Below are 60,948 nucleotides of genomic sequence, written 5' to 3'. Positions count from 1 at the left end.
CAACAACATTAAATATCTTTTTTTAAGCTCATAGTAGCTCTATACAAAGTCATTTAGCGCCCAGTTTAGTTTTGAATCACACACACCAGCTTGGATTCATGACTATACCACCTCCATGGATGGTAAATGGATTTTTGCTGCTGAAATTAAGTCAACAGACTGGATGGTAATATTTGGAAGTAATATAAGATTTATTCTAAAATATTAAGTGTGAGACCAAGAGAGGAAATAAATGATTTTGCAAGCATAAAAGGAGACGTCAATACATTAAGCTGCAGCCTGGGGTTAACCTAAATGTGTAATAAAAAAAGAGAACTTTGAAGCGCTTGTGAAAAGAACCAGGACAGACGAGTGGAAAGACATGACACAAGATAAAGGGAAAGAAACTGCTAGTTCATGAGAAATCAGGTGATATAGTCATTTGGTCATTATTTTATCTTGCAGAGACTGTCATCATCTAACAGAGCATGTCCAAATGGGGACAAATAGAAAGAGCATATAAATGCTAAAATTCAGATTCAGGTCAGACTAAAAATTTCCCTAAAAACTGTCGAAAAGAACTTTTTACATGCCCTATATTTTGGGGAAGAAAGGAAATATTGAGGAGTGTTGGCTGAAACGGCTGCTTGGACCACTTGCCTTGAGGAAAGGCAAGTGGTGTATTTATTTATGAATTCCCATTGGAATTCATAAATACACCTTTAGAATAAAGTTAGGAGATTGATAACCAAGCTGCATGCTTCATTAGAGAGATGGTGGGCATTACACTGACATGCATGATTCCAGTGAATAATTTCCAGTGAGAAACATGCTGTCTTTGCTTGGAGACTATTTTGACAGAGGAGTACAGAGTGATAGAGAGCTTCATCACATGGTGCAACAACAATCACCTGAAGCTCAATATCAGCAAAACCAGTGAGCTCCTGGTGGACTACAATGCTTCAAATATGGATGTTGCTGCAAAGATGCTGCAAATTGTAAAAGGTGGATGCTTCACACACATCTTCAACCCAGAAGATCTACACATTCAGCACAGTTTCAAGGTGGATGCCCAAGATTATTGTCACCAATTCAGTATCTGACCAAATGTATGGTCACAACCTCCCCTGTTTCTAAATTATGGTGTTGTCATCCATTTGACATAATTAGTGCTTTCAATTCTTGAGTTATGGCCAAAAATGTGTTGATGATGTTTCACCTTTGACCACCAAATCTAATGGCACTGTGGAACAGGTGGTAACACTGTCGCCTCACAGCTAGAAGGTCCCGGTTCGAATCCCGCGGCGTGTCCTCCACCGTGCCTTCAGTGCCTGCTGCTCGAGGAAAAAAGGGCCTGTCTGTGTGGAGTTTGCATGTTCTCCCCGTGCTCACCTGCCGTATCCTCCATAAAAATACCCCTGCTAAAAACATGCAAGAAGATCACCACCTGACCAATGGTGACAACAAGGAACTGGACCCCAGGTGCCGCCCACCGCTCCTGGTCTGCCACGGCGGAAGGATGGTCCAAGGATGGGTTAAAGGCGGAGAATAAATTTCACATATGCATGGCGTGTGCAGTTTCCCCTCCTAACTTTGCATGTTGTGTGTAAAAAGTGTGACTAATAAAGGGATTTCTTCTTCTTCTTCTAATCAGTTCATCCTTCAGTCCAGGTGAATGTTTGTGTCAAATTTGAAGAAATTCCCTCAAGGTATACCTGAGACATTGAGTTAATGACAACGGGACAGATGGACGGAGTCAGAACCTGAACACCGAATGCCTCAGAGAATCTGGAAATCCAGACGATGAGACAATTGCAACCAATCTTTAGGCGACAGTATTTCTAGATCAACATTTAGGTACCTCATTGTCATAGGTACCTCACCAGAGGGGGACTGTTTGGTGGAAATGTGGCTTTACTTTCACAGCGAAGGTTTTGACAAAGTGGGAAAATGAACGTTATGCAAAAAGGGTTTTACTGAAGCAATTATTTCAAATGGGGAAATGGAAACTGGAGTATATGCTCAGGGTTGTTAGTTTTATACATAGTTTTGTGTGTTAGTAGATGATCTGCAATAAATTATAGAAGATATATGGGGTTTTTTTTCACACTGAAATAAGTCAATAGAGTGAATGACAAAGAACATGTAGCTGAACCAGCTCAAACTAACATTTAATTTAAGAAATTAAGTGTGAAGTCAAGAGAAGAAATGAATGAGGCTGAGCTGACTGGAAGAAAAAAGGGAACTCCGAAGCGGTCATGTAAAGTACCAAGAAATTTCTAGGTCACAAAAAATGAAGCAATCTAGTTGTTAGCTCATTATCTCGTCTCATCGTGGACACTGTAATCATCTAACAGAGAATGTCCAAACAAGGATAAAATGCAGAAGTACTCAAAACTAATCACTACCGTGGGAAACTCTTCATCACTCAAAACTGAAACCTTTTTCCATTCTTTGTGTTTGAGGGGAGACGACATCATTCTCATAAGCAGGGAAAGAAAATACATATTGACAGACCTGGGGGAGTGGCTGCTACAAAGTATTTTGGATAAGTCCTGTGGTTTTAGTCAGATTTACCTGCAATAACACCTGCATTTTTTCCATTTTTGCTTGGGACCTGCGGTATTCCTCAGCTCTTTGGAGACTGTAAGTACAACTTATGAATAAAGTTTGGAAAGGGACTGATAATTCCCTTGTTCATCATTTCACCTTTTAACTGCTTATGGCTGCACATACTGTAAATTAGGTATGCCTGATGACACCTATTGGTATTCTTTACAGCGATTCAAAGCCTATTCAGTTTAAAACCCTGTACAATAATTGCCGCCTAATTATCAACTACCAGTTGATTTATGTGTTGCATTCTCTTGCCCAATGCTGTTCTGCTGACAATGAACACATGGGTGGTCGGATTGATCATCAGTAGTAGTATATTTGAAACACTAGTCTTGCATTGGATGTGTTATAGGCTTTGCTGTAAATACCTTTGCAAGCATTAGATGTCATACTTAATTATCTGGCATTCTACATCATTTACTAAAAATCTCAAACATTCATTTGCATGAGGATTAGAGGAAACTGAAGGAAGTCATAAACTGTATTTTCTATTTTTCTTCTGAAACCGACACAAATGTTTGCTACACCTGTCACTTGAAAAGTTCAGATGCTTTCCAGATGAGGTTATGTATGACCCTTGTTTCATGGTCATGGGCGTGCAGTTGTAAAGTAGCTTATTAGTCTGGTCAGGGTTGGTGTGTATTATCTTATCCTATTCGATATACAAATGACATTCAAAGTGCCTGTATGTTCCAGCCATACAAGGAATGGCTATTATGGTAGGATGTCATATTAGAGGCAACAGTACCCTCAGAGCTCAGTGTTTACTGTTTCAACTGCACAGATAGTGGCTGCACCTGCTCACGGTCACACTCCCTACTCACGTTATCACCAACTACGAGACGACTACAGCATGGTAAGTCTCAACCTGACACATACAATATTCATGTTGTACTGAATGTATTAAGCTGTGAAACTAAATTGAGTTTAAAAAAAGTTGACAGTTTCAAGTCATATGTCTTTGTTTCTCCTCTCCTGCCCCACCCTCCGACTTCCCTCCCTTCTCCTCCCTTCTCTTCTCTATTTTCTCCTCTTCTGTTGTCGTCTCCCCTTACCTCCCCTCCTCTTAGGTGCGTAATTGTCCAGAGATAGTTGCCGTGCTGGAGAAGTACTACCTGTCATCAACTTATGGCATCGAGTTCTGTATTGGTTTCCCTGGCAACCTTTTGGTTGTACTTGGTTACATATTTTGTTTGCCGGTGTGGCAGAGCTGCAATATTTACCTCTTCAACCTGGCAGTCTCCGACCTTATCTTCCTCTGCACGCTGCCACGCCTCTCGTACCTGTATGCAAACTACCAATCAGAGACCCACCCCTATGCTTGTATTCTCAACCGCTATATCCTGCATGTCAATCTCTACTCCTCCATCCTCTTCATGGTTTGGCTTAGCATGGACCGCTTCCTGCTCATTAAGCATCCAACACGGAACCACTACCTGCTGAGGCCACGAGCAGCCCTGATCGTGACGGGGCTGAGCTGGCTAGCTGTCAATGTGGAAGTTGCTCCAATGATAGTGCTGATGATCCAGGACCTGCAGAGCAGAAACTGGACACGCTGTAGTGATTTTGCAAGCCTAAACGGAGACATCAACACATTTGGCTACAGCCTGGGGCTAACCTTGACTGGGTACATTCTCCCTCTGCTTGGACTTTGTGGCTTCTCCTTCAAAATTTCACATCTGCTCCATGTCCAGGAAAGGGTTCTGCAGCGAAGGACAATATCATTCAAGAGGCCTCTCAGGGTTGTCGCATCAGCTGCAGCCCTGTTTCTGATTCTCTACACTCCCTACCACGTGTTGAGAAATGTCAGAATAGCGTCTTTGCAGGCCTGGGCGAAGCTGCAGGTGTGTTCGAGGACGTACATAGAGGCCCTGTACATCTTGAGCCGCCCAGTGGCCTTCTTGCACAGTGTCATAAACCCTGTCTTCTACTTCCTCATGGGCGACAAATTCAGAGAGCTCCTATTGGCTAAGCTCAGAAAGATGGTCAGACAGACAGAACAGCAAAGAGAACGAGCCTGACAAAATTCAACACATCATCCCTGCATACGTACATCATTCACATCAACATCGTACATCCACACGTGAATCAGCTCTTCACAAATTATATTTTGTTGAAAATTTTGAAGTTATGCTTTTCTTTATTTACATTTTCACTGTTATAATTGTCATTTATTAAAATGTCATTAAGCTGTATAATAGTGTGGATAGTTTGCTGTAGTGATCGTATCCACACGTTACATGTTTTATAGGCAGTAAGTGATTTGAGGGGGTGATGCCATTACCCTTGTTAGCAAAATGAGTGCAGGGGCAGAGGGGCTGTTTACCTGATTATGATTATATGACTGTCATGCCTGACTCATTGTCATTGTCACTCATAAATCCATGGCACTGTTCATGGTTCTGAGGTAGCAGATGGATTTCTAATAATGACTTTTTCTCAGACTTTTCAGTCCTTTTGTCAGGTTCCTCATGGATCTGTAATATGCTCTAAACTAGAAATTATACTATATTGTAGTCTATGTAGTCTATAGAGTAGTGTAAGCTTCATGATCAAAGTGAGAAGTAGAAATGTGTAGTCATGGAAGAGGGAGAGGATCATAGAGCCACACTGCTGCCTGTAGTATTCCTATAATATTCCAATGATCGTTCAGCAGAATTTGTGCTGCTGAATCATTCAGTGCTGCTAAAAATACACCCCAAACCAAGACACTGCTGTAACAGGGGAGACATGACTATAGATAAAGTTTTTACTATGGGGTTAGGATAATGGATTTGGAACTGTTGCCATTCTTATATTTACACCATTTAAGCTCACATATATATGTTCAGAAAGGTTGCTGTTTGTATTTGTATCTGTATTTATTGAAAAGGCAGAATTATTTATATTTGCAGTCAGATGAAAGCGGAGATTCATGTTCTGTCATGGTTACTACTCTCTGTGCAATGCTTGTGCTTGTTAAAGTCAGTACTGCACCGTGTCAACTTTTAATGTAATTAAATATGACTTACCTGATAATAATGAGCTATACATATATTACTATTGGGAGGTTAAGGAGTTGTGAGAAAATACACATCTTTTGAAAAAGACGCATTGAGGCACTGAGCAATGTCTCCCATTAGAATGTGACTAAACGCATTTATCACAACATTATTGTCACTCCCCAGTCTCTGCTGGGCGTCTGCTGCAGGGAGTGACGAGGTGACTGAAAAACTTCCATTATCATCAATCTGTATCAATACCAGTATTAATAAAATCCTAATGATACCCAGCCCTGCCGCTTGATGCTTCGTTCTCAGAATCTTCTTCTGCTTTTTTGTTCCTCAGCTCTCTACTTGCATATCTTTCCTATCTATCTGCATTTTTTGAAGTGGGATATTCTACCATTCAAACATTAAAAAAATCTTTTTGTTATCTTTTACACATACCAAAAGGGGATTCTACAATCATCGTGAAAATCAGTCAAGGAGAGCAGTTTCATGTTTTGATCTGTTTGTTTTTCATGGACTGATCCCAGCTTGCTGACTTGTGTCACACCTTACATTGTTTCAAATGAGTCATCAGCAGGATTTTCAATTTCATTTGAAGAAGCTCCTCATTGGTTTGTTTGTTTTTTTTTTTCAACAGTTTATTGTGCTGTTTCCAGAGTAGTGTCAAAGCTTTTAACAAAGACTGTGCATGGGTGACAGACACGATAGAGAAATGATGGGTTTGGACTTAGCTGAGATATAAGCAGTACTTATCTTATCACTGTAGCATACAGTGTGTATAATTCCCTTTGTGTGAATATGCACTTGTATTTTCAAAGTACATGTGTTATAGTGTCAGTCCAGACAGACGCATGAACTCCACCACCACCATTACAACAGTACATCATTTCCTCCTTTGTCGCTGTTGTTTGTTTTGTGAAACCTCTATACTGTATATATACACCTCTATGAAACCTACTATATTCTAATTATCATTGTAACGTTGGAATCGTCTGCACATCTCAGCTCTCATGAAAGCCTCCTTCATATTGGCCTGTCAGTGAACTTTGGTGTTTCCTTAGGCCCTGGACACCCTCTAAAAACACTTAACTTCATAGGGCTTTAAGACAACAGACAGAATCAAGTGCTTTCTTTCACTCATGACTAATCACGCCCTGCTTGATCTGTCATTTCTTTACATTGGCATCCCTCCTGGAATGAGCAAAGAAAAGAAAACTGCATGAGCGTTTTAAGTTTCATAATAAAAGTCATAGGGGTGATATTGACACAGAGCCAGTGAGGAAAAAACTGCAGAAAAGTGCATGTAAGGACAAAACGCGAAACCTGATGCTCTGTATTGTAAACGCAATTCCAAAGAAGTTGGGAAGCTGTGCAAAACATAAATGAGATAGAAAGTAAAAATTGGCTAACCCTTGTTGACATGTACTTAATTGAAACGAGCAGACAAAAACAATATATTCAATGTTTTACCTCACGAGCTTCATTGATTTTTTGTAAAAATATGTTTATTCTGAATTTGATGCCAGCAACAAGTTTCAAACAAGTCGGGACAGGAGCTACTAAAGACTGGGAAAGTTGTGGAAGTATCATGATCAGATATGAAAGGGGCGTCCTCGAAGGGTTCAGTCGTTCACAAGTAATGATGGAGCAAGTTCACCACTTTGCAAAATGCATGATTGTATAAAGGAAAACACTGCATGGGCTCGGGAACACTTTGTAAAACCCTTGCTTTGGCTTGAAATCTTTCAGTATCTGACTTTTGAAAATGACAATTTATTTTCCAACATTACCAACAGTGTTGCACCAAACCAGGGAGAAGATCACACAAACTGCATATTTGCAGGAGCAGTGTGTGCATGCTTACTATCAGTACTTACTGTGAGCACACTAAGTATTTGTTCACTTCCTCTACTGTACTGTATGTAAGTATAATCCGTGCAAAACCACTATACATTATTAATACTTTAAAGGAATCATCTGCCATAATCCATTTCACGTTACGGCTATTAGCCCTCCACAGCAGGCAAGGAATTTGGGAACAGTTGAACCATTTCATCTACACAAATATGTGCATACACACATGATGGACCTGCACACAGAAGAAAATGACCCGCATAGTGTAGCACATGAATAGTTCCCTCTACACCCAGGAGGTGTGCAGTGTTTTGTTTAATGTGTCCTGATGAGCAAGGTTGACCTATTTGAATCATCCTTTTCTATAAATGGTGTGTTCGTACTCATGCATCATCCTCTTTGCTATCCAGAGAAAAAAAGCTTGCTTTTTTCAACCTCTTGGACCAAGTGTGTGTAGGTGTGTTTGGTGGTAGATTTGTAGACACAGTCTACAGTATGTTTGCAGATCAACTGTACTCTCTCGCTCAGGCATATGAACAGATCCAACAGGGATTGCTTTACCAACAATAAGTAGCAGCAGTGCAGAATAACTCGGCAGAAAATTCTTCTCAGCAAAACGTCCTTTTTGCTCTCGATACATCTACTCATGTAAAATCTAACATGATGGTGACAAATAAATCTATTTGAGTATGTCCTCACAGTATGTGATTGCACACACAGACAAGTACAATTGATCAGTAGTTAAAGGTCAAGTCAGTTTAATGACAGATAACATTAAAATTAAAAGTTATGCAAATCATGAGTTCTCCAGAAGGGAGTCCAAAATGAAACAGAATTAGTCATATTTACAATTGAGAATGTAGCAGTGCTTAAGCAAAAGACAAACAAGCCGTAAAGCTGTCACATGTTGAAAAAGTTACATACTTTGTGTAATTGTGTATATCTTTGTGAAAATGAGAAAGTGGCATTAAAAAAAAACATTTGACTATAAACCTACAGTGCTAAATTTTTGTCTCCCCCTTTCTGTCAGTGGCAGTCATTACACACGACGCCCTCGGCTCTGCCCCCCCCCCCCCCCCCCTCCTCGCTCTGGCAAACCAATCATTGCCGGTTGACATAAAACGCATTGCTACCAGCGCGCCAGAGCAGGAATGTCCTCACAGACGCAGACTTAAAAACTCCAGCATACTGTGAAATGTAGAGAGATTTACCTGGCCTGATCGGCTTTATCAGCATCGTTTGAACTTGTCTGGCGTCCATTCATATGTATGCATTTGTATGTCCCTCACTGCAGGTTTAAAGAACACATCAAAGACAGAAACAATTATATACAGGATTATTTTTTGGTAACTTTTACCTCCCTGTTTTCTTTTAGAACGCAGGGTGATGTTACCCACAGACATTAAGATAGACGGGAGAGACGAGCGATTGGTTTCAACCCCCTTCAACTTATTGTTGGGCCTCAGGGAAAAAATAACTGCAACCTCACTCGCTCTGAATGCTGTTAGAGCAGAGGTTCAGAGACTACAAGCTGACTGAAGACTAACACACAGCAGTCATACCTACACAGACCAGACATATGGATGCAGTCTTGTGCCAGCCTTCTGTCTGCACACTCCTCCATGTTTCAAATTTCAGCATTAAACTGGCACTTGTTCTTGCACTGGCAACGTCATCTAACAGCAGCAAAGCAGGCTTTGTGTCATTGCTTATATTTATGACACAAAGGCAGGTCTATGTTGGAAGCAGTACTATCCTATCTATTGTTAACATGTAGATGGTCAAATTTATGATTCAATAAGTATCACTGTTATTCCCAAATGACTGCACTTTTTGGGTTATCACACGTAAAGCTTTTTACTCACACTACAATAAAATCATGCTTCAACAAAGAAGGGGATAGAGCACACACAGACACACACACACAAACACCCTTACAAATCTTATCATAGGGAATTTTTTGATATGCTGACACGTGTGGCATGCTGTAAAGATCGAGGGTCCGAGTAAAATGTTGTCCAAATTCTCTTTTTGGCATTATTCCTCTCTTTGATATATTGCTACCTCACCCTCAGCTAAGCTCAATCACAACAAAAGTGTGTGTGTACAGTGTGAAGAATGTTTGGATGTATGCATATTGTTACAGCATGGTCTTTACTTATAAATGTCAATATTCTGTGTGGAATGTCATGCTGATAAAGACACCATTCACTCTGCAATTACATCCTGTACCATACCAGCAAGCATCTACCTGTGTGGCACATTTGTCCGGGTTACACAAATGAGGGTTCATTCTTTCCTTGTGAAAAACTGTGTTGCTGTGTTTAACAGAATTCCACTCGCCAACTTTTGATGCGATGTCCCGAACACAGGAGTTACTCACATCACAACAATCTTAGGTTTCAGTCTCAGCTGTAGTAAGTGATAAATGTTAACTTTGGCTGAACTGAGTATAATTTTTGGCTGTTGTGAAAATCCTTTCCTGCTTTGCCAAGGCTTATATTGATTTCTTAAAATCCCAAAGGGATAGTTCAGATTCCAGTGGCATGCATTACTAAGTTATAGTATTGATACTGACGCATTGGAAATAAGATCAGGTAGCAGGTTCAACGGTGGGAAACAAGAGCAAGCAGCACCACACAAGGCCAGCTACAACCATCACTCACACAGCTTTTTGTGATATTCCACAGTTTGCTTTTCCTCCCTCAGATCTCTCTGGGTAGTATCGTGTTTGCTGGACGATAAACACAATACCTCTGCTGTACTTGAGCGATGGTGTCATATGCTTTGTGTTGTACTCAAACAACCTTAGTTAAAAAAATATGAATTATTCTTTCAAAATCCTGCCCTACCTATATCTAATGTGGTCAAATATATAAGTGGAAAGAAAAAGAAGTTCATTTATTTCTCAATATATTACAGAAAGTAGCATGAGCAAAGAAAAAGAAACGACGAACAGAAGGTTCACCAGTTGGGAAAAAAATTGCACCCAAACATTGGTGGTGCATCGTGTGAAAAACTGGAATGGAATGGACACTGATAGTCAAAAGTTTTTACAAGTTTTCCTTGAGCCATTTGATATAGTTGTCTGTGATGCGACGTGCAATCAGGAAGTCGGTTGGCCACACGGTGAACATCAGCCCTCCATGAAATCCTGTGTCATAGTGTTCATGTGTCACCTCAACACCAGCAGCACGGAGCCGTGTGACATACATGATGCCGTCATCTCGGAGAACATCATACTCACATGTCAGAATGTAGGCCTTGGGCAGAGAGTGCAAGGCCGTGTCCGGAACCAGCAGGGGTGATGCCCTTGGGTCAGCGAAAGATCGAGATAGTCCCTCCATCCCAACGATCTCCCCTTCGACTCCCTCCACCACAGCAGGAGCACTGTAGTTGTATTTACTGCGATATGTTTCTGGCAGAAAGTCGCTCCAGTTGACAAACTTCAGCAGGCTGGAAGACTCGGGGTTGTTGTGGGTGTTGGCCATCATGGCTCTGAAAAGGGCCTTGTCACTGGTGAAATACTCACTCCAAAAACGCACCATGAGGGTGCGGGGAAGAATGGGCATGTCCTGATTCTGCTGATAGGAAGGAGTGTTAAGGTCCAGAGCCTGCAGCACAGGGTAGATGAGTGCTTGGGCTTTCAACTGAACCTGCCGCCCAGGCTCTTTTTGTAACTGTGAACAGATACAGAGAAAGATCGGTCATGAAAATTGAAAATAATTTTTCAATCAGATGAAATATGAATTGAAAGTGTTAGAAATAAACCAGCATCATCTGCTCAGATGCACCAGTTTAGGTTGTGTGACCCCAGTGTTCTGTATTTGTTTCACAAAACTGGTGAAAATTCTGTAAAATCAAAGCCAGGAGTTACTGTATGGTGATGCACATCGACTGTGTTTCAATGAACACACAAGTCCTACAGCATACATAACTCAAGGATGTCGTGCGAGAACTGGATTGGTACAGCAGTACAGATGTCCACCAAAGCCTGATTTGCTCAAGCAGCCCATATGCTGGAATGAGCATCTCAAGTGTCTTTCCTGATTGTCTGGTCATTAATAATACAAAAGGATAATTAAGTCGTTCATTAAAGGTCCAGTGTGTTGGGTTCAGTGGCATCTAGAAAACCTTTACAACAAAATGTAAACGTTAGGAACATTACCTGTACTCAGTTTCAAAAGAATAAAATATGTTGATATGGGATTTATTTTATAATTTATTTTTGTGGAATACTACCACTCCACTAACACATTAAACACAATATGTCTAATCCATGAGGTAGTAGTAGAAAGCTCCTCTGCACCATGATCTACCTGTCTGAGAGGCTGCCTTTCTGGGGAATCTGTCCAGTGGGAGGAGAGGTATACAGCAACTTCATGGAGGAACAGCCATGTCCCATTAGGTTAGATCGCTGTGGGATCACCCTCATGACAGTGCAAAGTGAGTGCACTTGGTTATTGCCTTGAAGTAAACAAATCCCAATCCAGCCTGATGTCTGACTCATGATGTCAGTTTTGTCACCAAACATCTACTAATAGCATGCCCAGGGACATGATGTCTGCTCCAGAACCCTGTACACCAGGAAAGCGACACACTTGGAGGGATCAGCTACTTTCCATGGTGCAACTCTAGAAACTCTCAATCGCCTTAAACAGGGATGCTGAAGACCACGGAGGTACTGCACCTGTTGGGTGGGATGTGGTGCTTTTCCTTGAATTTATTCCAAACGCCTTCTCATGTCAACTTGACTGCGTGCCACAAGGCCCATGGGTCATCAGATTAATCTTATCTAGGTGGGATAAAGCCTGAATCACACACTAGTTGAAGGGTAGCTATAAGTCACGTGCTTTAACTTTATAGCTTGGCACGACGTCCTGGTTTCTTTTTTAACTGTGTTTCTCTGAGTGGACAATCTCCTTGCAATGCAGTCAGTGACCTTGCCAACACCCTTTGTCAACATGGAGAGTGTAGACAGCCATGCAGCAGCAGCATGCCTCACCAGCATGATATAATGCATGCAGAGATTTACTCTATTTACCCAGTTTTAGCACTTTTTTGTCCGAGTTTTTCAAAAACGTCTTTATTTCTACTCATGTCAAGATGGAAAGGCACCCCTGCCAGTTTGATGTGAAGGGTCATTAACATATTATCCAACAAACTTTGCATCCACCTCAGTCACAACAAATTTGACCTCAAATTCCAACAATGTGAAAACTGAAACACATGAATGATGACTGTTCCACCTCAGACCCTCGCTGCAGGCCAAGTTGATGACAATTGTACTTATTGAGGGTGCAGCACTGCCAACTCAAGTACTTTAAATTCCTCAAGGCTTTAACTGTCTTGTATATCTCTAAAGCAATTTGCCTACAATGAACATAGTTACCCGCTGAACAGTTGAGATCCGACAATAATGTTATAAATGCAAGGCTATGAAATAGTAGGTCACAATGTTCATTTGTTTCAGGGTAATATAAAATTGTTATATCACAAACTTGCTCATTAACTTTGTCTTATACCGTTTTTTTTTTTCCATACGTGACCCAGAAAAATAGAGCTGACACTAAAAAGAAAAACAGATTCAGTACCTGCTGGGAGACGGCAGCTGCCAGGTTACCCCCAGCGCTGTCCCCAGACACAGCAATGCGTCCTGGATCCACAGAGTACTGGGCCAGCACCCTCCTCTGGAGGAAGTGTTTGACCACACGGTACACGTCCTCAAATGGGACAGGGAAGTGATGAGCAGGGGCAAGGCGGTATCTGAAAAAGCAGAAAGGTGCAGATTAAAGCTAGGACATCAATAAACATGAGATTTGAAGGGCATGTGCACAGACAACACTTTGAGCCAGGGAAAATAAACATGATGACATTTTCAAGGGGTGGCAAACTCAAGTACCAATAATAAAAGGCTGTACAAAATGTGATCCAGATTTAGGGCAAATTAACTGTTACCTTACTTACTTATTACTCAATTAGTTTCTTGCATAACTACAAACAGTTTTGTTTAAGATCGGCTTTGTTTTGAAGATGAGTAAAATAAATAAATGAAGCAAAAGAATGCTGCTTATCCAGGCTGTAAATGATAAATCAGTGGTCAGTATTATCTCACTACATTTGCCTGCAATTTGACACGCCTAACTTTAAAAGACATATTGGGCAAAATGCACAAATGCACATGCGGTACTATTAAAATCCACCTCTTCAGTCAAATACATCATGCAGCATATGTGCAAAATCAATGGTGACATATGGACGCATAAGTTTTTCTTCAAAAGATCTCTTGTAATCAAACCACACTGAAAAGCGTCAAACAAAATATGTTTCAATTTAAGTCAACTGAAATTGCAAACTCTTTTTTTTTCCCCCACTGACCTGGTGTCATCTTGTAAACTGTTTTGATCTGCAAATCAAATGTTACACATGACTTTGAGATTGTGAAATGTTGGAACTACTCATTCAACCTTTAAGAATTTGCAGACAGGAATTCAGATGGGGCAGATAAGGCAACACACCCACACACCCTAAACACCCACACACTGAACCACTCTACCTCCCACTGTAAAATACAGTAAGTAAACAAGCACAACTGCATCAGTATGTCCGAGTACTGGCCTTTCAACTAACTGTTGATTGATGAAAGCTGAAAAACTGTGAGCTGTGAATAGGAAGACAGAGCACTGGCAGGAGAAAGTTACAGTACTGAGAGGTGGAATTAAAGCCGGATGTGCCAAAGATCAACAGTGAGTGTAGCTGTGACAGGGAAAAGCCTGGCCAGACCCAAATGAAAACCTGTTAGTTTCACTCTACTGCATCCTCACTTCCATGTAGTGTGTGATTAATGAAGAAGGACAGGCTCACATGAGAGACAGAGAGAAAGGGTGGGAGAAACAGTGGGGCTTAACTATCAATAGTACAAACAAAACAGGAAATTAGGAGCTAAATACTGAGCTTTCTACATTAGACATGCCTGTGCCTAAAACACTTAAAAACTCTTTATGGGCAAAGTGCAATTTCTTTCACAGTGTGTGCAGCATATTAGGGTAGCTGCACACACTGGCTATAAAATATGAAATACTTACTCCACTGAAAGAACCACTGCATCAAGCTCAGTGACCATTTTTCTGGCCAGGAGATCGTATGGACTCATCCCTGCATAGAGAGGACAGAGACAGATCAGAACAGAGACTCTAAAGCAACACAGACCACCACAAGAACTGACATCTATCCATTCCTGACATCACGTGTCGCATTACATGATAAAGGCAACACTGCAGTAACAGAGATGAACCTATTTATTCTAGCAGTACTTCACAGAGAGATCTGTGTTACTATAATTGTTAGAGCCATTCAACAGATTGCAAGAGCAGCATGAGATGTGTCAAACTGCATGTCATGTCTTTAGGTTTTGGATTAGCAAGGGTAACCGCCCTCTGAGGTTCCCACTGCTCCAGCATACGGTGTGTTATTTCTTCAGGAAACTGCCAAAGCTTGGTGGCTTTTGTTTGATAGTTTGTTGATTATTTATGATCCTGTCATAACAGCTGTCATAGAGGGGCTATATAAAGCTGTAACTTTATTTGGCACATCAATCAAATGCTGAATTTTTTCAGTGTAATAGCAGAATTACTGCGTGATGAAGACTTCACGGGAACATGTGCTACCCATCTATCCATCCTTCTGTCCATCCTTCAAAGTCACAGAGTCATAAATCTGTGTGATAATGGTGAGGACAGGCCAACCCATCAACTTACTGGAGCTCCCCAGACACCATCCTCCACCGTGCAGGTATATGACAGCTCTCCTGAGCTCAGTGTCACCGCCCCGCTGCTTTGGCTGGTACAGCACCACCTCCACTCCATCAAACCTCTCCTCTGCCACCTTGACATGCTCGTCAGACACAGGCACTACCTTTTCAATCAGAGTAATGAAGTACATTACCCCCATATAGTCCTTCAGCCCCAGTAATTCACTGAGGTCTGCCTGGAAAGGGAAGCAGAGCATGAAATACAGTGAGAGACACATTACAGAATTTCTCATTGTCCCATCAAACTCGAGCCATTAGTGTTAACTCTTGTGCACACAGTTACTGCGAGCCAGTTCAGTCAAATGTAAGTTCAGTGTAAACAATCGCCTTGACCAAAGCTCATAATATTCAAAACAGAAAAGGCTAAGATGCCAAACTAAGTGGCCATATTACAGAGAGAGAGAGAGGGAGGCTACAGTCATGTGAATACAGCCTTGTAAAATGTCAACAGGCCCCTCCAGTTACAGCATTTGAGAAGTCATAACTAAATGATAAATCATAAAATAAAAGCATGACTAATACTATTATATCTGGCGAGGTAGACAGCCAGTGGCTGGCATGTGGCTAATCAGCTGATGCTCGCCCGCTGCCACTACAACAAACTCATCAAGAGACATGCACTCTAAGCTCTACTTGGGTACTCAAATCATTTTAAAAAAAGGAAAAACACAAACACTGTAGCATCCTATGTCTCCCTGTTTATATAAGAAAGCTGACCATTTGCTGTAAAAACAGAGAAAATCTAATAGGCTCCAATGAAAATACATTCTATTCATAATTTAATTTCTAAAAATACTGAAACAAAAATATATATCTGTCGCTTACTATGACCGCCTACAGTACATTCTACAAGAGGAACATCTGATTCAAATCTAAAACACTTATTGTAATTGATCAGATAATCAGTCCTATAAAAGAATGGCTGTGTGCCTGGAGGAGGGGCATAAATTTAGCCATATAATTCAACAATGCAGGCTCAAAAAAAAAGACCTGACTCTGTGATGCATCAGATGTTCCATAATAATAATAAGTAGAAGTTGAATTTCTTGCCTTCTAAATGAATTTTTCATGCTAAAATAATATTTTCCTTCACAAAGAATGCTACAAAGAGTATTTCAAATTGAACAGTATTCTCCCAACGGCACAAATAACAATGTCCTGCTGTGTTCTAGGCAGCAGTCCACTTTTTTCCACTCAATCTGACATGTCTTCATACGCTTACTCAAACCACCTTTCTAGTTGTTTAAAAGACTAATTATATTGATCTTTTACTAATGACAAAGGAGTGGCACAATACTTATTTCCATACTATTACAATCATGTATACATTACCTAATGTGCTGTGTTTTAAGCCTAGAGAGAGTCCTAAAGGGCTACAGTACAGGCGTGTAACGGTCATTTACATGTCGAGTTTCCTTATTAGGGTCTATTATTAGAACAGGTGAGCAGGACTATACAACACATGGATTAGCATCTGACATAATCTGGTGTAACCACCATATATACCCGCATCAGCAAAATATAATAAACGTTTAACCTGCAACCTTATCTATACTGAGAGAACAAAAAGACAATGTTGCATATTTGTATTTAATGTACATCTAAATTATGCATTGACATGTAATAAGAACTATGTGTGCGTCCACCCGCAGTGCTACAAGCCTCTTGTATAGGGATTTATTTCCAAAGATTGCAAGATAGCGTGCAAGAATACAGTGTTTCCTTACCAGGTGGCTGAGACTTCTGAAGAAACAGTTGGTCAGCATGAGTTTCCATCTCTCCTCAATCTCCTCAGGAATGGGCTCATAAATATAATAGGCGGTAAAAGAGCAGACAAAAACGAATAAAACGATGCTTCCCAACCTCATTTTACGACGTGAGGTCCCGGCAACTGAGTGCGGGGTGCAAACACAAACACGCTGCTAGCTGCGCTCGTTAACAAGTCACTTCGGTGAGCCACGAAGCGTACGCTCGGAATTAATTTTGGATCCGGACCAGCTTAATATGACAGCACGTGTTTGGTGTCATTTGATGGTTATCGGCATGTTGTCGTGCACGGCCGGAGCTTTCCTTCCCTGCTCGTGCGCGTTCCGTAATGCAAGTTCTTTCTCGTGGAGAATTAATTTAGGTGTCAGTGATACGGAGACAGGAGCGCGCACCCTGTGTACTCACGAGGCAGAACCGTCCCATCTTGGCCCGCACCGCAAATTCCTCAGGTGCCTCTTCAGCGTGCACGGCTCACGCAGCGCGCGCGACAAAACTTTGTGCCAAGGTGCAACCGAAGCACGAATATCACAGTTTATAAAAACAACAGTGGCTCATATGGTTCAAGGTGAAACACGTTTTTAAAGGTCGGAAATATTAAGGCTGGAGTGATTTTCTTAAAGGTAAGTCACTCCAGATTTTCAGCAGCTGGTGCACGGGAGTCTCAGCTGTGCGCTCCCCCAAATCCGCCTGCATGTGATTCACGGGTACAAGTTCTGTATATCCATTTTATGTCATGTGACACATAACCCTGCAGCCGCAGCTTAAAGAAATGTTACTCTACTGCAGCTAAACAGCTAGGGTTGCAAGGCAGCCTAAGCTAATTATATTATTGGTGACAGAGCCAGATATGATGTCCAGTTTCCTGGCAGGCGGACTGTCCAAGCAGAGGCTCTCATGCACTCACTTTTACTGAAGACCCTGAACAAGTAACTGATTCAGGAGTTTGAACAAATTCAGGAGAGTTTGTCTTCGTTGTACAGGATATTATTTGGATTTTGTTTAGTTTCGTGACAGCTTTATGCCCACGTCTCCATGCCAGAGGTACAACACAGGTGCAAGTCTAGTATTATTTCAAGCAGAATTTTAGGATTCAGGATTCCTTTATTGATCTCCGAGGGGAAATTAAGCTGCATCTTAGGCCACTCTGTACTGACAAACCACAAACATATCTGAGCTTTGAAAAGGAAAAGCTTCTTAGCACAACGTACTCTCATATGACAGGTTGATGATGTCAACCTTATTCTAAGCTTTCCCTCGAAGCCAGTTCATAAACAGATTAGAGGACAAGCATAAGGTTTATCTTAAAGAAGAGAGAGGTCTCCAAAGCAGGCTGTGTGTTGAAGCATTTAGTAGTTTGATTTATCTGCAGCCTTCATCTCAGAAACCTACACCACATGCCTCCACGTGACTTTGCATTGACCTCTCTGTTACGACCTTTTCAAACTTTCTCAGTCGAGTTGGAATTTGTAATTGTCCTGTGTTCAGGGGCTGGCAAGTGTCACCTTCCATCAGTCATCAAATTCTATTGAGATGCAATCTGCAGGATCCGGGGTGTGATGGAGGCATGGTGAAAGCCTCTGTGAGACTGATCACTGCTGAGCGGTGGAATACTAAATCTCTTCCCTGAATACAAAATCACACTTCAGACACTCCGGGATTCTCCCTGGAATTCCCTCCCTCCTTTTCGCCTCCAACCACCGGCCTCCACTCAGCTTCTAAGGGAGACCACCTCAGTTGGTTGGTAAATCTTTCATGGAGCTCTCTTCACTCTTTGCGTCTTGTCAGTGGGGAGGACGGGTGTCAGAGTGTGCGTGGGTGGGGATGTTGTCTTCATCTACGTAGAGCCGTGCTGTGCAGCGCTCTGCCACGTGGCTGCCCAACACCCTGCTGCGTGTGGGGGTAGCTCAAGCGGATGTGAAATTGTCTGAAGACTCGAACAAGGAGTTTGAGTGCTGAAGTTTGAATGCGTGCGAAAGTGTGTTCTCAGGCGTTAAAGTGTGTGTGCTTGCCCTGTCTAAGCCCGCGCACATGCTCGCATGTGAATGTGTGCGTGCACACAGGCAGGTCACGTTTCAGTCCTTTGTGTATGCACATTCTTGAGTCCAACACATCGACAAAGGAACATAAAATTCTTCTAATTAAGGAATTCAATCCAGACCTCTGCCTCTCATGACTGCCTGTCATGAGAACTAGCCATAAACTTGTAACTTTTTAATTTGCAAACCCCTGCTGAGCCCAGATAGATGGGTTGCATGACAAAAAAAACATCAAAAAGCACTCGATTCTGAGCTCAGGCTGAAATGTGCATGAAATGTTATTTGATATACTAATCAGGAACTAGGTTTGGGTGCACCGCTAACTTCCGCCAGCTTACGTCAGATGTGAGTTTCATTTACATAGGTTTTTTTTTTTAGAAATTGAGAGTCCCTCGTAAATACAGTATGCAAACTACCATGACATTTGTAAATTACCATGGATAAACATTGGCTGGCTCCCTTTGCATGGATAAGCAAATAAAGGGAATCTTAAACAAATCTCTCTCCTACACGTGCATGAACCCCACTGTTAGCAAGCTGTTGCTTCATTCTTGTCTGGTTAGAACAGGGGAAGATAGCCGTACGTGCGTGGGCACATGCGCATTTGTGTCGACATACACACATATGCACAAGTGCATAAATAACATTTAACACAAAACTTGTGTTAAAACTGCTCTCCAACCATTCCTGTGAGCTTCCAGAGCTGATTTAAGAGAAAACATTAGTCTTGCTTGTATAAGTTTCTTTAAAGGAAAGACAGACCTGGGTTCTCACAGTATGCTAGTACAGAATCTCACGTGTTTCGAGATTAGTTTATAATCCTTTTTACTGTGTTATTTTGCATATAAAATAAGCAAATGAAGCAAAGGTAAACAAAACAAACAAAAACAAAAAAATTCTACATTCTTGCTTGTGTTTAAGTATTCAACAATGTCAGTATGTGTTAGTTTGACTGCCGTCAGTTTGATACTTGCTGCCTGTGATTGATGATGGCATTTCAACATGGCAACAATTAAATCCCACAATATAATAAATTTCAAAAACAGCAGTGAGCAGAGTATAAAACATGTCTTTTTAAAGACGTATACCAAAGGTCCATCAATGTCAAACCTATCATCCATCCATCCAATTTCTATACCGCCTATCCCTTTTGGGGTTGCGGGGGGCTGGAGCCTATCCCAGCTGTCAGCGGGCATGAGGCGGGGTACACCCTGGACCGGTCGCCAGTCGATCGCAGGGCAACATATACACAGACAACCATTCACGCTCACACTTACACCTAGGGGCAATTTAGAGTCACCAATTCACCTAATGAGCATGTTTTTGGTCTGTGGGAGGAAGCCGGAGTACCCGGAGAGAACCCACGCATGCACGGGAAGAACATGCAAACTTCGCACAGAAAGGCCCCGCCCGGGGATCAAACCGGCAACCTTCTTGCTGTGAGGCACACACACTACCTGCTGCACCACCGTGCTGCCCATCTTGCAACATAATATCCAAAAATATATGGACGTAGCACTGGGGATTTTGTGATTTGCATTAATGAACCATTTAACCCAATAGCTTTGGTTGCTTTAGTGTATCCATGCCTTCATCTATTTGCCACAGCCATGACATGTCCTTGACCTAGACAAAAGTTATTGATTTTTGGCCACTTGGGGGCAGCACAAGAAGCTGTACACCCAATACAGAACGTGTTAGCAAACTGTTGCTGATGCACATGTCCAGCAGACATGGAGCAGCATTCATTTTGAGTTGTGCTTCTGGACACTAGCTGTGAGGCACGCGCACTACCTGCTGCGCCACCGTGCTGCCTCAAACCTATCATGGAATAGTTTAATATTTATTCCATATAGCAAACAACCAAACACAGCATGCAGTCAACATCAATGTTTTCAGCAGTTTGAAATGAACTTGCAGCCTCCTGTGAACTTTCCATTTAAACATCTAGTCCAGGGGATTTTTGAGGAGTCTGACATATCAGATTCCATCTTTTATCATGCAGATGAAGATCATTGCCATAACAGCAGAACCATTGCTGAGTGGGCACAGAGTGATGCCACTGCATTTTATACATTATTCATATAAAAAAAAAAACCCTAAAGAAAATCTGATTTTTTTAACAAATAAAAATGAGTTCACCAAATCTGACAGTCTTAGTAAAGTCTTAGAGAAGTCTTAGTAAACAAGGGACTAGAGCCAATATTAGAAGTTCAATTTCCAAAGATCTAAGGCTGTTTGAGATCTGTAGGAAACACAGTCAAATCACACACATCAAGTCTGGGCAGTCTCCCTGAACATGTCACCGTGTTTTGTGCCAGATTATGCAAACTACAACAGCGAGATGGAATACAACATATTTCTTTCCCATGTCACATATTCAGCTAAACAGACAACAATACATCTATTCACGTGTCATGCGTTGTATTTATGCGTGGCTGAAAAGGCTAAACCAGCTGGCTTTCATTTCAAGCTGTAGGCCAGAAACAGAGCCACAACCTGTCCATTTGTAATTATGAGCTGGGCAGGTTGCCCCGTGCTGTTGGTCCATCATCCTGTCACATGTCCAAACAAAATACTGTGCAATGGTGCATTTCGACATACTCCATGTTGCCTGTGCTTATTTCTCATTGTTTTGGTTCTTCTGTCACAATGACTTTGTGTCCGATAGTATAGGGAACAATTTGTACCACTGAGTGAGCAATCAACTGATAAATTTTAAATATATATATATATATATGTATGTATGCAAAACCCACTAACATACCTGATGAATGCACAACTGCTTGCAACAGTTGCCATCGTCAGCAATGAACAACATAATTTGTTGTTGTAAACCCTAACCCTAACCCTAACCCTGTCTTTGAGAGGGTTTATTAAAGCAGGATCCCACATACTCACTCGCCTAAATAAATGAATACTTAACAGGCTTCTTCATGCTATGACACATGTCTTAGTGTCAGCAACTACACTGACCAAGTGTCACCACAAACAATGGAGCTGTGTTGTGCTGTATTGTATCAGGGTGGTGTCCACCAATGTATCCAGACAGTCTGGGTTTTGCAAGTGTGAATGACTGGTTTATCCCTGCAGCACCCTGTTGCATAGTTGTAGACCAACACTTTCATTACGCACATGACTGAAAAATCAGATCTACTCTTTGAGGTGATATTTCAATAAAGATTAGCTTGTGAAAGGCATGTTTCTACAATTTACCCAGTGGGATTTAGGATAGTATTTGGCAAAGGAATGGAACACGATATTCAATCAGCAATCGACCTTTTAGGCGTTGGATCTAAGTGAATGAGGCAGTGTTAGTCACACGGACAGCACATTCTGTCAAATGTGGTGGAGAGCCAAGTCGCTGTATTGCTGTGGATTCAGATTAAAGAGGGGGTCAGTAAAACATTTCAGCTTCAATACCAAAGAGAACTTTTTCAAAGCAAATGTCTGTTAAGTATAAACTGTAGTTGCACTATCCTTCATTTGAAATCACATATGAACTTACATTTATCTATTAACTATTCACTATTAACTATTATGTATTATCCTTACATGATGAAGCTGGCAATGTTCTTTTTTTCTTACTGACTGTAAACAAACCCAGTGAAATTCAACAACCAACAATGGATTCATCGTAGGCCTCTACTGCTGTCCAAACACGATTAAAATTACATAGTTCCACTTGTACAACCACAGTTTTATCATTATCATCATCATCACATCAATGTACAACAGCAAACATTACTGCAGAACTTATCAATGATGATTAATGTTACTCCCAATGTAAGATAAGTTAGGTCAAACACAGTCCCATTAACCATGCTTTGTGGCTGTGACTTTATTGTTGTGTCATCACCATTTATATCTATAAATTTAAAGTTGTTATGATTAAACTGTTTTCTCAAAGTGCACCACATTGACGTGTTTAATCCATACACCGTCCTGTTTCCAATATAATAATATCGTCTAACGCATCAAATGTGTATTAATCCGTTATTGAAAATAAACAACAAATGAAACTCCTGTTTCAGTAACTTTGTAAAATATAGAATATTGGCAGGCATATCCTTGAAAGTGTTACCAGATCCTAAAAGCAGCATGATTCCAACAAGGCCTAAACATACTGGATTAACGCTTAATCGTATCAGAGTATGTGAAACAATAAGGGTTTGTATTCTTGAAGCACATTTAAACTTTCGGATCAAATAGATTAGATTGATTTGATTGCCATTTTCATTTCCCTTTGACTTGTAGCATTCTTACCTGCTAAGCCATGAAGGGAAAAAACTGTCTAGAAGCTTATAGACCTGCCTTGTGCTTTCAAGTAGTCTGGGAATGAACATAAGTCTTCACTGGAAACGTTTGACTTTGGTTTTCATCACCTTTCTTCATCACATCTTCCCTACGTGACTAGAAACCAAAGCAGCAGTAAGAATCCTGAGGTTTATTATTTCCTCACTGTGCCTCATGATCATGGGACTGGGTGTAGCAAACAGCAGTGGATAAGCTCTTTATCAGTAGTCGCCTATGCAACACTTCTGTCATAAGGAATGTTGGCCTCTCACCCCATTCCACGTGAATTTGTTCGAAGTTATCACCAGACACAAAGATACCAGAAGGCTTTTGGTAACACAAAGACAAGACAGTTTGTTCACAACGTGCATGAATTAGAGTCGGTAAAATCAACTGATATCAAGCACTGTCTATTTTTACAAATTTGTGGTGCTATATTTGATCTTAAACTATAAGAAACGTAAAATGGTTCAGTGATATTTACATCTGTTTATAGATACACTGAAACAAGAGTCTACAGCCACACTAGCAGCTCTGGAATGAACCACAGTGCTGAGGTCAGCATGCTAACATGCTCACAATGACTGTTGATCCAAAAGTTCCTGACACAAAATCATAATGTTCTACCTCATGGTGGCACGAGAGGAAAAGTCAGGCGTTCATCACAGTCAGCAGGTTTCTTCCAGTCTGGACCAAAGTGGTGGACTAAAACTGTCATCCATAAAGCCACCGCAGATAAAATGACACAACGACCATTTTAGCTTTTCGTAATGGTTAGAAATTCATACATTATTATCTTGCCTTGAGCTTGAGCCTGATTCACCTGCCTAAAATCTCAGCTTGCAATTGTGCAAAATTCAGTAAGCAACAAAGACAAGGCTTTCCGCCCCATTAGTTTAGCTGATTGGCTCCACGACAGATTTGATAGAGAGAACCAGTTTTACTGGCGCCTCAGTTTAAAACTGTTCCCTCATAACATACAATCCTGCTCCAAAGAGTAAATTGGGATCTGTGCTTGAGAAGTGAGACATTTAAAAGATAATTATAACTTCAAAATCTGGAAACAGGAGTGCATTGACACTCGATCATAATGCATAAACGTTCCTAAGCAGGACGTGACTTCCTGCACAACACCGACACTAATATTACCATTAACACACCCTTTTATTGTTGTTTTTATGTTCCATGTTTTTTCTGTTTTGTTTCTTTACTAGCTGCACGGTGGCGCAGCAGGTAGTGCGCGTGCCTCACAGCAAGAAGGTCACCGGTTTGTTTCCCGGGTCGGGCCTTTCTGTGTGAAGTTTGCATGTTCTTCCTGTGCATGCGTGGGTTCTCTCCGGGTACTCCGGCTTCCTCCCACAGACCAAAAACATACTCATTAGGTTAATTGGTGACTAAATTGCCCCTAGGTGTGTGTGTGTGAGTGGTTGTTTGTGTATATATGTTGCCCTGCAATCAGCTGGCGACCGGTCCAGGGTGTACCCCACCTCCTGCTCGTTGACAGCCGAGATAGGCGACCCCGAAAGGGATAAGCGGCATAGAAAATGGATGGATGGATGGATGGATGGATGGATGTTTCTTTACTTTTATCCAAGAATAGATACATTTCTTAGCTCTGGTAAAGAAACTCAAGCACCATTTTACTGGAGCAGTAAGACAGATCAGAAATAAAAGCAAAGATTTCCAAAGATCTAAGAGGAAAAACAGTTTTCATTTGTGCTGCTAACTTTTATGTGTAATGCACATAGAAGTAAAAACCATGATTTGAAATACATGTGAACTGAATGAGTCCATCTGTAGTTAGTAGTAGTAGTCTGTTGATCTTTACTCTCCAGCAGATGGTGCTATGACCTAAATTAAATGCAACAAGACGTTAATGCATACCTTCCAACAGAAGCTGTCAGGTCAAAAGTCTGCATTGCCAACATGTTAACTATTCAGGAAAGAACAATAATAACCATGTTTTAGCAGAATGACAATTCATGTTTCACAATTCTCCAGATGGGGAGAATAAGCCAAAGATGACAAAGAAATGCCTCAACTCATGAAGACACATGAAAACAAACAGCTATAGGCCTCCAAATCATCATCAACAGTGACAGTGTACATACAGACTGATTTTAATATTCATCTGCCTCTTTGTACTGGTCAACAGGTCAGAAGAGCGATAACTAGCTGCCATGCCCCCTGCATGGGACATGTTCACTGTTCTTGCCCACTGACAGCATTATTTAACATTTTAACCCATCATACTTGCATGAAATAATTACATATCTAGCCTCTAGGCTGCAGATTGCTCTAGACACTTGAATAAATTTAACAAAGTCGCTCTTCTATCCTCACTGCCATAGAGACCCCAAAATAGATGCATGCCGGGTTAACAAGGCCACCCAGTGGCCAGACAAGTCATTCCATAACATCTCTCCATTCCTGATGACTGTATATCTCCAATATCTAATTCCCAGAATTACATAATCTAAATAAAATTGGTTGCAAAATGACAGACAATTTAAATTGTCATGATTTCACTCCATCATTTAGAGCCATTTACATAGTATATAATTCTGTGTCGTGTACACACACACACACACACACACACACACACACACACACACACAATGCAGCCACCAATATCTGGGAATTTCAGCTAAGTTTCAGCATATGAATGTTAACAGTATTGCTGAACACTGTAAAATGTACGGAAGGATGAAATTTCCTCCCGGTCGAACGGGATTGCATTAGCACAAAAAGGAGTGCTCTTGGGTTTTGTTAACATCTTCATGCTGCGTGAAACATATCAGTGACTCTACAGCTATGCATGTCCTCCCTTACCTCCCCAGCTCATCCACACTTTCTAGTCTGTAGCCTCCCTCTGTTACGTCAACATCTCGAGGTCCCTAAGGTTGCATGGCATGTTGCTTTGCTGACACCTAGAGGTGAAAGGTCAAAGATGCGTGAATCAAACCCAAACTATGGCTTACATCTCAATGTCAGTTGACTCAGTGACACACAGACCGGTCATCATTAATGACTAAGCCACACCATGTAACATATGGTGTAACACCTCTGAGTCACAGTTGAATGTTCAGTTGAAATGTTCCTTCCTACTCAGTAGCCGGACTTCCCTGCTCTGGTTCACTGTCCGAGTTGAGAAGATGGAAAAACCAGAGTCATGACACTGGAGAGCTGAGACTAAATGGATCAGGCACAACAACTTAACAAATTACTCCTTAGTTTGCTGATATTTCCATCCTATTTTCATTTAATAGAACATTTTAAGGGATTTCAAATTATGATGGAATATAAACAACACTTCGCAGTGCAACACTTCCTAAATTCAAGTCCCCAACAGAAAAGGTTAGTGCTATTGAGAAAGTAAAGCAAAGCACTCAATCATTTTACATTACAAAATACTGCTGATATAATCCTATATAGACTGTGTGGTTGCTGTCACAATCCTTGGCCTCTAAAGCAGTTGGCCCATAGCAGCTAAAGGCTCAGGAGGATGAGGATCTCCAATATTTCTAAGCCAAAACATGATGCAGCCTCCATGCAGGTTTCACTGACACCACTGAGACTGCTCTGATGACAACAGTAGTGGCTGCTCTAAAACTCGCAGGTTGTTTTTCTTGTCTGGTTTTGTATATTCTCTCTTTAATCTACTATACAACTCCTGTGGTAAGCCTCTTGCAGTATAATATTGTCAGTTTCCATCATCTGAAATGGCCCCCGCACTGATAATAAGTCGTAAAAGTGGAGGTTTTGTCCTTTTCATGTGAGGGTGGAAACGTGGAAGCCTGCCTTTGCTGTTCATTGCTGTCCTTTGTGTCACTTCCTGAGTTGAACAATGCAGCACTGTGGAGCCGTCGAGTGAAAACCAGATACTGTCTTAATGTTCCGTAAGAAATAAGGTCAAAGAGGATAACAGGCTGACTCGTCTGCCTTTCAAAGTGAGAGGTTTCTGGATGGGTGATATAAGGACTTGTAAAGCACTCAGATTTGTTCCTGTGACAGAAAACTTGGACAGCACTGAGGACACAGAAAAATCTGGAAGATCTGCTTCGTCTGACTGAGATCTCTGAGCCACATGTGTCATCTGAGACATGTGAGCTCATTACATTGACTGTGCAGGGATGATTTAATTGACAGGTCGTACACGGACAATATTTTAGCAATGCACCTTGGGAATTTTGCAAGTCAGTGAGCTTTATTTCTAATAGCTCTGACTTAAAAGTTCTAGTCATGCTGATGGGAACCTTGCTTAGTCATTATTGGCCTATTTGTGTTATTTTAAACTTATTAATATTAAGATATAAACTTTTTAAATTCCGTCATGTTGCGTGCTCACTTGTAGCAGAGACCGCCCATTCCTGCAATTCTGTATTGGAAATCATGAGCTAATTCGTTATCAAGATAACAAAGCTCGTTTTCACATTCAGACAAGGACGATCACCAAGCAATCACGGGATGGGCAACAGGTAGGCAAACAAATAAAGTGGCAAGTCAAGGTAACTGTTGTGTTGTCAGACAGGTAGGAGTCACACAGCTGATGAGAAAGAGGCATGTAGGCAAACTATTCTCCAATAACAAAAACAGAACTGATATCACTGGTTCCTATAAAATTTGAACTTACAACTTGTCAATGTCTGTTGACGCATGCTTTGCCAGTAATAACAACAAACAATACCTCCCATCAAAATACAACCCTGCCGCTCTTCTTTGTCATCTTCACCTGCTGCATCATTTTACTAACATCATGTTTGCATATGCACTGCAAAAAAAGCCTGGATTTCATTCCTGGATTCCATTCTATGTTTAGCGCTACAAGAGAGATCAGTCACATAACTTCTGTCACTAAAGCCTACGATTTACTCCGGTCAGGAAGTGCACATCTTTCTTGTTATTCCGTCTGCAATGTAATGATTATAGCAATATATATTCTTGCCAAACATTTTTTAACCTTTAATTAGTAACACTAAATATATTTAGTGTTACTTTAATGGGTTGCTTACATTCTTGCATGGTTGTTCAGTTCTTACATATTTTCGTTATGTCTTGATGCAAGGAGAAAGTGAGAGCTGTGTTTCATTAATGACATACATCTTTAATTAATTAACTTGCACGTGTGTTCAATGTGGTGCTTTTATGTATGTGCAGATGAAGGACAAAGATTATAAACAGAGAGCAAGAAATACAGCACTACCAGCAGGGCCTTGATATCCTCCAACGGCATGTACTGTTTTTATTGGGGCCATTAGGGCCCAAAGGACCACGAGGCATGGAAATAAATAGCTATAAAAAAGGTGGTGCAGGACACTTTGGTTTTCAGGGTCCTGGGTCACCCAGCACATGTTCAGGAGCATTCGATCAGAAACATATGTTGTCATGTTTCCTTCATGTTCAGTCCATGAGGCCTATAGCTGTAAGCTCTGGAAACACTGGGAGCCACAGCAGCTAAACATGACAGGAAGCTCAGAGTGCAGCGGGGGGCCTGGTGTTCCTGTACATCAGAATCATTGAGCCCTAACAGACAGGGGCAGATAACGTGTACCGCTGAGTCCTGCTACACCAGCCAGATCACGAGCTTGTGACGTCCTCGGTATTACTTGCTCTATTTCCAAAATATGAGATTTTTTTTTTTTTTACCTCACTCACTGCACAAAGGTAAAACAAGTGAATATGTATATTTCATGTTCATTACTGTACCATGTATTCAAATTATGGTTTTGTATTCAAGGTTATTTTCTTGACCTTAGTGCAATCTATTGATATCACAGTGATACTTTTGTCAGCAGATTTGCAGCTGGCTTCACCGTATGTCTTTTCAGAGCATGCAGTGTTTTGGTCATCTTTGCACAATAACACCAAATCTAAGAACCAGCTCGCAACATAAAACACTCTTTGTATTCACCTGCCTGAACAAGACCGAAGCAATCTGGAGAAGCAGACTAGCTGAGAGCGTTCATTCCACTACGAAGCAATACAGAAAATGTCCATGGCACCGTTGAATAGGGTTGCCATGGTTGAGCTAATCACTGCAATCAGAGGGATAAACAAAGCTGTAAACACACGAGTTTACAAGTCTCTAGAATGACACTATGTATTCCTGGCAAGTTTATACATACCAGAATGAGGTCAGACACATTCGCATGCACTAACATGCTTGTGCATACAACTGCACATCAACCAATGGCCACATACATCTGCCACAGGCACAAATATAACAGGCCCCTTTCACAAGTCTCAAACAACAACACCAAAATGATTAAAGGGGACAGTGTGACAGATTCGTGACGTTTCCACCAAGGGCAAAAACAACTGTTAGAAGTAAAGATAACGTGAAGTAGGTGGACGGAAAATATTGAAGCGCTGAACTGTTTTTTTCTCCCTGCAGTAAAAATACCTTACAGTTGATCAGAAACTGACTCACAAGCTCCAGGCGGCAGAAAAGGAGGGATGCATAAAGACAGGGTGAAAAGAGGGGAAAAATAACAAATGGTTTCCTATGTGTGCGGCTCAAGGAGTTTCATCTTTGCACCCCTTCATTGTGTCCCACTGTGTGAGTTGAGCGTGTTGATCCAGAGCACTATTTATGAGCTGAATCTAAAGACAGCATGCGCAGATCAGCATGAATGCACAGGTGGAGCAGTGGGGCATTACAGCTGAAGACTTGAGTGGGTGCATATGTTGCACACATAAGTTAGGACACCCCCCCCCCCCCCCCCCCCCCCAACCCCCCTTTGTTTTTTAAGAGTTACAAGTTATTTGTGCATAACACACACCACTGATGAATCACAGAAGAGATGTATTGTGTTTCTCATTATCACTCTACGCATGACAAATGATACCTCACAACACCATTAATAATGTGTTACAGATCTGAAACCCTCTTGTCATTGACAGGAAAAAAGAATTGGAATATCCATCTACTACATTCACTTCTCAATGATGCATTTAACCTGCTTAAAGTATTTGGCTTAGCAAGTAATGAATTTTTCTCTCTCCTCTTGTTTTCCTTTACTCCCTGAAAGTTTCTCTGTGTTATCACACACAAATGTCAACTTGTCCTTTTTTAAAAGCCTGAGGCCAATCAAAGACCTGAGGATGCTCCAGTGCCCACTCAGGCCAGTCACTGTGACATCACAGGGCCGCATGCAGTAACCAATAAATCAGAGTTGCAGAAGTTTTTCATCATGCTCAATAACCACGAAAGGTGTCTCATAGGGAGGTCAAAGTTCAAATGTAAGATTCGGTGCCTCTTCAGAGGGCCGTTGTTCTTGTATTAGTTCTGGTTTGGCCAGTGAGTTGAACATATTTATGCATTCCATAGAGTTGCTGATTAAAAGGCTGACGCCAATAACAACTGAGTACAGTTTTCTCAGGTCAGGAGAATGACTATACCTTGTTATGACTATATTTCTCAGGTTTACAGGTACAAACAACCAACACTTGTATCTTGGAAGGTAATTTGATAGTTTAGTAATGCATACTGGAAAAAAAAGTATTGTTTATGTCTCTCTGTGTTGTTTAAAGCAGAAAGCTGGGAGAGGCTACAGAATGGCCTGTAGTTTGACATCACTGGAGATAAACATCACCACTGGTTGCAAATGGTTGCAGACAGACTGCAGTATTAATAGTAAAGCCATCCATCAATAAACTGACTGACTGATAAAGGTGGAACTACTTAAAAAAAGCCATGCGAGTCACTGATATTCTAATCTTTATCACAGCTGCACATATTTCAGATCAACATCCATCAGCCTTCAATCTCATGAGTGAACACAGAGCTCTGACACTGCTGGCAGATTGTGCCTCTTTCCTACAGAATTTAATCAATGTTTTCCACTTCTATTCCGTGTTACTTTAGCCGTGTTGTTCGTTTCAATCAATGTATGCGTGTAGATTAGTCCGCTGACTGCTGCCTCCAGTCTATGCTGCACACTCAGAGTCGGGGTTAGGAGGGGTTGGCTAAGGGGTTGTAGATAAAATGACAATGTTCAGCTCAGAGAGCAACTGACGTAACTCATCCCCACGCTGTTCAGCAAAAGCCTGATGAATTCTGGAGAGTGACAAGTGAAGCCAGTGAAGAATTCAAACAGAGCCAAGCCAGAGTTTTTCCAAGGCCGTATAGAACGTGAGAGGAAAGGAAACTCAGTGATAAATTACTTCTGTCGTTCTCACTCCAGTTTTTTCTAACCTCTATTCTTGTGTGTATCAATAAGGCCAAAATCCAAACATATGGTTTTGTTTTGTCTTGGTCTTTAAGACAAAAATACTCGCTGGCCCTCAGGTACTCACATTACAGTTATTACAATGAGAACAGCTGGAAAACAAACATCCATCAGAAATTCATCAAGCCGCCAGCTCAGAATCATCATCTCGCTATCATGAGCATCCTCCACGTCGCCAAAACTTTTTTCAACATCGCCGTGATTTACATGCTTGCTGACACGGACGACAGTGGGGGACATGTTCGTAAATCAGCGATGACGAGGTCAATGCCAAACAGCCATGTGGATTTGGAGGGATCCAATAACTTTTCTGAGTAAAAATATCACCAAATTCCAAACTCCAACTATGGCTCAGTACAAATCCCTCAGTTGAGACCTGAGCTCGAAATGTGTATCTATACACTGCAGGGCACGCTGCAGCACCACGGCCCGGTTCCACAAACCCCTGATTTGTGACTCTCACAGTGAATAAAAAAACGAAAAAAGTTGAGTTATACAATGGAGATTCTAGCTAATCAATAGGTTTAAAATTCAATCAACTGATCAAGCAATCACAACAATGTATCAGTGAAATTCATGTTCTCACATACTGAAAATATAAATAGAGCGAGCAGCTTCCTCAAGCGGAAGGTGTTTAACACTTCAAAGCCAACTTCACTTGAACGTTTCTGGCGCTCAGTCAGGATGTCAAAAGCACACACACACACACATGCACACACACACAGAGTGAACACACACATCACTTCCGTATATTATATAGCCTCACATGTATGTACACAAATGTCATCATGCACACATGTTCACAAGAGGAATAAGAATGTGCTAACCGTTTCAGACTATTTATGTCAGCAGATGTCATGTTTCTTAAAGCTCCGGGTGGTGCCGCAGCACGTTCATGCAGGAAGTCTTGGCATTCAGGATGGTAGAAGCTGATAGATGTCAAGAAAAAATGTAGTTTACAAAAAGTATGACATTTGATTCGAAGGTCAATAAAAATGTAGCCCTCAGCATGCCAATGGAAAACCCAAGTTTGGAAACTTGCAGCAACTCCCAGACTGATTGACAGGAGTTCTGACAAACACTACACTACCATGTTTCTACTAAAAGTATATATGCATGTGGATATGAATGTAACTGCTTATTAAGACTACTACAGCCATTAATATGCATACAATTTTTAACAAAAAGCTCCAAATTATGCACAATTTGACAACTTGGACGTGTTTTTCAAACTACTACTATCCTACAAACTGCCCAGAACGACCCAGTTTCTAACAAGACATAACATTACTGGTACATATCTCAATTTGACGCAGCAGTGGAACTGATTCAAACAAAGCAAGTGAGGCATTAAATAGATCCACTCACACACCAGTGGAAGGCCTAGTCCGCAAAAGTCATCACACATGGTTCTGATCATCGCATCTGAAACCAACTGAGAGCAGAGGCTTAAGCTCTAACAAAAGGTCAGTGTCCTTCAGATAGAGGGTCAGGGAGGGTCACTGTCCAGGAGTTAGAGATGCTCTAAGCAGACCAGAGTAGGGATTTAAAAATTGTTTCACTTCTCACGTAAGAGTCATTTGTTCTTTCTTTGTTTGTTTCTTTGTTCTTCTTTCTTTGTGAAACAAGTTCTTAATCTTTTCTGCAATCACAAATTTGGGATCTGTACTGGAAACGTGATATGACTGTTTGTTTTTCAAGAAATAATATGGGGCATATGTTTTGAAGTGAGCAATAAATGAAGCATGATCTTCTCTTTGTAGTGCTGCTGCTGCTGCTGCTGAGGTACCTTTAATCAAGCCGCTGAACTTAAACTGCTCCAGAAATCAAATTCCAGTGACCTTGTTTAATGTGGCAAGACTTATCATCTTATCATCAATCTCGGCACCGTGGTCTATCAGCACAAACTGCATTTAAAAGTGCTGTAGGAGAAGTCTTAGGAAAAAAACAAAAAAACAAATACACAACATGTCCTTCACTGAACCAGATATGTTCTGAGCTGCTGCAGCCTCCCTGTGCCAAACCGCAGCAGCCATGCCGTGTCATGACCCCGAAAGGCCACAGGTAACATCAGACTCACGACAGACGGCTGTTAACATGTGTGACTAATGTCACACTGATCACACGAGTCAAGTGAACTGGGCTCCTTTTTATCAGTGTTGTTGAGAGTCCATGAAACCTGAGTGAGAGCGTGTGCAGGAGTGAAGTCATAGACCTGAATTCCAGGAACTGGACTGCTCTAACCTAACACCAAAAAGACACACACACTGCTCTGCGCTCACACAGACGGACCATATTTCATTTCATGACAAATATAAACACACACAGAAGTTTTTTTGTGTAAACATGAGTCATTACATCAATTTAGGGATGCATACCATCGCTCCGGAGAAAAAGGATGTGCTACCAAGTTATTGATTTGTGACACATGGATCCACCACAAACAAAAGACTAGTGTTCCATACTCTAATTATAGCTATGGTTACTCAAAGAACAGAGGAATCAGATGTAATATGTGAGGAAAGTCAGAGAGGAGCACACGCTGAACAGCTCGTTAAATATATAGTGAATAAACAGTATAAAACACATTACACGAAGATGGATGCTTGCATGCAGCTTGAACAAAACAGAAATTGACATCTATCAAAAACTGTTTACCTTGAAATTTCATGCTACAATTTGTGTAGAAAAGGAAAGTAAAGAGAAAAATAAAAGCACATTTTGGATGAGAGACAGAGAATGGACAGCTTCCAGCCCATATTGGTCTGGAGTGGTTGACTAAACAATTGAGAAACCAAACTGTAACAGCCTGCTGGCCGATTCTCCTGCATCTTTCATGCTAAAAGGACCTTCAAAGTAAAGAAAAAAAAATAAAACTCCTCGCTGTCAGTCCACACATTGTTGGCTTATGTCTGAACTTTTCCTCCTGCCTTCGTGTACTGTGTATACAATGTCACTTTGATGCTTATGCTTCTTTATCCAAACTACAAAAAAGGTTTTTTTCTGTTTGCGTACCACTGTGTGAAACATACTGCTGGAGCCAGCACACCTAAAAAAAAACTGATCTTTAAACACATAAACTTTAATGGTATTGCCTATTAGATCCACACAGAGCCCCAGCACCACTTCAAATTAAACTTAAACCATGTGTGAGCCGATACACAGGCAAATTAGCTTCTATTGTAAATTAGAAATACCTTTACTGTATGTGTCTCATTGGAAATATGAAGAAATTTGAAGGATGTTACTGTAACACAAGAAACAAAAGAACACAAAATGTGCTGAATTATTACAAGAGTATTCCACACATGAGGAAAAACATGTCAAGGATGTTGAAAGAGCGTCTCATGTAAGGTGATATTTTTTCCCAACCACACTATTCCTGTCATTCACCTCCCACAGAGGTGGGCCCCCAGTCCTAACCAGTGTGAGTGTGAGGAGCCGAGGCCAGTGCTGTATGTGTCTACAGATTCCTCAGAGCCTACCAGCTAGCTGTGACTTTTAACAGCCGACCCGTTCCTCCGCACTCCTTTAGCCCACACTGAGAGCAGAGAGCCATATCAGTTTTTCATTTCCTGCTGTCAGCCAGTCAGTGAGGGGATAAACTGTGTATGCAAACATGAGGAATCTCCTTAAATCAAACAAAATGCTGCAGATACAAAGCCATTTAAAAACCACCAGGAATCCCAGTTTTACCCCCAGAACATTTGAAGCACTGTAGCTTGAAGAATAATACAGCTGCGCTTGTAGTACTCCATCATCTGAAGTAAATTAAAGCCAAAGGGAAACAGTTTCTTTGGCAAGAGAAATGATGGACAAGAATCAACTTTGTGATCAGCAGAATCACAAACAAACCATATTGTACTGGCCACAAATCTGCACACATGCAAACACACACAAAACCTGCTGCAGGCTCTTGCATCCTCTGCTATCCTCAACCCTCTAAGCTTCTTGTCAATGCGATTTGCCATCCTCAGTTATAATGACGGCTTGGATCAAGACGTAATTAACTCTACTACGTGCCTTCCTCAAAGAGAAACTCTTCTCTGCTAACAGACTAAATCCACTTTGATTGGGGTTTAGAAACAGAATGAAATGAAATCCGGCATAATTGAATTAAGATGTTTGTACCGAGATTAGCCTGCGGCGAGGAAAATAGACAGTCACTAACACCAGTTGGTATGAAATTTGGTAACTGAATCCCGTATGCGGAAGTCAACAAGTCTGGGAATAGCCTTTGACGATAGCGAGGCCATTCCCTTATCACTATTGGTAAATCAGGTGTGAAACATTGAGATATTTGAAGAACGTCTTACCCGCACAGTGACTGTGGCATTACTGTTCATTACTCTTCATTCACAGTAACAGCAGCTGGGAACAAACCAATTATACTTCTTGGTTTGTGGGTGAAAAACATGGCATAAAAAAAAATCTGATTTAGTCATCAGTGAGGAAGAGAAGAGAAGAGAAGAGAAGAGAAGAGAAGAGAAGAGAAGAGAAGAGAAGAGAAGAGAAGAGAAGAGAAGAGTTGTTGTTGTCCACATGTGTTAGTGTGTTGTCCAGATGTTCAAGTAAACAACACTGATGGCAACAGCAACAGAACATGCCAACCACACCTGTGACCTGAAGTAACTGATGAAAGGGATCCCCATAAACCCTCATTCCATGCAAATTACCGGCCCACTAACACACTTGAAATTAAGCTCCGATCTGCCTCTTCCTCTGCGCTTCAAATATGGCTGAAATGTTATACCGTCGTCATTAACTGTCTGTGTGTTACTAAGGACGCTGCACATCCTACATGTGCCTATATGTGCAACTGTGTGTGTGTGTGTGTGTGTGTGTGTGTGTGTGTGTGTGTGTGTGTGTGTGTGTGTCCAGAGTGTGTGTGTGGTTGTTGATGTTAAAAGATATGGATATGGTGAAGCAGCGGTTTTGTGAGAGGGAACGTACAGCAGCATTTGGGAACCCAAAACACACATTAGATGGTTTAAAGACAGCTTGTGGCCGCTGTGCTCTGATGAGTACTGTTGCATGAATACTGTTTACAAGTAATGCGAACGCTTATGGCGACAGTCATAGTGAGTCAATCACAAGTAGATGTTTGCCATCTACTTATCACAGTTATCATTTTATCTAAAAATGCAGGTTGAATTCAAGGGACACAATTTAAGGATTTTGGGGTGCTATGTGATACGATATCATAATAATGTACTTTTAAGGTACAGGAAAAAGTCAGCCATAATGTAACGTCTGATACAGTTACTGTCCATAAACAGAACAATGTGCAGGAAAAGTCTTCACCTTTAAATATGCTGATTTGTGGGACTGGATTTGGAAAACTGGAACTGGATTTTGGAAAAAGGACAAACAAAAGAAACTGACCCCCACATGCCTGGAATGATGGTTGGTTTGTGGTTTCTATTATAAGCAAAACACACAAATAACATTAGAGGATTCAAGAAAATAACAGCTTATTGAGCTAATGTGTGACACATTTGTCCTTGATCGGCGTGGTGCTTTTATCTGATGTGGAGAGTTTAGCAAAGAGTCTGCTGTGAAGACAGGTTTGGGGCACTTGTCATACCATGTCCAAATTGAATTACGTACCATTTGTCATTATAGTCAAGAGCCAAGAAGCAAAAATCCGAAATCTATCCGGGAGCTATATCTAATAAATCACATCAGGGAAGCATTTAGATTCTTCTTCTAAGCTCTGCTTCTGTGCAAAACAATGTGCTGACCTACTTCTAAAACGTAATCATGTAAATCACATCTTATTATCTTGGCAGCAATTAATAATTCCACTCTTGTCCCCCTTGTGAGGAAGGACTGTGTTTTTGATGGCATTTAACAGTCTGTCGTGGTAGTTCCAGCAGACCACTTCCCTGCCTATTTCAGAGCGGCAGTTACTCTTAGATTACTTTGCGGCAGATTACAGGGGGGCGGAGGACACCAAAGTGCGCTCAACTGCAGGCGCTCACACAGAAATGACTCCCGTCCCTCCGCGCCTCAGACACAGTGCAATCAAACTGGAGAGGCACTGAAACTGAATGTGGACTTTATACCCTTTTCATCTGGATATTTACATTCCTACAAGTGCATCAGTTCCGTTTTCTACAGCTGTTGAAGCGCGGTGAGGGAAACTGCAGATTGCGATTATAAATAGAATTTAGTATGTTTGTATAGGAGTTTGCATGCAAAGATTTACTATGTTTAACTTTATTTCCATCATAATTATGCGTGCTCTTATTAATAATGCATATAAATAAGAACAGCTAAATAAATGATTGTGAATATGAGTTGTAAAAGGTTGAGTGAAGTGATGCAAATTTTGCAGCAGTCTATCCGCTTTAGTCGATATAAAATTGATATTATTCTATGTATCTACTGTATCTATAATTCCTACTTGGAGTAAGTTAACGCTTCAACACGCTGTGCCTCTCTCTCCAGGTGGGTTTCATTAATGGTCCAGGACAAAGTCTAGCCCCCCTTCCCGTGCAGCTGAAGTCCCACCGCCGTGCACAATGAGTGTGTGCGCCTGCAACGCTTTGTACCTGCGGAGGTGGCTCCTGAAGTCTCTGTTGTTCTTGGCTGCTGTGCTGCCGACGAGCGGTGACTGCCCCAAATCATGCGCCTGCCATTTACCCAACGAAGTGCACTGCACCTTCAGATACCTGACCGCAATACCTGACCACATCCAGCCAGCTGTGGAAAGAATTAACCTTGGGTGAGCTTTCGCTTTCTTTCCAGTTTACAGCTGATCTGAGAACTGCACGTACTCTGCTGGAAGAATAGTGATTGGTTTAAACGGGACTGTATAAACGGGAAAAACATTACAGAGAAACTGCCAATAATGTTAGCTAAGTAAGCCAACTTACTGCACTTTCAGAGTTAAGCATTAAACTAACCTTGCCATCATCACTAATAATAAAACAAGTAACAGGTTAAAATTGAAATAAAAATTCAAATGGTAGTCATTTTTCATTCATTGGTCATTACAGTAGCTAGCACACCTAGGTTACAAGCTAACATAGCTCAGGCTAAAACGGCTAATTTGGGGACGTTAGCCAACAACCATAACTAACAACTATCTTAACTAGCTACGATTTAAACTATAAAGAAAATTTTCCAAGAAATACCTGCTAGCTCCTCAGTTCTGGATTCCCATTTTTCAAAAACTGTTGCAGCAAAATCTTTTTCTTTGCTAAGGAAGAGCTTAAGTCCCGCCCTGTCCTCTTGCTAACTTTACCTGCTAGCTTCTCCGTTACTAGCATCATAGAAATCTGATGGGTGGCGCCAGAATTAGGTGTCCAGGCAATATATGAGACACAAAAACATCGATTCAGACATCCTGTGTGGCTGTCCTCTAGGTAAACATACTTGGGGGAAAAAAAATAATAAAAAATTTTACTCTATGGTGCATGCCCATAGTTGTTTCCAATTATTGTGCCTGATTAGACCTCTCCTAATGGTGTGGCCAGACCAGAACAGAACATATTCAGGGCAGACATTTTCAAATGTTATGGCACCATTAGCACCGCTATAATTAATAACATTAATAATGGCTGCATTCCATTTAGGAGTCTCAGTTCCAAGGCACTGCTTTTGTGTAAGCTGGCTCAGTGGCATGGCTTACTGGGACATGTGGAACTCATCATTAATGTTATGTGTAACACCTGTGCTTTTTCTGCTATGATAAGACAAAATGTCTGGCATGAAAAGCAGGACCAGAAGTGGAAAACACTTGCTCCATTCTTCAAATTTTGGTGTCATCACACCATCAGGTCTGTGCCTGTACCTGATTTCTGTCTCTTGTTACGTTTAAAAGAGGGAAGATAGTATAGAGCTTTACCATTTTTATTTGTACATTAAGTGTGGTGACCCTGCAATGCCCCAGTTAAATCTAAGAAGAGGTCTAATCAGCCAGTACAACTCAAAACACCTGTGAGGGAGTGCAGGATCTTTAACTGAAGTATCTCCAGACTTAAAACCAAACTGTCTTAGGTATTGGAAACAATATCGGCTGTTTACTGTATCCTCCAACAACAACAAAAAAAGTCCCACACTACCACATACATAGCACAGAGTATACTGCATTTTTAATTTGTCGCTGTTATGAAGTAGTAATTTTCATTCTTCATTAACTTCTGTAAAATAGTATGTGGTACATTTGAACTGATAACCTGAAGTTTCATTTCCCTGCTTTAGGTACAACAGTATAACGGCCTTGAGAGAAAATGATCTTTCAGGACTTGAGAACTTAGAGTTGTTGATGCTGCACAGTAACACCATCCATAGTATTGAAGACAGAGCCTTCCAAGACCTCAAGTCCTTACAGGTAAAATTGTGTGTTTCTCAGTGTCTTGTGAACATACTGGAGTATAAGCATCCTGCCAGTATCCTATGGCAAACTTCAACATTTGTGCATGATGACACACAACTATCAAGAATGTACTATGTTTCAGTGCATCAACAGATGGGTTCTTGGTGTTGATATCTGCTGTTATACTTCCACTGATGTTTGATCTTCAAGGAAATGGATTTATAACAACATATCAGCAACAGTATAATGTAATCCTCTCTATCAGCAACACAAACTAAAGATTCCTCTCTGTCACAGTCCAAACAAAAATTAAACACTTTTACACTTTTCCAAACTTATTTCCAAATTATACTGCTGTTTTCATATTTCATGGCATCTCTCGTTAATGTGCTTGTGTTAACATAACACATAGTCGTAAGTCAATATTCTTTTGACAAACATCTCCACCTTCTCAATGTTCTTGCAGGTCCTGAAGATGTCCTTTAATAAAGTAAAGAAAATCAACAAAGAGACATTCAAAGGCCTGGACAGTCTGCTGAGACTCCACATGGACCACAACCACATAGACTTCATTAGCCCAGAGGCTTTTTATGGCCTTACCAACCTGCAGCTTGTCCACCTGGAGGGGAACCACCTCCAGCAGCTCCACCCAGACACATTCATCACACTGAGGCACAGCCAGGTGTTCAAGGTGTCCTCAGTAAGAAACATCCACCTGTCAGACAACCTCCTTACCACGCTGCCTGCAAGTATTTTCTCAGGCTGCAGCCAGTTAGAGAACCTCTTCCTCCATGGCAACCCGTGGACGTGTGATTGCCGTATGAAGTGGTTCTCAGTGTGGGCACAGAGGAACACAGGTGAGGAGTGTGTGTTTGCTTTGAAAAAGTCTGGAAGCATTTAGAGAGGTGTGAGCTTGTAACATGTTTACAAGGGAAGATTGCCTCTTCTTTCTTAATGAAGAAGAATTTCTAAATCTAATAATTTTTCCATGCATAAATGCAAGATAAACACTGATCTTTGTAAACCCACATTTGCGAGCAGCTTTACACATCTGGTAAAGTTCCTAACTGCATTAGTACTTTAATAGGTTATTCTTCTTAGACTTTTAAAGTGGTCTGCTTTTTCTCCTACAAACTAATAGTGCATGTGATTGTATGCAAAGCACAAAAGGTTTATCCAAGTGAAACATATAAATCTGTGCAGAGGCATCATTGGAGGCAAAGATCAACTCCTTTTCTCATAAAACACTAAACACACAGAAGAACAAAAGTAATACATTTTACTCATGACTTAGCTAATATAAAAGTCAACTCATAAATTACAGTTCTGTGTGGTGATGATGATCTTTTCTGGTTCACAAGTTTTAGGTCTGGCGGGCCCATAATATGGAAACTGTAAATGTTCTTTTCTTACATGCAACCAGCTTAACACTACACCATTTGATTTAAATGTTTCCAGGTGTGCTGAAATGCAAGCGAGACCGGAGATATCCAAGAGGCCAGCTGTGCCCTGTCTGTGAAACTCCTGCCCCTTACCACAACAGACCTCTATCCCATTTCACCAGTGATGCCTTTACTTGTACCAAACCCTGGATCCAACCCCACCTAAAGCAGAAAAACATCAGCCTGGATGAGGGGGACTTTACTCCAGTTTCCCCCAAGGATTTTATTGCCCCATTAGGCTCCATACAAATGAACTTAACTAACCAGTTTCACAATGATGCCAGCCTGTCTTGCACTGTCCAGAGGCCCTCTGCTTTCGAGAACCTGACACAAACCTTACAGGAGGAGGAGGGAAACAATGTCACCTTACTTACTGCTGCCATAACTACATATTTGGTGTGTAATATTGACTATGAACATATACAGCAGCTGTGGCAGATCCTGGCCACTTATAGTGACTCTCCCATGAGAATGGAGAGAGGCTTAATGCTTGCCAGAAGCCCAGAAATGGTGTACAGGTATAGTCAAATAGAAGCAAAAGAGGGAGAAGAAGGAATTCACACAAACATTGAGGCTGAGATGAAAGCCTCCCCTCCATGGTTGATGCAGGGAGAGGTGAGCTTCCAGCTTGACCGCACTACTACCACTTACTCTACTCTGCACATTAAGTATCAGTCTCTGGTCAACCTACGTGTTGAAAACACATCACCTAAGAGGGATCGCTATTCCTGGACCATGATCAAGAGAGATAATCAGACCAAGACTGAGCACACGGTACTTACAGGTGGGAGTTAGAGATTAATGAACTTAATTAATAAACTAGCTGACAACTGCTATGACCTTCATTTCAGTTCTCATCTACTTATAATTAAACTCTTAACAGATGCATGTTCTATGAGAAAAATCTGCTGAGAATTTTAAATATGAAAGCAATATTACTGTAATAAAATATTTATTTTATTTTCAACAGGTGGCGTAGTACAATTGAACTGTCAAATCCAAGGTGAGCCAAAGCCTTTGTTGGAGTGGATTTTACCAGATGGAAGTAAAGTCAGAGCTCCTTACTCCAGTGAGGACAGGAGGATCATAATCACTGCCGAAGGGAAGCTCACTCTACGGGGTGCAGATGCCTCCGACACAGGCGTCTACCGGTGCATTGCAACAAACTACCTGGATGCAGATATCCTCACCTTTCGAGTGACTGTTCTGTCCCCTGATGTGGAAGAAGCTGAGGTCAACGGCGTTCAACTCTCAAGGCCACTGGGTGAAAATCTGGTTTTTGACTGTAGCTCCTCAGGGAGTCCTGAGGCTTCGGCCCAGTGGATACTCCCTGATCACTCAGTATTGGACAAGTCTCATGGGAACAGGAAAGTGTATGATAATGGAACCCTGCTGATTCAGGGTCTCACAGCAAGGGACAGAGGATTTTATCGGTGTTTAGTTGCTAATCACCTTGGAATTGACCTGCTCGTGTCTCAGGTGACAGTGACTGAAGAGAAGTCTGAAGCAGTCACAGTTTTGGACAGCGAGGGATCAGGAACAGAGATGGGGGACAAGGTTGACCCCAGCTTGACTGAAAACACAGTCACTCTCAATGAGAATCCCTCTTCCAGTCCCTTGAACAGAACTATGCAGGAATCCAGGACCATCACCTCAGATCGGCCTTACCCCAGAGTCAGGTCGCGAGGCAGAGGAGGTGCTGGAGGTAGACTGGCGCAGAGAAGGAGGCCATTTAGCAGCCGGCGCATCTGGAGTAGTAGGGTCTTTGATAAAACCTCCAGGAAAGTGGACCCACAGAAATTTGCTGAATTTCTGAAAAAGGCTCAAGATGGATCAAGAATAAAACCTAACACAGAGAAAGGGAGGGTGAAAAATGTGGACTCAAACACTGGTCTATCTGGTGATGGTGAAATTGGCTCTGGTGAGGATCGTAATGAAGATCATCTGCTCATCGTTCCTAGGATAGTCAGACCAGCTACAGGTAATCCACAGAGAGGTAGAATATTTGGACAAGACAATAGGCAACCTGAAACTGTAACAGCCACACAGACTGATCAGCATCGCAAGGTAGCAACAGTGGAGGAACATCAAATCAGCAATCACATTGATTCAAGTCAAGTGACGGAAAATAAGAACACACCAACAGCAGAGTCATATATGCAGTCAGATTCTACACCAATCAAGTTCACATTCACAAACAATCCAACAGAAAGAAGTGAAAAACAAAGTGAAGCAGTTACGCCGTACAGCACTATTTCACACAACACAGCCCTTTCTAGTTTTGATGAGACCTCTGAGTTTTATGCCCTGGAAAGAAGTACCAAGCAAGGCTCAAACGCGCACCCAGTCACTCTCCAACTTACTGTGACTGACTCGTCACAAGAAACTCAGCTCCAGTTCTCAGGAGAACAGCCTGCACAGCCGGAGACATCCACTTGGGCGGCGCTCTCATTTACCACAGACCCTAATGTCACTCCAATGAGGGATGGCCCAGGCCCCGTGGAACTAGTTGTTCACACATCCACGGATCCAGAAAGCCAGACGACATACACAGCCGTCACCACCACAGAGAGACAACAAGATGAGATCACCTTCCACACTACCCAAACAATCAAATCCCCACGCCTGCCTGCTGGATCCACAATCATCTCCCGACAGAAGATCCATATCATCCCACACAAGAACAGCAGAGGAGGGGGGCGCAGGAGGACCTTCCAAGGCCGCAGGAGGATAATTAAACCCAGCAGGATCGCTGACATACAGTCCTTCATCAATAAACTTAAACAGCCCTCAGTGAAGAAGGAAGGGAATGCCACAGTGCCATATAGAATTGAACTAACCACAGGTAAGCAACCTTATTTTGAAAGCAAACACAGCTGTTGTTAAATATTTGCTGAATTGTTCAGTGTATGCTTCTATATAATATTCTGTCTATCTGTTTCTTTTTTCTTCATTTTTTCCCTCAGACTGCAACTGTGATGACGGCAAAAAGACAGCAACCTCTGATGTGCATGAGGTGAAACCAGCAGCTTCATCCAGTTCATCTTTACACAGAACAGAGAGACCTGCCACTGCACAAAAAACAACAACTTCTACCACAAACTATTATGTTACTTCAAATGTCCCCTCCAGCCATACAGAATCAAGACCAGAAATTTCAAGTGGCTACATAACCTCAGCTGATGCCCCGGAGTTTGACCCTACAATTGATCCATTTTTGACCACAAATAAAGAACCATCAATGTCCACCACAGCCACTACTACTACAACTGCCTCTAAGGTTATTCGTGGAAGGATTCCATGGGACAGACTGTTTGGGGGCAGAGGGAGGGAAAAGATACTGGGCAGGCTAAGGAGGCCATTCATTACCCAAAAAACTACGACTGCTACTACAGCTGAAACTACAACAGCAACCCTAACCACAGCCCCTGCTCCTACTCCCTCCATTTCTGCGGACTCACTGGCTGAACCTGAGACTCTGCCCCCATCCAGACAGACAGGGGACAAAGAGGGCTCATTAGATGATGACTATGGAGATGGAGATGTGTCCTCTGCAGATTTTGAGTTCACAACATTGGGACCCAGCTTTCACCATCTAACTACTACCAGTTCATCATATTACTCCAGATCCTCCACCACTGCTGAAACACCACCAGAATCGCAGACTCTGCCTTCCCCACCTACTGTCAAACCACCTTCAGTCGAAAATCCCGATGAAGCCATATCATCTGGGTCCGGGGGCCTACCTGATAATTGGTTTGTGAACAGACAGCGGCCTGGTGGGACAGGACGACGGCAAGGGCGGAGAAGGAGGCCCTTTAGGGGCAGGAGACCCTTCAGGAAAACTGCAATCACTAATTTGCACCCTACCACCACAACTGAGACTTTAAGTACAGAGTTCACAACTATGGAAACTACAATGGAGACAACCACACTTCCACAACGGACTGTTTCACTCTACAAGCCCCTGACTACCCCATCTAGGAAAGAGGGCAGAACTGCAATAGCTGTTTCCACTGACCAAACATCAAAGGAAGAGACTGACTTATATGAGGACTTTGACTGGAGCCCATCTAGCAGTTTACCAGGCTATACTACAACCAAGACACCTGGGATCCCCACAACCACATTCACCCCCACCACCACATTCATGCCAACTACCAAAGGACCTTACACAACAGCTCAGCCCAGAGTCCACAGCAACATCAGACCACCAACACAGAGGAACAATGGTCACAGCACTCATAGGCCACCAATGAGGAGAATCAGACCTACGGTGCAGAGCAGTGGTACCAGAGATGATGCAGATAAAGGCCTCACCTTTGACACGATGACCATCCTTACAGCTGAGCAAGGATACACCAACAACCCTGACCCATACAACAACATAGGCAGACACAGTACCATCTCTAGTGTTAATAATAAAGTCACTGGCAATGAAGCTACAAGTTCCAATATTGCTGGCTTTGAACCCACAACAGAGATTATGACAAGCAAACCTAAGATAGTAGGGGGCAATGCCGCCAGCTTCACTGTGTTATCCAACTCAGATGCTTTCTTGCCCTGTGAGGCTGTTGGAATCCCTCCGCCAACTATAACCTGGAAGCGCTTCTCCACAAGCACAGGTATTGTTCTAATATTGTTATTATTTAAAAAAAACTGTACAAAAGGTTCAGGTTCAGCCAAAACTATATCCTTTATTTTCAGGTGCAGCTGTTTATCTAGGATATCTAGAAATGCTAATGCTAAGTAAATGAAAGCCAGTTGATTGCTTAAGTTAACGAAGGGGTTCGCAAACAGTATATTTGGCTGTGACATTGTCTTGGAGCAATTATGTGTATAATTAAATCCTTGTCTATTTAATTATGAACCCATGGTGTTTCTTGTGTGAATAAGCCATTTTTAATGGCATAATGACAACATGAAAACAAATTGAAAACATCAAAATGAACATAAAACAGCACAAATGGTAATAACATAAAAAAAAAATCACAATAGGGGATGAATTGAGTTTCAAGAAGAAACCTTAAGTATCCCTGTGGTTAATGTTTTTCCAGTTGTTTTGAATCTGTTTTGAATTGTTCTTGGATGTTTTTAAGTTGAATGTTTCTTAGAAGAAATCAATTTTTCTCTCCTTCAGGAAGCACCATGACCATTAAGGGGAGGATGGGCAAGTTTGAAGTGCTTAGCAATGGCACGCTGTCGATTCAGCATGCCAACATTAAGGACCGTGGCCAGTACCTCTGTTTAGCTGAGAATGAGCATGGATCAGATAAACTTCTTGTCACCCTCTCTGTGGTGGCTTACCCCTCACGCATCATCGAGCCAAAAATGCGTGACATTAAGTCTCATGCAGGAAACACTGTAGAGATGAAATGTAAAGCAGAGGGTCGGCCCACACCCACGATATCCTGGATCCTGGCCAACCGAACTCAGGTCAGGGGTCTGAACAAAGAGAAGGGTAGGGTATCAGTATCTACCGAGGGGACTCTGGTCATTGAGCAGGTGTCTGTTTATGATAGAGGCCATTACAAATGCATTGCCAGTAATCCAGCTGGAGCTGATACTGCCACAGTCCGATTGCAGGTCGTGGCAGCTCCACCAGGCATTGTGGAGGAGAAACGACAGCAGGTGAAAGCTGCTGTAAGCCAAAGCTTGTGGCTACCATGCACTGGCCAAGGCAGCCCTCAGCCTACTATTCACTGGGTCCTCCATGATGGGTCAATGGTACGATCTAACAGACCTGCCAGTAACACAAGGATGTCAGTGTATGAGAATGGAACCCTCCACATGAAGGGTGTGAGTCAAGCAGACAGCGGGAAATATGAATGTATTGCTACCAGCTCAACTGGCTCAGAGAGAAGGGTGGTGACCCTGACAGTTGAGAAGGGAGAGTCTGCACCTCAAATAGTGGAAACATCCCAGCGCATGACAGAATTGTTCTTCGGAGATCAGCTGAGACTCAACTGTTCAGCTACAGGAGACCCTAACCCCAGGATCATGTGGAGGCTGCCATCTAAAGCTGTGGTGGACCAGTGGCACAGGTAAGAATAACTTGATCAGTGGTAGTAATGCACACAAGAATAGATGCAAGCATTTACAGCACACTTACCAGCAAAAGTTAAAACAGACCTGGCTGACATTTTGGACAAAATAGATACATTAAACATTTCTGAGCAGTTTTAAGGCCATGCAGAACTCCGCAATGAATCTCCATTTATGCAGTAAGTACCTAAAGTGGAGGGATTTGCAACATCCTAAGGGATCATTTCATTTCAAGTCTAGGGTTTCCATATTATTTTTGGTTTCCTATATTGACATTGGGTTATCCCCAAGGTTTCTTGACCATACTGAGGTAAGGGTAATCAGAATGAAAACATGAAATGCATACAGAACTATCATTTAAACCTCAATGAGAAAAAAGAAACTTACGAACTTGGACGACACAGTAGGTCTCTCCGGTCTGAGGGTATTTTGTCAACTTGGACATCATTAGGCTATAGTTGTTGCTAATGCTAATAGCATGCTAATAGCATGTTATATTTTCATCAACATTGACCCGTTCGGTATGACAAACATGTACATTTAGTAGGTCTACATGTTAAAGAAAAATAGTAATTCGAAAGGAGGATGACTGCAAACTAAGTCATTTTATTGTATCATTAATGTTAGTCATCTTCCTTTCAAATATATCATTGCCACGACATCAAATATTTGGCATTCAAAAAGAAACCTCAAAATATATTTATTGGAGAGTGCATTTAAGAATATTGGTGTACTTAGAGTATATGTTTGGTCTGTAAACAATTTGACTTCTGTCAATGCATGCAACATCAGAGAAGCAACAGCTGATGAGCAACACAGAAAGCTTGTTATTTTCAAGAAACACATGACAATGAAGTGCTAATGTTTTTCAGTTCATTGCCAAGGCCTTGGCTCGGTTTAGTGGTCAGTTCATAAAATCTTTACTCTCTTCAATCTCGCAAGTGATTTTATGTTTGTGTTTGTTTGCTGTAAGTAGTTAATCCAGTTTTCCTTTGTTAATTTTGAACTTTTTGAACATTTTTTCAACCACAGTGTCCTCATTTGTGTTGTCATTTAGGTTTCTTCCGTGTCCCTCTGTTGTAAAATTCTAAATTTCTTTGGTGTTATTATGGACATGACTGTGGTGTATGAAAACACAAGACTCAGCTTTTGTAGAATGGTAACAAATCTAATATTACTTTATGTGTTTTTTCTCAAAGTAGTGTACTTTACATACATTTTAAAACAATTAGTTTCCTCCACTTGGAATGCACAGCAAAATCCATGCCATCAAGCCTTTATTTTTCAAGATAACACATGAACAGTTACAACTATATGTATTACAGTACTTGCATTCTCTAAATACTAGCTTGACACCAGTATAGTAAGTCACAATATTATGTCTCATTCGTCCTTGTCCTTCACTATAGTAAATGGTGCTCACTTTTATTTGATCAGGTTTTATTCTGGCATCCCCAAAACTAAGTCTCTGTAATTTTCTGTCATGTATTTCTCCAGGATGGGAAGCAGAATTCAGGTCCTCGATAATGGTACACTTACTGTTAGCACTGTGAGCGACAAAGATGCTGGAGACTATCTCTGTGTGGCACGAAGCAAAGTTGGTGATGATTTACAACTCATGAGGGTCAGTGTGTCAATGAAGCCAGCCAAGATAGAGCCTAAGCTCTATGGAAAGAAGCAGGTGCCCTATGGTAAGGACCTGAAGGTTGACTGTAAAGCCTCTGGAGCACCAAAGCCAGAGATCTCCTGGGGTCTGCCAGACGGTACAGTGGTCAACAGTGCACTTCAGTCTGATGCCAGCAGTGGAGGAGGACGAGCACGGCGCTATACACTTTTTGACAATGGAACTCTCTACCTAAACCAGGTACGTAATGGCATGTTGTTTTCCTTGATGATACATAAAACTTTTTCAAAAAATAAAAATCACTGTGTCATGTTTCTCCAGGTTGGTATTTCAGAGGAAGGGGACTATACCTGCTATGCTGAGAACCAGGTGGGCAAGGATGAGATGCTTGTACATATCAGCGTAGTGACCGCTGCTCCCAGGATACGTCCAACCAGCCAGGCCTATGCCAGGGTGAAGCCTGGAGGGAACATCCGCTTTGACTGTGAAGCACTTGGGGAGCCCAAACCCAAGATCCTGTGGATGCTGCCCACCAACGATGTGATTGCAGCATCTAATGAACGCTACCTAATGCATGTCAATGGCTCTCTGGATATCAGGGATGTGAAGGTTATTGATGCTGGGGATTATGTTTGTATGGCTCGCAACCCCGCTGGAGAAAATAGAAAAGTCTACAAGCTTGACATAGATGGGAATCCACCAATGATCAATGGCTACCAGCAGAATAGGACTGTAATCAAAGATGTAGCTGCTAAATTCTCCAGGAAATTAATAGACTGTAAAGCTGAAGGTGATCCCACTCCTAGTATCACTTGGATTATGCCTGATAACATCTTTCTAACAGCACCATACTTTGGCAGCAGGATTAATGTCCACCATAATGGAACATTAGAGATTCGTAATGTGCGACCAACTGATACAGCAGAATTCATTTGCGTGGCGAGGAATGATGGAGGAGAGGCAGTAATGGTTGTGCAGCTGGAGGTGACCGGTATGCTCCGAAGGCCCATCTTCAAGAACCCCTTCAATGAACGTGTTGTGTCTCGTATTGGGAAAACCACAGTTCTGAACTGCTCTGCTAATGGACACCCAATGCCGGAGATCATCTGGACTTTGCCGAATGGAACACGGCTTACTGGTCAACCTAACCGTGGCTCTCACTATCACCTAGGCAGTGATGGGACTTTAGTCATCTACAATCCTCACCAAGAGGATGCTGGGAAGTACCGCTGTGGTGCCAGGAATTTCATGGGTTATATTGAGAAGCTGATAATTTTGGATGTTGGGCAGAAGCCTTACATTCTGACAAGGCCAAGGGGCATCATACGGAGTATGTCTGGAGACCCTCTTTTCCTTCACTGTCTATCTGATGGGAGTCCCAGACCCAGAATCTATTGGACCATTCCTGGTGGCCACACTCTTACTCGGCCTCAAGTCTTCGGGCGCTACAAGTTACTAGAGAATGGTACTCTTGTTATTCAGGATACAACTCTACACGACCGAGGGAACTACATCTGCAGGGCTCATAATGATGCTGGGGAGGCTGTGCTCACTGTTCCTGTCATTATCATTGCCTACCCTCCACGGATCACAAAAGGGCCACCTCCCCACGTGAAGGCAGTGAGCGGGATATCTATCCAGCTCAACTGTGTCGCCTTTGGGATCCCCAAGCCAGAAATCACATGGGAACTGCCCGATCACTCAATTCTGTCAGCAGCAGAACAAGGCCGACCTATGGGTAGCGAAATGCTTCACCCTCAGGGCACTCTAATCATTCAGAGGCCCACAACCTCAGACTCTGGCACATACAAGTGCCTCGCCAAAAACCACCTGGGCACAGACTCAAAGGTGACATATGTACACGTACTGTGAGAAAAAGACAAGACTGAGGGAGGACAGCGGCATATCCGAATGTAAACATTAACAGACACACAGTCACTTATGTCTGTGAGGTACTCTACATGTTCTCTCACGTGGATTTGTGAGGATCACGACTTGTGAAATATTATAAAAAAGTGTCAAATGTGGATTAAAAAATAAACAGCACAAGGAAAGAAAAGAACATTTTAAAGGGAAAACTGGAAAACCCTGCCTGGAGCGAGAAAGTTGTTATTGTAACTTTGGAACTAGGGGTCTGGAAATTCATAGGTGGTTCTCATTTGGGATGTTTTTCGTGGGAGCAAAAGGGCCAGAGTCAAACTAAAAGTGATTCCTCTGACCTGGAATTACAGGGATTCTATTACAGCGCATGCAGACATACTATACAGAGTGGGAGAAAAAAAATTAAGTAACAGATTGAAAGAAAGAAGAAAAGGCTCCCAAGAGGGCTTTCATTCCCTTTAGATATTGGCAAGAAGATGTCGATGTCATGACATGTTGCTTTGTCCTCTAACAGTAAAATGAAAAGGACAGCAGGCAGAGTAGACTGTAAAATAGCTTTCAAGAGCCATTCATTGGATTTCACAGTGGAAGAAAATGGATTTATTCCAAAAATATATGAGGCTTGTTTTACACTGGATACATATCTGCATGAATGGTACAGTGCTTTCATACCAGAATTACACCAGATTTCTCAATTAAACTTTTTCTATTTTGAAGACTGTTTAAAGCAGATTTTTTTTTTTTTATGTCTATTCGCATTGCAGTTCATTGGTCAAAAAAATACAAAAAATCTGTCTATTGTGTTTTACACAAGAATTTACAGTAATGTTATACATTATGGTAATCTGTAATAATACAGTATATGATATCTATTTGTAGTATCTACTTTATCAAAGTATGAGAGAAAAAATGAAATTAAAAAGTAAAAACTGTTCATGCCTTTGTAATGTTTTTATTGTGCTATGTGATACACCAAAATATCTTAAATGAGACTTGTATTATGTCTATGAAACAGAGTATATCACTGCTGAAAGTCAGAGGGTTGGCTGTTCGTACTAGAGGGCTTGTATATTGCTGTTGTAATGAAGGTCATTTGGATTATCCAGTTGTACCTCACCGTACAGGAGGAGGTTATGGCTGTGGCTGCAGTAGAAATCTTCCAGACACACGCAGTTTTAACTCTCCAGCTGTGAAAATAGTTCCTCACCCAGCTCATCAATGAGCAAGACCCACAGGGGAGCCTTTGATTTCTGGTTGTGACCCTGCGCTGATTTGACTGCCCTCCTGCAACTTAAACTGAGAGGTGAGGGATGACGTTGAGACAGAGAAGGGGAATAAAGCCATGTATTTATATGAAGATATAAATATCTATGTAATTGGTTTGATGCAATGATAATTGTCGAAGAAAAGTAGAAATATATTGCATGCCACACAAAAAAATAATGGTGAATTAATGTCTTTGAGAGATGGTCAGAGTGAGATGATCTACTGTATGTTTGCTCTGTAACCGCATTTCTTTGGCGACTGTCTAAAGAAAATAATTTCAAGTCATTTTAAGTGTATTCATGAAGACAAATACCCTGTGCCTTAATGGCAACAACTGGAAACAATTCTTCAGTCAATTGCACCAATTCCGATAATGATGCACATTAAAAATAGGCCAAAACTTCCTTTTTGCAAGGCCTCATAAATAATGCTGTGACTTGCAGGTTTCTTAGATTAAGGATGAAAACAAGGGAGAAAACGTTCCACAGTCCAGAAGATATTTGTAGGATATTGTTAGAGTTCATGTTAAAACCCACTATAGTGCATGTGACTGAGGAGACTAATATTTGTAAATTAATGCTCTCAGATTAGGTTTTCCACAGGTAGCTATTGTTCATATCATAAAACGTTTGTGATAAGGCCGTATCAGCCACAGCACAGCTTTGAACACAACCATGAAACAAGATGTCACTCATTTCCAATACCGAACAGCTGCATTTTAAGACACTCAAAAGAGGTCAGTGGTTTGTCCTCAAGTGGGAATGTTCCAATAAATCAATTTTTGAGATCTCAGGAAAAACAAAGTTTTCCAAAGTTTAGAGCCAGTCTTGCAGCGGTGTGATATGACCCAGGCAGATATGGGGAAAGAGGGAATTATCTTCCATAAACTTTGGAATGCAGGCGACTTGCTGCATGGTTTCAGAGAAAAGTGCTTGCATGAGTGAGCGAGGCAACAATCAAACACAAATTAAACTAGTTAATTGATGTCTTTAAAAGCCACCATGTATTTTTATGTGTGACTTAAATGTGAAGACCGTTCCTCATTCGCACCATGTGTCCTCTGCGGATGGTGAAAAGTTTATTTGTTCAGTTCTGGTTTTGCGGTTCATGTTTGGAGAACGATGGTGTTTACCTTCCACTGACTTGGATATTTATGAGGATTTTAAACATGTGATTTTCCCATTTGCTCCTTTCCTCTCGGGTGTTTAAAGGAAAACGCGTATCATTTAAATTATGGTTTTAAATGAAGCTACTGAAAGGGCCACAGTATGATTTCATTTGCGTGTGCGTGTCTATGAATTTCACCTTTCCCAGGTCAAATAGACTGTTCCACTGAACCCATTTTCTGGTCACAGCTGGTAAAGTGAGACATCAACATGAAGAGTTGCACTACCTCGACCATTTCAAGAGATGAATAAACAAAACCTGTTTTTACACTAGATGAGGTAGGTAAAAGTGTGGCCACTCCTGGGCCTCCTTGAAGACTGTGGAAAAACAGCAAATCTGTACAGAATCAAATGTCTTCTAGCTGGAGACATTGTCCTCATGACCCCTCAGTCCACTTTCTCCAAGGGACTCACAGAAGATCCACATTAAGTTATATTTCATGGAAGCAGATCTCGTCTATGTGGATTCATCTGTCAGTGTTCTACCATCTGACTACTTAACATTAGACCCGGTCCTTACCACTAAACTATGCCCAAAGTAAAGGGAACGTTCAACAATAGACGCTTTGTTCAGCCAGTAATTCCTGCCTCTGAATTTTCCATGTTTCCATTCGTCAGCAAAGCTGTCCATCTCCACTCCTGAAATCGATAGGAGACCAGACGTGCTCAGTCACTCAGTAAGTCAGTGACTCTACTTAAAGATGCCCTTCTCCACTACTTAAACCCAAGGATTTATTTTGTTTTAGACACATAGCATATGCAAACAATCAACCCTGATCCATTAGATTTGTTTTTTAAGGACTGTGACCAAGCAGAGTTTTCCACTGAAAAATCAACTGGTCAGTTTTCTTATTACTTATCAGCCTACATACCGATACCGTACCGATACAGATATATCTGCAATAAGCTAATGTAGGCTGATATATAATATAGGCTGTATGTCTGGCCAAAACCAGACCTACTGTAAAAGGAGAGTGAATTCTTGATTTAAGAAAATCAACTTTAATCAACATTCAATAGACCTTTAATTATACATGTCAAGGTTTCCTTCAAAGACCTTTAGACCTCTCATGGCAGGAAAAGTACAAGTGGAACTAATAACACGAGGCCACAATGTAAGTGTGACAGGAAGTTGAAACAGTCAGCCGTCGTGTACAAACGTTACCTGGCAAAGCTAAATGGGACACAGATTTTAATTACACTGTGCTTTTCCTGCTATTATATAATTATTATTATAAACATTTATCCACATTTACCTAAAAAAAATCAGTCAGCATTTATTTTCCTCATAGTCATTAAATGCATGTAAGATTTCATACCTAAAGTACAGTGTATGTTATCATATATCTGTGTGTGGGTAATGCCTGAAATGAGTAATGATAAACAGTTAAAAGAAAAAAAAAGTGGAAACTTAGAGCTAAGTGAGAAGAGGAATGGAAGGATAAAGTCTGCAGAGTTGGTGGATGAGGGAAACCAGGGAAGGGTGAGACATATTTTTGGTCTGTGGTATGAATTCCATACTGAAACTTGCTCGCAGCCTGAACATGGAAACAGCAGAGAACTGCTGGGAGCTGACCAGCAGCAGTCTCAGACAGTGCTGCTCTGTTAGCTCAGAGAGTCTGCTATATTTCTTTGATGCTGCAAACTTGGCAGCAAGTGTATTACTTGCCTCATTTTTGCCGCAATCCAAGCTTATGGGTGGGGAAATCTATTAGAAATAGTAAAGCGTGTCTTTCCATTGCACACGCAGCCATGTGGATGCACACGCACACATGTTTGCTCATACAGTAGATCGGTGTCTCTCTCAGGCGCTGCGGTGATGCTGGAATTTAACACCGGCATTGTAGAATCCACACATCCACCTTTCAGCCACAAGTAAGACAGATTCATCTTTGCACTTCTCTGCCAGGTATGGATCTGTCATGCTGTGATGGTGCTTCCAGGTTTCTCGGACCATTGCTTCTCAGGAAAGGACTTTTTTTTTTTCTTTTGATGATCGTTCAGTTTTACCAGGAGTTTATGTGTTGGCCAATAGTCAGGGAAAGGAAAGCATGCGGGTATCAGTTGTCGTCTTGCTCCCATGGTTGCATTGAAAACAGTGGTTGATTTGCAGTGGGACTCGTATGAAAGCCTCCTTTCTCTTTCTCAGATATGTTGAGTTGCATGCCTACATTATTCCAACATACTGCTATTCAAGGTGAGGGTGCACTTCATTTGCTTGCTTCTCAATGCCATCATGTCCCCTTTACTCCTTTAGTTGCCATAACTTCTAGGGAAACATGGCAAACACCAGACGATACCTCAGAGAGGAAGTCGGCGAACGTGACTGAACGTAATGGGAATAAAACTTTAATACATTACCTCATTTGCGAACATTGCCTGAGTCATGTCTGATTGATATTCATCAGCAGTGGTGGTTGTTTAACGATGAAGACAACAATTCCCATGATCCCACACTACTTCATAACATCATCAAGTTATGTCTTGCATTTAAAAGTGAGCCTTTAAGCACTACAAGCCAGGTAAAAGAGCCAGGTACAAGGACAAAGGTGCTATCATAAATCAACTGACTTTAGCCATAAATTGACCAAAGCTTTCAGTAGATGGATATGGCTACCATTAAATTTAAGAGGGGCCTAATAAACACAATTAGCATGACAATGCAACATGGCACACAGATTTAATGCATACTATAAGGCACAGGATCCATTTTTTAATGGGACCACGTCCCTCAGTTTGTGTCCTGAGGGCAGAGGAAGCACATCAGTGGGGGTTCTCTGACCTGATCGGGTGCAGATGTGGTCCTCTGGGCCCCAGAGAATAACCAGGTGGACTGGCGGAGCCCACTGCTGTGCACCTAACCTTCCTCACTCCAGTCACACAAACACCAAACTAAAAACATCAAAGCACTTCTAAATTATTGAGTCCCAAAAAGGGGGGAAGCTTTTAAAGAAGCCAGCTCAACCAATTAAGCTACATCAACAATGTGGCACCGCTGTTACACAGCAAAGGTTGATGTTCTCTGTCAGACAGCTTTAGCTTTTCCAGCTTTTGATGTTCAGTGATGGATTGATGAACCTAAATGGGATCAGGTGTCAGTAGGAAGCTGAGAGTGAAGGCCAGAGCTGCATCAAGGGATTTTGCCTTAATGACGTGGGAACACTTGCATTTAACCTTTATTTTCTCTCCGTCTAGTAGTTGTGACGTAACTACATGGCTGCGTAATTGTAACATTAGTCTTCTGTATTTCTTTTGAAATCTCGTTGTTTCGAGCCTGAGCTGGAGGGCTGTTGTGAAAGAGTCGTGTTCACAAATTACATTCCTTTACTCAATCACATCCACAGTCAGCGTTTCCTCTGTGCCTCTGGCAAAAACGTTTAATTTGCCACTCTGTAGTAAAGCCAATGTGTAATTTAGATGCAATCTGGAGGAGCTGTAACACAGCTGAGGAAACACTAAACACCTATAAATATAAAACGAGACAGGAGCTTAGCTTTGGGCAGGTCTGTGTAAAAGCCATCTCTGGTTGAAGTAGTAACAATGTGAATGTTCTCACGCTGACTTTCTTTTCAAAGTGAATTATGTGAGATTTATAGAAATATGATAAATGTGACTGTCAGTCTCATTATCTGTGCTGCTTACAATATATTAACTGTATGTGGCTGTTTACAACTGTTTACCCTGATTGTGTTATCCTGACAGGCAACCAATAGATGGCATCAGCAGCTCTAATTATCATACTGTGTCTGCTCTGTCGTTCTAAATAACTCAGATAATTAATATTTCAGATTTAGATATGAAAATCGTTTTTTAAAAACATCCTCCAGCGTTGAAGAATAGAAACACAGAATTTGTGTTACTCTGTTAATCTTGTAAACAGACTCACAGGTTTAAGTGCTGCAGTGAAATCATTTTTACATGACATCATTTGGACCACCTGCTGCAGCTTGTCTGCTCCACACCAACGTCTTTACAGCGCCTAGCAACCTCAGCTACCACGATGACATCACAGGAAAAACAGACCCTCATTACGGCTCTGAGGTCACTGGCTGCTACTGAAGTCGTGTTTGCTACTTGGAGTGTTTGTCATTTTATGACATATTAGTTTCTGTCCAAAGCAGACAAGGAAAGTGTTCCCTGTATTTCATTGGACCTTAAAATTTCTTAATTAGGGAAGAATGCAATTAGCATTTAGTCCTTGGTTTCCACATGAGAAAACTGTTTTTAGACAAGTTGCATCCACAATAGTGCCCTCTGTCCTCGTTCATACATGACGTTGACCTTTTTGCACATGTGTTCCAGACCACTGTGGTTAACAGCTGAAGCTGACACTCTCTGCCGTGTCCCTTGGCCTATCTGTGTGCACACAGGTCTCTGCTGAGCACACAGAGACGCCCTGTCAAATATGCCTGGTATCCCACACTGGCCAGTCTCTCAAAGGGAGCTGTTGTCCCTCTTTTTTCCAATTCTCAAGCCACAGCTCTGCACTTTGCTTTCGCATGCAGTGGGGTGAGGGATTATCAGGCAAACATTAACACTCTGGATGAGACTTTTAAATAGGAATGCCTCTGCCGACAGGTGCCAGAGGCATTCAAAAAGTGTGCCCACTTGGGTTTCATTGCAGTTGCAAACAGTTTTTCCTCTTTACCAAGATGATGTCTTACTGCCTCACGTCTGTGCATTGGTGGTATGAGTTGATATGTTTAAAATGAGTCAGTGGCTGGATATGTAGGCTATGGTGTGTAGTCTACACAAGCAGAGAAATATGGTGTAAAGACGACGTAGTTTCGTGTTTTGAAGTTGTTATGGTGAATTTGCTGGCAAACTGTTGTGTATTTACACATCCAGCAGACACAGAGCAGAGTTGCCAACTCCTGAGGGAATGACCCGCTCTTTAGCAGCTAAATGCTCCACCATGTTCACCTGCAAATCGCCAACTTTGTCTGTCTGACATGTGGAGCTGAGCAGGTAGCGTACAGTGGCTTTATCAGAGCTTTTCAGCTGAAAACAGCTGCCTGCAGCACCAATGAGAGCAGTGAGAGGGAACCGAAACATTAAAGTTATGGGCCATAAAATCAAAACAATCAATTGACAGATGCTGAAACTCCCCTGTAGACAACCGCAAATTTGGGTGATTGTTGTGGGGTTGTCACTATGAGCAACACTTTTCATATTACATATAGTCATTTCATCCATTCTTAATATAAAATACTGATTAGCACAGGGAACTGATAAAAGTTTGTATTAAACTCGCTCCACAGCTGGATGGATGCATGAGATAAATAAAATGACCATGAAATCCTGAATGACCTCGTGTTCCTCTAAAGGGACCAGTCATGTAAGCCAGGTAATGTTTTGTAGGTCATTCGCTGATGCATATGCCAGACCCAAGAGATGAGCTGTGATTTGTAGCATTACCCAAACAAAAGCAGTTGCTAAGAAATGTGAGCAACAAACTGGAGCTTGGGATGGAATCAGCCACATCATTAAGAAGAAGCTAAAGCCCAGCAGCCAGTTGGACCCACTGATGTTCATGTGTGTGTGTGCAGTTTTGATGCAGACAGTCAACACACCCATGCTGGACACATGGGCCTCATGAGAAATGAAGGAATGTACTTAAGTCAGCAGTTACTAATGTGGAGCCCTCACAAAGCTCCCACAGAAATCAAACTAGCAGCGTTAGCAAGACAAATGCAGCATTTCAGTACCTTTTTATGATCAGCATAGAGCGATGTTTTACACCCTGATGGCCCGTGACGGCAAATGTGTTTTCATCCTCAATAAAAGCTGGAAACACTGCAGCTCACAATATTTTTTAGGTATATCCATGTCCCCCTTCACCTCCATGTGAGCTGCTGTGAGATTTTTTTTCTGTGTGGATAACCATATGGGAGGCAGACCCACTGGAACTTACGCTGAGCAGCGCAGCAGCAGGAGCTAAAGAAACCTTAAACTGTCAAAACAAAGTGTGGTCCACACATTTCAGCAATGGCAGTAGAAGCCAGTAGATTTGGAAGCCTGTCAAGGGAAATATATACACATAAACATGCATACATAAAGACAGAGGCAGTCGCAAACAAACCACAGTATAAGGACCACCCTGAATGTTTTTTCTCTCTCTCTATGTGGTAAGAAGTTCCTTTCTTATGTCTTTCTGTCTGTCACAATGACAAGATGATCAACTGGCGACCATTCGCAAGGGTCAAGGGTCAGGCTCTCCGGACCACAGCTGTTACAGCTCTGCGTCTGTTATTAGCTTGATGTTTGCCCTCGAACACCAGGGTTTCTTTCCATTGCCTTTTCCCTAACCTCAGTCAGTGTTGCGATAAAAGACTCTTAACGGCTATGAAGGCTGGCTATTTTTGCTCAAAGCAGAGCTACAGTAAAAGTAATACCCCACGTGCAGAGAGGAAATGAAGTTTTTCTCCCTCCTCTCTCAAGATCTATTATCCTCAAAGCGTGGAAATAAGTGCAAGACGGTAGCTGTGTTAAAGCAGCCTTGTGGTCTGGGATTGGTAGAAAGTGAAAGTGATGAGTGGTGACTTAAAGGTCAAGGGGTGACGTGGGAGGTGAGGAAAGCAGTGTGCCCACAGAGAGGGAAAAGCATGTGAGTGTGTGTATGTGGGTTGTTGAGGAGGCTCAGAGGGGTTTAAATGGAAAGTCAGTCATGTCTTGAGTTACGTTCACTTTATTTCCTTTCCTCATTCCCTTCTTCCTGTCTGTCTGGTAGGGAGCTGACAAGGATTACTGTGTGTGAATATAGTGCAGCTTTACCTGTGCCTGTATGTGTGTCTGCTGCTGTGCATTCAAAGACTATTTGATCATGCCTTTGTGTAAATGATTCATGTTAATTTTAAACATCAGTTCATGAGGCAGGATTTTATGACGATCCTTGTCCAAGAGAACCTTAGAGACACAGGACACGTCATTTAAAAAAGCTACCAACTCATGTCTGATCGAGGTGAAATCAAAGACATCCAACAAGGAACAGAAGCTAAAGAAAGGGAGCAAAGTGGAAAAATAGAAAGGTGATAGAAGGATAGACAAGCAGCAAGTGTAGCTGTCTCGTGCTCTGCGGTAGAATTCATGCTTGATGCACTCCTGATCAGACCCAGATGTGCAGAGATCACAGCTGTGGGAAAGACGACTGCATGTAAATAGGGGTGGTTGGGGGAATTGACATACAGTACATATGAGCAAATGTAAGCTGAGCTATACATGGGACAGCAACCACAAGAGCAACACAGGGAGGCCTTTAGATAAGCATTTGCTTAGGAAGTGAATTCTGCTGACAGTGACAGACTTGCCCCAGACACAGGAAGCTGTAGTTGCAGGCACTCAGTAGACTGAAGGGCATGAATATGAAGGACATCAGGGTCATGTGATGGAGACAGAAGCAAAGATCACAATGTACAGAAACTGGCACTCAATTCCTAAAATAAGAATTGAAACCTCACAGGGTCATTTATAAAGAAATACACACATCAGTCTAACTGTCACATGGTACAGTCGGGTTCAACAGAACAGGTCAGTGATGTACTGTATAAACTGTGATAAGCCCACAGTCACAGCAGAAATATCCTATTCAAATGGATGAGAGTCAGTTATTAGATTATTTG

General features: G+C 41.7%; 3 protein-coding genes across 4 annotated transcripts; 2 read left to right on the top strand and 1 right to left on the bottom strand.

The window, feature by feature from the left end:
• Positions 1-3,403: 3,403 nt before the first annotated feature.
• LOC139336917 (succinate receptor 1-like) lies at positions 3,404-4,616 on the top strand. The gene is made up of 2 exons (XM_070971227.1): positions 3,404-3,451; positions 3,666-4,616. The coding sequence occupies exons 1-2, from the start codon at positions 3,449-3,451 to the stop codon at positions 4,614-4,616; spliced, it is 954 nt and encodes a 317-aa protein (XP_070827328.1). The 5' UTR covers positions 3,404-3,448.
• A 3,557-nt stretch (positions 4,617-8,173) lies between these two features.
• aadac (arylacetamide deacetylase) lies at positions 8,174-17,437 on the bottom strand. 2 transcript variants are annotated; one of them, XM_070970949.1, is made up of 5 exons: positions 16,977-17,437; positions 15,197-15,425; positions 14,525-14,594; positions 13,034-13,205; positions 8,174-11,119 (listed from the first exon to the last, which is right to left on the bottom strand). In XM_070970949.1, exons 1-5 carry the CDS (start codon positions 17,115-17,117, stop codon positions 10,493-10,495), a joined length of 1,239 nt encoding a protein of 412 aa, XP_070827050.1. In that variant the 5' UTR covers positions 17,118-17,437; the 3' UTR covers positions 8,174-10,492. The 2 variants fall into 2 exon arrangements, with proteins under 2 accessions (XP_070827050.1, XP_070827049.1); XM_070970948.1 differs by having other exon boundaries at positions 15,197-15,353; positions 16,977-17,247.
• Positions 17,438-38,106: 20,669 nt separating this feature from the next.
• Positions 38,107-50,888, top strand: igsf10 (immunoglobulin superfamily, member 10). Its single transcript, XM_070970885.1, has 9 exons — positions 38,107-38,309; positions 39,791-39,920; positions 40,372-40,762; positions 41,364-42,131; positions 42,318-44,192; positions 44,314-45,972; positions 46,488-47,391; positions 48,890-49,256; positions 49,338-50,888. The coding sequence occupies exons 1-9, from the start codon at positions 38,107-38,109 to the stop codon at positions 50,886-50,888; spliced, it is 7,848 nt and encodes a 2,615-aa protein (XP_070826986.1).
• The last annotated feature ends 10,060 nt before the right edge of the window (positions 50,889-60,948 follow it).

The sequence above is a fragment of the Chaetodon trifascialis genome, chromosome 9 (genome assembly GCF_039877785.1).
Source record: "Chaetodon trifascialis isolate fChaTrf1 chromosome 9, fChaTrf1.hap1, whole genome shotgun sequence".
Lineage (NCBI taxonomy): Eukaryota > Metazoa > Chordata > Actinopteri > Chaetodontiformes > Chaetodontidae > Chaetodon > Chaetodon trifascialis.
This window is presented reverse-complemented; position numbering and strand designations above follow the sequence as displayed.

Bases quoted from the DNA above. Each gene is read 5' to 3' on its own strand.
- aadac (XM_070970949.1), bottom strand. From the start codon at position 17,117: ATGAGGTTGGGAAGCATCGTTTTATTCGTTTTTGTCTGCTCTTTTACC. The intron at 14,595-15,196 runs GTAAGTTGATGG...CTCTCTATGCAG, and splicing joins ATGGTGTCTGGGGAGCTCCA to GGATGAGTCCATACGATCTC. The intron at 11,120-13,033 runs GTACTGAATCTG...ATCTGTTCACAG, and splicing joins CAGCTGCCGTCTCCCAGCAG to TTACAAAAAGAGCCTGGGCG.
- igsf10 (XM_070970885.1), top strand. From the start codon at position 38,107: ATGAGTGTGTGCGCCTGCAACGCTTTGTACCTGCGGAGGTGGCTCCTG. The intron at 39,921-40,371 runs GTAAAATTGTGT...ATGTTCTTGCAG, and splicing joins AAGACCTCAAGTCCTTACAG to GTCCTGAAGATGTCCTTTAA. The intron at 44,193-44,313 runs GTAAGCAACCTT...TTTTTCCCTCAG, and splicing joins TAGAATTGAACTAACCACAG to ACTGCAACTGTGATGACGGC.